The following is a 72,089-nucleotide window of genomic DNA, read 5'->3' on the forward strand; positions in this document are numbered from 1 at the left end:
AGGGATCCACCCTAACCTATGCACTCACCGTATTTTTTTTAAGGATGGCTGCAAACTAGTCAGACAGCCACAACGCCGCATGAACCCTACACTAAAGGAGGTGGTGAAAGAAGAACTACAAAAACTCCTGAGTGCTAATTTTATTTATCCAATATCTGATAGTCAGTGGGTGTCACCACTTGTCATCATTCCTAAAAATAATGGCAAGTGGAAAGTCTGTGTTGATTATAGAGAACTCAATAAGGCCACTCAGAAGGACCATTTTCCCTTACCATTTATAGATCAAGTCCTCTATACCCTCTTCGAAAAGAAATTTTTTTCATTTTTGGACTGATTTAGTGGCTACAATCAGATACAAATTTCCCCATAAGACCAGGATAAAATGACCTTTACTTGTCCTTGGGGAACCTACGCATACAGAGTACTTATTTTTGGGCTCTGTAATGCGACAACAACCTTTCAAAGGGCAATACTGGGAATTTTTTCTGACTTGTTGAATGACTGCTTGGAAATCTTCATGGATGATCTTACACCTTATGGAGATTCTTTTGAAATATCATTAGTAAATCTGGAAAAAGTGTTGAAACACTGTGTACAGACTAATGTTTCATTGAGCACTGATAAATGTCACATGATGATGACCGAAGGCATCATGCTTGGACACTACATTTCTGTTAACAGAATCAAGGTAGACCCTGCAAAAATAGAGGTAATTTTAAAAATTCCAACCCCCAAAACACAAAAAGGAGTACGTTGTTTCTTAGGGCATGCAGGGTATTACAGGAGATTTATAGAAAAAATTTCAAAGATTGCATCGCCATTATTTTCCTTTCTCATGAAGGATGTTGATTTCTTGTGGACAGGGAAGTGTGAACAGGCCTCCTTAAAGCTGAAATGTTGTGTATCAGCAGCTCCAGTCTTGCGAGGACCTAATTGGTAATTGCCATTTCACATAGCTATAGATGCATCAGATATTGTTTTAGGTGTTGTTTTGGGCCAACTGGAGGATAAGAAACCTTATGTTATTTACTACATAAGCAAAAATCTAACCCTCGCTCAGCTCAACTACACAGTGACCGAGAAGGAGTTCTTAGTAGTCATGCATGCCATCAATAAATTCCGACATTACATCACTGGGTATCAAGTATTTGTACACACTGACAATTCAACCATTTGTTTTTAATGAATAATCCAATTACCAATGGTAGGATTACACACTGGTTATTTCTGTTCAAGAATTTGATATCACTATTGTAGATAAGCCTGGAAAAGATAATGTAATAGCTGAATTTCTTTCTAGGCTAACTATTGATGATAGTTTCACTTCCACTGAAATTTTTTTCCCTGATGAATATCTTTTTTCTGTTTCTACTTACTCACCTTGGTATGCAGATATAGCCAATTATCTTGTTGCGGGGAAGTTTCCACAGTATTTTTCCTCCAAGGAGAAAAGAAAAATCATACAGCAAAGTGCTACATATACCTGAATAGATGGGAACCTCTATCACACTCGACCAGATTTCCAGATCAGATTTTGTGTTAGAGAAGAATAGGTCTTTGATATCCTTAAAGCCTATATCGAGGAACCTTGTGGAGGACACTTCGCAGACAAACGGATAAGATAAAAGGTCCTTTAAATAGTGTATTATTGGCCAACAATATTTTAAGATGCCAAGAAGTTTATGAAGGAATGTGATAGTTTTCAAAGGATGGGCCAACCACTGCAATCAGATGAGATGTCATTACAGCCCCAAATCTTCTTAGAACCTTTTGAGAAGTGGGCTCTAGATTTTGTGGGACCAGTTAATCCTTCATCTAGATAGAGATCCTACATCTTGTTCTGCACTAACTATGTCACAAAAGTGGTTGAAGAGAAGGCATTAACTAGAGTCACAGAGCATGTTGTCTTAAACTTTCTATTTGAAGACATCTTTGTTCAGTTTGGCATACCCAAGGAGATAGTCACAGACAGGGGGCCCCAGTTCACATCTCATAAGATCTAGGAGTTGGTCGAAAAATATAAAATCCATCACAGAATCACAACACCTTATCATCCATAAGAAAATGGTGAAGAAGAAAGCACTAATAAAGTCATTGGGGGGATCCTTACTAAGACTATGGCCATTCACCGAAGAAATTGGGCTGAAAAACTTCCAGAAGTGTTATGGGCATACATGACTACATGGAGGAATACCACTGGATTCTCCCCATATGAACTTGTGTATGGAAAGAACTCTTTATTCCCCATTGAATTTGAAATCAAGACACTAAGGACAGCATTACAGGTCAATTTGGATTTGTCTACAACACAAAGGCAAAGACTGAACCAGTTCAATGAATTGGAGGAGAAACGGTTGGTTGTTATCCAGCAAACAGGGATTATCCAGCAGCAGAGAGCTAAGTGGCATGATAGATTCATAAATAAGAAGAAGTTCCCGAAAGGAGATTGGGCTCTTTTATATGACTCAAGATTTAAAGACTTCAAGGGTAAGCTCTGCACCAGATGGCTAGGTCCCTATGAGGTAGATGTAGTCTTTGACATTGGAACTGTAAATTTGGTAACCATTGATAGTGCAAGGACACCATTGCTTGCAAATGGGCACCATCTTCAGTTATATCACAAACCTGCTTCAAGGGATTCATTCACTACAAGAAAAAATGGCATTGGTGAGGGGTGAAAAATGTCACCATAAGCTCATTGGTGACGGTTAAAAGAGCATTCGTCACCAAAAACTGAAGGTCACCAAAGGTGGGGTCACCAAAAGTATAGGTGTTGTAGTGACATACAAATTTCATCACCAATAATGATTTATAATGATGGATATTGATCACCACCATTCCATATGAGCAATAGTGATGGACCATAGCCACTGTAACCAAAAACTGAACATCACCGAAGGTGGCATCACCAAAAGTATAGGTTTTGTAGTGACATTCAAAGTTCGTCACCAATAATGATTTATAATGACAGATATCGACCGTCACCATTGCATATGAGCAATGGTGATGGACCATAGCCTCAGTCACCAAAAATTGAACGTCACCAAAGGTGGCGTCGCCAAAAGTATAGGTGTTATGGTGACATTCAAGGTCCATCACGAATATTGATTATAATGATGGATAGTGACCGCCACCATTTCATATGAACAACAATGATTTATTGTGATGAATCTTTAATGGCTATCACTATTGGTGCATATATATGGTGTCATTCGTTGACCGTCACCAAAAGCCACATTGCCAGAAGTATAGATGTTGTTGTGACATTCAAAGTCCATCACGAATAATGACAATAACGACGAACAACGACCGTCACCATTTGATATCAACAACAAAGATTTATGGTTATGGACCTTTGAGGGTCGTCACTATTGATGTGTATATATGGTGGCATTCGTTAACCGCCACCATTTCATATTTTTGGTGAGGGTCGAAAAATGTCACCAAAGCTCATTGGTGATGGTCAAAAGAGCCTCTGTCACCAAAAATTGATCGTCGCCATTCCATATGGATGTCAGGGCACGATGGAATCGAACCACCAACCTCCTGCTTGTAAAGAAAGTTCTCTTCCATTAAGCTAGCACCCTTTAAAGAATTATACTTTTAAAAATTAGACCTTGAAACTTCATAAATTTTCTACAATTTTAAATAAATTAAAGTCTCGGTAATATTTTACTAAACAAGCAAAGTAGCATCGAAATTGTAGGTCCCTACCTAATGGTTATTGAAGTTATGAAAAGTGTGTGGAGGGAAAAATAGTTATGTATAAGAGAATCAATATGTTCAGTTGAATACTCAATTAGAAGTGAAACTCTGATGACATTTATAACCTTTAAATGACCTATAACTAGCAAATGGACCAAATATTGCAAAGGAATTGTCATCAGTGGATAGCATATGGAAGAAGAGGAGGCAGGGACTTTGAACCCTCGTACATCTTGGCATGCCTTAGCACTTGGCACATATTAGCTTGTTTGACATGTCTTCGTACTATCTGGCACATGTTAGCATGCCCTAGTATTCCCTACCACACCTTGGCAGTCATGACCTCACAACTAGCATTACATTTTTCCATGACTTGGGAACCTTACAATCACTAGAACACCTTGGCACTCTCTAGTTGTCATGCTCTCTGTTATCCTCCACAATGTCCCACGCTGATGAGGAGATCGACGGAGGTAACCATAGACCAAGCTTTTAGTTTGGTAGCTAGCCCTACCAAACTAGAGAGGGCTCCCTCTATGAAATAACAGCCAAGAGATGACGAAATGTAAAGGATTTTAGGCTAGATAGCTAGGCTCAAGTGGGTTTTTTGAAAAATTAGGGACTTGGAACTTTGTCCACTAGTGTCTTGTTTGGCAAGGACTTTGTCAAGGAGGCAGGGACTTGGAACTCTATCTAGGATAAAACACCTAACATGCATGATAGAAGCTTCTTAGAATAGAGTACCTCCTACCTAGAAGAGTGTCCCCTACTCAAACTATAGAACCCTTCTCTACTATGCACTTTTCTTAAAGATAAATCTGTGCATAAAATAGTACTAAGAAAAACACCTAAATTAAGAAAAATGAGCATCTAAGTCAAACTATAAAATTATACTAATTATGGTTCTATATAATTTTGGGAAACACTAGACAATCATGTTTTCATACAACAACCATAAGATGCCTAAAATCGATGCGCTTCTTTCATCGTTTCTATACCCTCACAGCAAAACTAGAATTTGTGGCATGTACCCCAAGGCTATATGCATCTGCTAAAGGTGTAGATTGAAAGGATCTGCTGACATAAAGCACTATTGAAGGAGAAACACCTTCAAAACAACAGATAAAGTCTACTATGAATTCAACCCATTTGCACACAGATCAAGGCTGCTACTAGGTACACTTATCCACTGAATGGAAACTGCAATGTATTGTAGTGTTGCTGAAGAAAAAACACCTTTAGTGAAACACGGATAAAACTCTAACAGATATTGGCCTCGGTTGTAGATGATCTCATCAATATAGGTAACAACTTTGATAATTTAAAAACCAAAAGGTGAGATGCATAAATCATTTGAAATGACAGATTTGGGCATACTTTATTATTGTTTAGGAGTGTTAGTATAGAAAATGCAAGGTAGAATGATGTGTCTTTGAGGCCAAGTATGAGAACAAATACATAAAATATTAAATAGCATGGTATAAATCGATTGCAAGTTCTTTTGAAATGAGAATGGAATTCTCCTTGAGTGGGTTCTAATCTACTAGGTATAACTTTAAATAAGAAATTGATAGTTATTGGGTTGGAATTATCTCATAATTCATGAAAAGTCCCAAATTTTTTCACTAGAAAGAGGAACAAACATCTTTGCAATAGATTCAAGCTCCCTTTAGAGCTGTGGAGGAATTCAGAAATTTTGGAAGGGTCAGTAATGCTATAGGTCAATTTTATCTCCTTGGAGAAAATTTTCAGTTTCAAATATAGGAGAGTGGTTAAAATGCTGGTAGAAACTGATCTTCATGAAAATACTGATATTTCCTACAGATACTGAGATTTCCCAAGGAAAATGGATTTTAAACTAGAAGTTGGACTTCTAGACAGTGTAAAGTCCCATTTCTTTGGATTGGCTCTCATACAATTCTGTGGAAAGATTGGTGTCTATAGATTCTAATTTGGAGTCCAGTTTGAGGTCTGGACAAGGTAGAAGAGAAAGGGTAGCCAAATCTCAAGACTGTTGATTCAGATGTTGTTCTAACTTCCAGATTTGGAGGGTGATAAGTGCTAGTCTGAGGTGTGGGTCCTAAAGTGGTTGAAGGAACACATGATTTTCCTGTGAATTTTCAAGGTAGGTCCCCTTTTATCAATTCCTCATGCTATCAAACAGTACTAAAAGAATCCCCTTCCATTATTGGATTCATGTACAAACAATTTTGTACAATACTAAAAGAATCCCCTTCCATTATTAGGAATAATCTCACTATTCCACATTAGCACCCATCATGCCCACTCAACCATTTGAACAATGAAGGAAGAGTGTGTTTCCTCACCGTCCTTGTACCTCCAATGTGAAACAACTCCAAACTCAACTTGTTGATGCATTTATTTACTCTATATTTGTATTTCAAATGGAAAACCATCATCCCCAAAAACAACAGTATGAAAATATTGATACCTAAAGCGTTTGGACCATAACAAGTGTTAGGAGAGTAACCCAAAGAATCCCATTGGTTTATTCCTAACCTAGTATACAAATGATGAAACTTCAATAGAGCGAAATGATGAATATCCCAAATCAAAGAAAGCATAAAATATATATCCTTTGCATAGGAAAATGTAGTGCTAAATTAAAATTCCTATATTTGGGGAGTGGTAGCAATGCAAAAGATTTTCAAAGGGGATGTTGATGAATGATGTAAGTAGAAGCATCTGTTATCCAACATATCCAATGGAATTTAAAAAAATAACAATAACTTAATAAGAAATATTGAAAATTACGACACCGCCACCATGCAAAACATACCGATATGCCACCATGCAAAAGTTGTTGATATGATTGGTGATATACCATTTAAGTTGTACGTTCTCCTATAATACCTCAAAAATGTCATCCACATATTTGCAACAATTGATTTGAATGCCCTCTTTCACAAGATATTTCAGCATCTAATTTGCTACTTCAGAATGTATGATGATCATCAAGAAGGGTTTTGTTAAAAGAACCTCCCTCACCTATACTACCACTATATGATCTCCCTTGTCATAATTTATCGACCTACTTAAAGCTCAAGCCTTTCATCTCAGGAACAAAAGCAAGGACCAAAAGGAATGAAACCCCAACAATGGCGACGAATACTATAAATGTTTTGGATGTGCCCAACACATCAATGAGAGATGGGAATCTCTCTTAAACAATCAGATTAAATATCAAGCAAACTGTTGCAGCAATGGCTCCACACATACTTCTATATTTTGAAGGATAAATTTTGGAATTGATTGTCCATGGAATTGGTCCCATCCCAAGTGAGAAGAAAGCTATATATAAAACCAAGCCATGAACAACAGGTAAACCATAGGGAAGAATTGAGGGAGAGGGGGCAAGGTGGTTGAACCCTAGTCGCCTCTGCCCTTGGTTCGTGCCTTTCCTTTGTTTCATGACCAGTTCTTGGGACTTCCCAACTTGCTGTCAACATTGTTGCCTATTTTGGGGGTGATTATTGCACATAGGTTGTTCATTTCCATGCCTACATGAGGTAAGAGTCAGGCTTTATGTTTCTGCTGGTGTGTGTCGTTTGTGGTCTAGCTGGAGTGGCATGTCACCATGGGCTCCTTCTTCTTCTGGTGCAACATTTTTATGGTCATTGTGGGTTCCGTTGGGGCTTACACCCTATTTCTACTTCCCTGTTTCTAGGTTTGGCCTTTGGTTGGTGGTAGCTGCATTTTACGCTTGTGTCACTACATATTAGGGAGTTGAGGGAGCGGGGATGAGGTAGCTAACCCTAGATGACTTTACCTCTAGTTCGTGCCTTCCATTTTTTCTTAACCAAGTCTCTGGGGCTTATTTCTGACACTCTTCTTGGGTGCTCGTTCGCCATGGGCGCCTATTTGGTGCACCGTTTTTTTTTGTTTTTAATTGTGGTTGTAGCGGGTTCCGTTGGGGTTTAAGCCCCATTCCTTCTCTTGCCCTGTTTCTGGGTTTTTTGTTATGGGTTACCTAGGCAGCCTATGCCCAGGATGTATTCTAGATTTTGGTAGTTTTTTTCCATAGCTACGTGTATGCACTTGTGTCACAAGTCTTCTGCTTGACTTTTTTACCTTGATGGTGTTTTTGGCTCCCGTTCTTTCAAGTTTTATACTGGGGTTTTTCAACCCATTTTGTAAATGATTTGATGCTTGTTTTGTTTGGTCATAACAACAAAAAAATTGGCTGATAACCACAATTACTACATATTCTATCATCATCTACAACATGTAATTTTCAGATATCAATGAAAATTATGATTTTCCAGGGAAAAAAACAAGCCAACCATAGCTAATTGGACCCACATCACTGTACCAAGAGAAAAATGATGGGAATAGTATTTCTTGGATTTTGGCCTTTTTATTAATGAGGTCTAAGGGCATTAGTTCTGCCAGAGCCCCCAATACGGCACCTAGCCTTATTCTTTTTTCAACATGACATATGGGTTGGGTAAACCCAAGCGAAAATGGGAACTTGGTATGGAAGGCCTCGTACTCTGTTGAACTCAACACTAAACTGAGGCCCTATTGGCTATATAGTGCTGCTAAAATAATGAATTTTAAACCCTATATGATCATTAAAGCCCTAGCACTTGCAACAATACCCCTACTAAGAAGGCTTGAAATTTGAAATAGTTTAGGGAGATGGCAAGGTTTCATGCCATAAGGACAAAATATTTTGATCACAAGACTGATTATTTTCTTGATCATGATACCAAAACGAGATATATTTCAACAGACTCAGTCTCACGGAAGCTTGACACTGAAATTTGTGAAGAAGAAAAACAATGTGTTTACACTCAGGAAGTTAATTCTAATAATCTTGCTACTATCTATAATCTGTTGATGAGACATCGTTGGGATATGTTGGAGGAATTGTCATCTAAATTGATTCCATGTGTTGTCATTCAAGTATTGCTTGAAATCCAGGATAATTTTGGATTGGCATTGCAATTCTTCAGATGGTTAGAAAAACAATATATTTAACAAACTATACAAGTTCACTTAACTCTGATTCATATATTGATAAGGGAAAAGTTGTACAGTGATGCACAGACTGTAATGGATCATTTTGTTATTTCCCGCAAGGATCAAACCTCAATTTTGGGCATTTTTAGGGCATTAATTTCTACATATTCAGGCTATTCAGTACCTATAGTCCTTAACAAGCTGAACAAGACTTGTGCACAACGTCAAATGATGCCAGAAGTCGTTGACATATTACAAGTCTTTGCAAGTGACGTTCATTGTTGCAATATGCTTCTTAAAGCTTTAGATCATATGGAACAACTAAAATTAATGATGGAAATCTTTAAAGAATTGCAAGAAAGGGGATTTTGTTCTACTAATACTTGGAATTATGTTATTGAAACTTTTTGTTATAGGGGTAAGCTACCAAAAGCCCCCAAAATAATACAAGCCATCCATCAAATAGGTTGCGTTCCTGACTTTTGTACCTATGATTTACTTATTTATGGATACTGCAGGGAAAGTAGAGTGTCGAAGGCTCTTGATCTTGTGAATGATCTAATTTCAAGAGTATTTGTGCCTCAAATTAAAACTTACAATGCATTTATCAAAGGTCTTTGTGGGATAAGTAATTTGAAGGATGTCAGCTACCTCCTGCAACAAATTCATCATAGGATATTGAAACCAAGCTTTGAAATTTATACAGTTTTAATTGAAACTCATTTGCAAAAGGGAAGCCTTAGACATGTTACTGAGCTACACAATCAGATGGTAGAACATGATCTTCTCCTTGACATGGCTAGTTATAGTTCATTCATTACCATGCTTTCTAAGCTTGGAATGGTAGAGGAAGTGAATAATATTATATTTCAAATTTTAGACCAAGAATTGGTTCTTACATCAATGATTTTCTCTACAATTGTTGAGATCAACTGCCTCAAGGGAAATGTTGAACAACTAAATGGAATCCATGATGACATTATTAGGAAAGGTATAGTATTGAATGTTGCAACTTATAATACACTGATTGAAGGGTTGTATAAAGGAGGATAGCTGGAAGAAGCAAATGAATGGTTTAATGAAATGTAGGAAAGGGGTTTGACTACCAAAAAAAGTAGCTATGTCAAACTTATATATGGCCATTACACCAAATACTTAAGTCTTCACTGTACTGATCATGCCATGAGATAGTTTTTGAAAAAGAGAACTACTCTTATGTTGCATGTTTAGTTCTTTGATTACCATGCCCTCACTATGGTAATTGTGTATGCCACTGTAGTCTTAGAATATGTGCAGATAGAAACCCCTCCAAACATCATAGTGTTAATCATACTTTCCTGAATAAAATAATTTCTAATTTAAATCATGACATGATCAATTGTCTAACGATAACCAGCCAAGAATGGTTTGCCTCTTAGAAATACCAGATGGTGTAGGTCAATATATTGACCAAACACTGGAAAAATAAATCACAGTGCTACTGATAGTCAACATTGTATCAGAAACATGCTTAAGTGTGGCAGGTCTTCCATCTGGTTACTTCCATAATTAGACTGTCAAATGCACAAGGATCTGACCAAATCTGCTAATATATTTTTACATCAAGCATCATCATCCCAAAAGAAACCTGAAACTAGCTGCTTTCTGATATGATAACATTGGAAAACAAAAATCTACAAGCTTTATTTCAGCTTCCTCCCCTCCTAGTACCATAAGTTTCACTTTTCTTGAACTGAAGTAAATTTCTCCCATACTCTAGTGTTATAATTATATGAAACATGATACTAAAACAAATGAGAGCCCAACCAAACTGATGTCAAACTTTCATTGGATCACAACAGTTATCCGTTGCAACCCATTTAATGCTATATCCCATACCTTACCCACTCTATACTTCACCACTTCCATCTGAAAGAGAATTGCAACCCAATAAATGGAAATGTGAACTAGCATGGTGGTAAAGATACCCTCCATTCGCTTGAGTATAGTTGTAACCTGTTCCATCATGACATGATTCTGACATGCTTGTAACTTTTGATCCTGACAACCCTGAATTACTATGTACCTCTAAAGAATTCATATTTCCATTTTCAGACCACAAAGCTTCAATGCTAGATGAACTAATAGCCTATGCATGTTTTTCCGTCTATTAATTTCCCATCGTCAGCATTAACCTTTTTTGTCTCCAACGATTTTGTATTTACGAAGTGACCACCACATCCCCTTACTCTTCGCATTTCATGAAGATGATGAGATTCATGGAGATAAGGTTGAAGAGCAGACATCATAGTATGAGAAATAAAAAACATGCCAGTATATCAATAACCAAATATGTTGACATGCTTAATTCAGAAGATGAAATCAATACAATTTGGCTTACCCAAAAGAGGATGAGAGAAAGTGCATTTGAACCAGTGTCTTGAAGGAGCAGGGAGACTGACACCAGGGAGTGGCCCTTCCCCAAAAAATCTAGGAAATGATCCCAACCCGAGAGCATTTTGTACATATGATTATTAGAATGTGTGTGTGTGTGTGGTCCTAGGAGTGGTCCTGTGAGCAACTAGGAGTGAGAGGCCCTACAATTCTCTAATGCAACATTGTTTTGAATAAGCATGTTAAGTATTTGAGAAATAATCATAAACACAATTGTTCCTTACCTTCCTTACTTTGATGAGCTTATTTTCTAATTCTTCTTTGGCTCGAGATTGTCGACGTCGCAAAATTCCACAGTATTGTTTAGCATTGACATAGACTGGTTCATCTTCAATCACATGAGATAGTGAAATCAAATGAGTTAGCTCTCCAAATTCCTCATTTTCTTTATGGGCTCATATTACTCTAGGTACAAAATAGTCTTCATGACTCAAATTTGACACAACTAGAATTATCAAGTAAACTAGTCTTTCAACACCAATGTTTGGGCATTACAAAGGTGTCAATTATAATGTAAACTATTATGATGGATAAAGAAATCATGCATCCTATCAGGTATGGGAAGCATGGAAGATCATACAATGGGATGCCTCTACATATGACAGAGCAATGTAATCAGGTTCCACAAAAGTGACTCATTAATTGCCAGATAAGCAGTACAATTTCTTTAAGTTATAATATATTAGATATAGAGAATGCAGAACTCCCTCCAGACAATTGTATCTTTTCTACAGCCAAGCTTCAAGGCTATTAGTAATTTTAATATTCAAACTTCTTCTTATTCACAATCCTCAGAGTCATGGCCACATGAAAACCAAATGCACAATGTACATTAGAAAGCACATCATAAAGAATTGAACTAAACTAGTGGCTCATATGACAACTAGAATTGACTAGTTCACCTTCTTTCAGAAACATGACTGATGATGTTGGATTGGCAAAGATCAGAAGTTGAATGATCTACCAAGTATCTTATTAAAATCAAATGATATTCAATAAAACCTCATTAGTAGGTGTAAAACTTGTCATTTATTTCAAAAGGGTGTTCCCATATTTAGTGAGCTTAATGTATCCAACGCCTCCAACAAGCCTGTCAAAATGCACAAATCAGCATATCCTACTTATAAAACCTTCACACAGGACTACATTGTAATCTCATTAGAAAGAACAAAATTACAATGAATATACCATAAAATCTCATGCAAATGAACAATATTTCTAGTTTATTTGATCGACAAAAGCCTAACCTAGGAGATAATCAATGTTCTAAGAAATTATATTAGACAATTTGGAAGCCTATACGTAAATTTCACTGATCAACAACAACAGTCCTAGTAGATGTAATATGTTTGGTAATATCAAGAAACAACTGCAAGTCCCATGTAATTTCACTTCAGCCAGTGATTGGGAAAATAAATGGTAATGTGGATAAGGTTGAAGTTATGACCATCAAATGCGAGCAGGGAGAAGAAGCCCTAGTGAATCAATGTACAAAACACACACACACACACACACATGTGAACAATGTTTTCCATGACAATCTAGTTTGGAGAGAGTTATGCATAATCTATATGTAATATATTATAACAGAAAGAAACCATACTGCTTATCTAGCAATTAATGAGTCAGTTTTGTGGAACCTGAAAACATTGCTTTGTCATATGCAGAGGCTTCCCATTATATGATCTGCCATGCTGCCCATACTTGATAGGATGCATGATTTCTTTATCCATCATAACAGTTTACATTATAATTGACACCTTTGTAATGCCCATACATTGGTGTTTAAAGACTAGTTTACCTAATGATTCTAGTTGTGTCAAATTTGAGTCATCAAGACTATTTTGTACCTAGAGTACTAGAAGCCCACAAAGAAAATGAGGAATAAGCAGTACAGTTTCTTTCATTTATAGAAAAATCTTAAACAAGAAAGCTGATATGTGGTGACTCATAGTCTTACAACTTTTTCTACTTTTCTTGTTAAAACATAAAGAGGAAACTCAGAAGTATAGAAAGAGATTCCAAAGAAACCAAACTTCAAACCTTCTTAGCCCCAAGGAGGTCTAGTCTACGCACAAGGAGGCACCCAAAAACATACACCTACATTTCGATAGTGTGAGGAGAATACTCTGTTCATTTTGGCTTGGTTTGAATTATTAATGTCAGCCAGAAATGGTACAATTGTTGGGAAGCCTTAGGGACCTCACTTACGGTTGGGTAGGTAATGGAATAAATAGATTGTCAAAAATATTTTTATTCCTAGATGAAGTAAATCTTGGATGCATAGAATGTAGTATGTACATGCCCTTCAATCAAGGGTTGGCCTAAAACTTGTAGAGTCTTTAGGTCCTTGGACCAAGGATTTGGCGTTAGATTTATGGAGTGACAATACAACGAAGCTGACTCACAAACTTATCATATACAACAACATCATTTCATTGAGTGTTCTTGGCATCAACAATCATTACATAAATAAGAATTACAGTAAAAGAAATATTTTCATATCAACACCTTTAGTGTTAGGTTTTTGGAGTGACAATACAACAACAACATTGTTTGGTTGACTAACTTGGCATCAACAATCATTACATGAAACATAATTATAGTAAAATAAATATTGTCATAATAACACCTTATACCTAGCAAGGTGACACCTTGTAAGTATGCAGGAAGTGCAATTGGAGGCCACAGAGACAGTTTACAAATTTTATGTTTGCATACAAAGGAAGACAACCATGAGTACATTAAATAATTTATTGTCATCTTGTTTTCTTTGTGCACAGCAGAAACTAACAGATATGACTAGAATTCAACACTAAGATCATACCAACCCAAACCTCTACTCGGAAACTCCCAAGGAGAAGGTTATGGTAACTCTAATTTATCGGCTACTCAATGAATTGAGGTGGAATAGTTAAGATATCTAAAGATAATATGGCTTGCAGTTCAATATCCCTCATTCTAACCTCTAGCCATGCTTAAATCAGGTTGTTAACCCAATAAGTACCAGGATACATAATGGCCCCTTAACAGAATTATACCATACTTCCTATGGGCTCAGAATCTGAGGCTCTCATAAATCCTCACATGTCCTTTTTTCATGGCTGCATTATGCAATGTTGCTTCTCTACCATACATTTCTCTCTCACAGATATATCATTCTGTATGGATAAATTACAAACTTTGAATAATACAACATATGTCTCTCCTCTCTCTACAAGTGTTCTTCATATGTGCAAGTGCAAGTTTGATATGGCAATGATGCCAAGCTACAAAGTTAGCATCTAGAGACTAGGAGGTCAAAGCCCTAACTAAGAATTGAGATAAAAACAAGGACCCCTAGTCACTAAGAATAGTTTCACACTAATGAAGTTGTCCTTGAAGAAGCACATAATGTAAGTCCAGTACACACCACCAACATGATCTACCAAAACTACACTGGCAGATACTGAGTAATTTTGAGTTACAAGCATTTATGAAGTGATTTAAGCATTCAACTCATATTTATTTTCTTTATGGCTGCATTATCCAGTGGCACTGGTCTACCTTACCTCTCTTTCTCATCGAGGTATCATTGTGTATTGATAATTAAACATTGAATACTATATCCTATGTCCCTCCTCTCATTACAAGTGTTCTACATATGTGCATGTGCAACTTTAAAATGGTATTGATTCTAAGCTACAAAATCAACATCTGTCACATAGCAATAGAGGAAGTATATGAATGTTGAAAAGTAAGTGCGAGGGACTAGAAGCTTTGGTGACAAGTAAAAGAATTATATCAAAGAAAATCAAGAAATAGTAATATTATGGAAAATTTTATAATAGCTTCATGACTAAGATCAAGGATCACCAAAATCTGCACTACATGTTGAAGGGAGATATGCACCTCTCGTAAAAATATTGGGCATTTCAAGACAACCTGACTTCCCATGCCATTAAGAAAGGAAGAGGGTTTATCTTTTAATAGGAAACTTTGTGCACCAGGTTTTTAGATATTCTTCTACTGAGGCTCCTCCCCACATACCATTTTTTTTTGTCATATATATGTAAAATAGGAAAGCCTTGATGGTTAATTTATTGTATCAATTCCACAAAAAAAATTTCAAACAGATATATCTCTATCAAAACTTCAAATATGTAACTCACATAAATGAAAATTCAAATTTGTGACACCTCGGTTGATGTAATTCAATTTAATTAAGCTGAAAGTGGATTAGAATGACCATTGAAGGATTTTCTGGTTGTTTTTTTTGTCATATATATGTAAAGTAGGAACTTGATTTTACTGGAAAGTCATCCTCTTCATATGGAACCATAGAGAGGGTAATGATGCTTGCTTCCACTCAATGAACAGTTACAGTGCTTGCATTCTGGGGATAGTGTTGTAGTGTGGTGCAGATGGTTTCCACTTGATTTTGAAATGACACAGCGTAATGTCATTATGAAGTTCATTTCAATATGGGTTGGGCTTCCCGATCTATATAAATACCCGCTCGTTTGAAGCCACCCGCCATTTTTATAGTGTGTGGGATCTAGAATTATATCCCTGGATGGTTGATTTGAAACTCCTCCGTCCTTGCCTTCATTTGCTAAGGAAAACCACTAGTTTCACAATTTCATCCTTACTTACTTATTCGTGCTTTTAGGTTTAGTTTGAACCGGGCCTATTAGTTTAAATAAGAGAGTATCGGGGGCCTAGTTTCATTCTTCAACCCATACGTGGTTTCCTAAGGTCAACCCATACATAACAAGGTGCGAACAAAGTGAGATGGTTGCACAAGGATATCCCCGGGATATCTTCTTTTTCCCCCGTGATATGGTTGCGATGTGAACCCCGTATGGTATGCTCATTCTCACCATGTTTTAATAAGCCTGCCTGATATTAGAATGTGTGCTCTCAGTTCAAACAAGCCTGTTTGAATCAGAGGTATTGGAGGGTTTACCTATTTACCCTGTAAGGAGTAAGTTAGGTAGCGGGGTACCGGTGTGAAGCCCGCCCCAATCCCCCGAAGGGCAAGGGGTTGAACGAAGCATGAGTGAAATCGGGCGCACGATGATGATTCATTAGTTGCTCCCATTCGGATAATTAGAATCTATGAAGTTCTGGGGGTAATGCCAATCCCTTTCGAGAGTGAAGTGTTGCGGTGACCCCGCCTTATCCACTGAATTATAAATCTTCTTTGGGGAAATGTGGCTTGGAAGTGATGTGATCGGGGTGAACACACGAGGATTAAAACAGGCTATTCATAGCTTTCTTTTAGAAGGATTCTGGAAGCTTTTTCTTGGAGTCGTGGAGAGTGAACATGAGAGATTAGACAAAAAAATACAGAAATTACCGATTAAGGAAGGGTAGAAACTCTACTACAACTGAAGCTGGTATCACTTTCCATCGGTGCAAAAAATGGGGATGATGATCAGATACTATTTACCGAATCAGGGACTTATTCATAGTTTTTTTTGACGATGAAGGAAGAGGAAAATACCATAGCCTTTTTACCTGTTCACAGGGTTGAAGAAACCATTTTCAAACAAGATATTGAGTACACATTATTGCTTATAACCCATTAATATAGGGACCATGCTAGAGAGAATAAACGTAACTAGATGTTTCGCGAATGCATTTAATATGAATTTCGATAGCTTACTCAGTTCGACCACGGAATTTTTCTCTGATGTCTCATTAGGGTTTCCAGTGCCCTTTTCTCCTGTAGATTTTTTCTCCGAGCTCAGCGTTTCTAGTGCTCTTTTATACGACAGATTTTTTATCCATTTTCTTGCTAGGTTTTCCAGTACTCTTTTCTACAGTGAATATTTTCTATCGGGTCTTATTACTATTTTCAGTTCTCTTTTCTGTCGCGGATTTCTCCTTTTCATTTTCCTTCTCTTGTTATTCGAGCTCTTCGGAGTGCTTCTGCATGCCCTTCTCCAAGCCATTGAAGTGGTCTTAGAGATATTTCCACTGGACATTGAAGTTTACCAGGCCTAAAGAATGGAATTGCAGATCCAGGAATGCCTCGTGGAGCTGCTCCTTCTTGGATGGCACCTCATCCATGGTTGCGGAGATTGAACTCGCTACTAAGTTTTTAGTTTCATTTGATAAACTAGCGCCCATTTTCACTTTCATACTAAGTTTTTAGTTTCATTTGATAAACTAGCTCCCATTTTGACTTTCATACAAGTTTTTTGTTTCATTTGATAAACCAGCGCTAAGTTTTTACAATTTTTTTGTTTCATTTGATAAACTAGCACTAAGTTTTTAGTTTCATTTGATAAAGTAGCACCCATTTTCAGTTTCGCGCTAAGTTTTTAGTTTCATCTGATAAACTAGTGCCCATTTTCACTTTCATACTAAGTTTTTTAGTTTCATCATAAGCTAGTGCTCTCATGCGTGTTTTTGGTTGGGTTTGAAAGATCAGCCTACCAATAATCTAATTTTAAGATTATCATTTTTATGTAATGGTTTTGCTGTTAAAGTTTATGGAGGTAGATGTATTGTATTTTTGGAAAATTTGAATGTTATTTTGTTATTAAAATTTACGGAGATAGATATATAGTATTTTTGGAATTTGAATGTTATTAGAAGGAAATAAGTTCTTTGTATTGAAAACATTCAAGTGTAAGAAGGAAACATGTGCTCTTAATTTGTTTGTATTGAAAATATTTAAGTGTTCTTGCATATTAGGTGGGTGCAAACAAAAGAGAGTTTATAGTAAAGATTTAATAATTAAAAACATGTGTTAGTTTATTAAAAGTTATATGACAAATTTGGAAGGAGTAGGGTAAGTACCCTTCTTTAGATTAAATATATTCAAATTGTTGTGATCTTGAGAAAATGGAGTCCTCTCCAAGTCACTCACATAGTTTAGGTTGTCATAAGAAAAGTAGATGTTTTGCCTTAAGATGTAAACATTTCATTTTAAGCAGTGTGATAATGTGGTTTCAATGAGGCATTAAAAGATTGAACGAGCATCCAAGTTTTGGATGCTAGTGTTATGTTCTACTTGAGGCATGATTGCACGTCCAAAAAGACTCTAACAAGGGTTGAAGAGGTGGAGTAGTTAGAGGGGTTGGGGAGTTGTGGTCTCACTTAGAGGTGTAGACAAACACGTTATACACCATGAGAAGTTGTGAAGCTAACTTAAGACATTGGGAAGGCAACTTGGTAGTAGTACTAAGTGACCTTGATTGAAGTTGATACCCTCTCCTTGCACTACCACTTTGCAAGGTGAAGAAGAAATGTGAAATATATGTGCAACCCACTAAATAAGTTGGCAAGGTTGTTGCAACATATATAGGTGTTTTTTTCATGTTGCAAAAGGGGGTGTTGGAACTTGGAAGGTGACCATTCAAGTAGATTTATCATGGAGTGTTAAGGAGGTGCAAGGATTTGATAAGGAGAGAATTACACAAATCTAAAAAAATAGGTCATATTGGGTTAGGCTATTACTGTTTTTGGACATCCAAAGTTGAAGGTGAATTTTATGAAGGTGTAGTCTAAGCACTTGGGTGTGGGTCACATATTACAAGTATCTTGAACTTTTGGTGTGTGGTAGTGGTGTTAGTGCATTATGTTTGATGAGCACTAGCTAGAATGTGTTCCATGAAGGCAAAAATCCCATAAGTTTGAGATGGCTTGACCATTTTGCATTGTAAGGTGTCTTATGCCCTAGTTTTGAGGAGACAATTAGAACCATATTAGAGTGTGATGGGTTGTACCATGGACTTAGGTCCACTTGCATGGGTTGAGGTGTAAAGGTACCCCATGAGTTGAGAAAAATGTTTCCAATTCTTATCTATATAGAGTGTTTATGATATAAGATTAATGATTTTTTTGTTTGGGAATGGAAGAGGAAGTTAAGAAAGAAGAGGCATTGAAGTTTGTTGTAAATTAATCCAAAGAAAGGAAAAATGTCTCCTTTGAGTAGGATTATTCAAGTTGCCTCTTCAATAGGACTAAATTTTAGTTGGAGCTAGGGAGTTGGCCTCTCAAAAGCATTGATTGGGTACTCTAGAATTCCAAGACCTAACATATCTAGAATGGTCAATTAGATAGATTTGTCTTGGGAAAAGGTTGCAAAGGCTAAGGTGCAAATCTCCCCTTTTTAATGTAGGTTTTAAACCTTCCTTTTGAGAATGTTAAAGGCAAGGTCATGGTCTTGAAATGAGGTCCTTGGTTTTACCAAAACCAAATGCCAATTCTTAATCCATGGTGTGATTCTTTCTATTTGAGTTTGGCCTTGAATGTTGAGATCTATCTTTGGGTCCAGTTATCACTATGTTGTTTCACTTATGCGTTGAGAAGGTATTAAGGGCTATATAGGATAAGACAATTATTTTCCAATACCCTTCCCTTGAAACCGTGTAAATAGATGATGTGCACCATTTTTTTATCGTAATATTTCAACCACAAGCTCTTCCTATGAGGATACCCTTGAAGGGGGGATTTGTAAAGGAAGTGGAATCATGTTGAGTCAAGGGAGGGGTATAGATTGTAGGTGTCTCTAGAGATATTGACAAAGGTGAAGGGGAATGGAGTTTACCTCCTATTGCAATGCCTTCTATTCCACCATTTGAGGTACTAAAGGGAACTGACTTTAAGTTGCATATGTGAAAGCTCATGAAGATCTTAAAAATGAGAAGGTAGATGTGATTTAGCATAGGATTGATTCTTCAATGGTTGACTTTTTGGGTGAGATTTCCGACTAAATGGAATAAATTGAAGCCCTACCACTTATAGATTAAGTAGATTATGAGAAAATGTTTCCTAAGATTCAAAGAGTCTCTCCATATTTTGTCCATGAGATCCAAGGAAACTATGTTCAAGTGTCGATAACTTGTAGTAAGATATCATCTTTGATTCAGGGCACCTATACTTCTTCAACTAGTGGTAATTAATATGTGCAAACTAATTAGCTAACATATGTGTTAACTGATCAGATCATGGACACACAGATCAAGAAAAATCACTAGTAGAAGATCTAATTGTATCGGGTTGTCAAAGTTGGCCAACTCCTACACCAAGGCAAGTGGCTCACTAGGGACTAAGTTCAACAGAAGTTTTCCTATCTCATGGAGGCACTCAATGCAATGGGGACCATTTCTTCCTAAGGGGGGAGGAATGATCCAGGTGGATATTGGTGGCCACCCACCTATTCCACTTGGACCCCCACCATTGTTTCTTTTATTTTTTTAGTTTCCTTAATTGTAGAACAAGTTACCATTTTTAGTAGTTTTTTGTGTCCTGAACTTCTAGAGCCATTTTGAGGCCCTAAATGATGTTTTTTTGGAAAATGGGAAAACATGAATCTTCAACTAGCATGAGGGAGTGACATGGCATGCTAGGCAGCACTAAGTCATGCTAGAGTGCCAGGGTGACATGTGGCCAAGATGTGTTAGGTGCCAAGGTGTGCCAACATGTGCTAGGAAGTGTTGGGGAGTGTTAGGGAAACAAAAGGGAGCACTAAGTGAATTAATGCATGGAAATGAATGAATAAGAGTTTGTGACAAGAAGTGTCAATGAGCTCCAGGTGTTCTAAGGAGGGAATGACAAGGTATGCTGGGTAGTGATAAGGCATGCTAAATTCCAAAGCAACATGTCAAGATGTGTCAGGTACTATGGTGTGCCAATGCATATCAATGAGTATTATGGAGTGCCAGGGAAACACAAGGGAGTGCTAGTTTCAAATGCATGGAAATGAATGAATAAGAGTGTGTGACAGGGAATGCCAGTGAGTTATAGGTGTGCTAAGGAGTGTTACAGGGAAAAGTGTCTATGCAGAACTGCTAATCCCACTAAGGCTGGTAGCTACCTTAGAAACAAACAAAGTAAAACTACTTTTGTTTTCCTTTATGAAAGATAGATGAAAGAAGAATAAAGGAGACCAAACTCTGTCTTGCGCTTGGTTCCTTGCCCGATTCCTCTCTCTTCTGATAGTCCTTTGCTACTTGCTTTCTTGTATACCCAGCTTCACAGAGTACCTGCAGAATCAAAGTAGCATAACACTATACGAGAACATGGATCTATTATCATAAACAATCTAGGATCAAATGTAAATTGACCATACAAATGCATAAAACATAAATCACACAAAAGTATGTAGGAAAACTTGAATAACTTTATTGATAATCAAGAAAGAGACAAGAGAGTTACAACCAGTTGTTCTGACCTGGCATCATCCTCTCAACAAGTAAGCCCTTCTTCACCTCATGAAAAGCTTAGATCACCCAACACTATGATGTTACCTCAAGAAACCAACAACAATTCCTTACAAGATGCAAAATTCCAGCCTCTGGATCTCTGGGATGAGGGATCCATATATAGATGTCTGTAAGGGAGATGAGTCAGCTTATGATTTGATTAGTGTCTTCCCTCTGATAGTTCTTGCTTCCACTTTGAGATTGATGATATCTTACTCATCCCTGGTCAAATTCAGAGAGGCAAGTGTCATAGGAGAAGTTTCTGGAATATTCCATGCTTCTCCACCTCGCGGATTAACACTGCCATTTGTCCCTTCTCGCCCATCGCACCCCATAGAAGGGATTTTTGAAATGAAACGCACCCACTGTGTGTATTTAGGTGAGATGCAACGCACTTTGCCTATGGAGCAGGTGAAATGATCCAGTTTTGACCAGTTCTGAGTAGTTTTTCATGGAGAACTTCTGGGAGAAGCTGTAATCAGTTGACCTTGTTCCTTTAGGGGTTGGAACAACACTTTTAGGGACTTAGGAGCCCTTGGTTTATGGACATTTTATGCTTGGGGTTGCAGTGCCCAAAAATGTCTATAACAGTTGCCCACTAAAGCATGAGGTCGTTAATATTTTTTATGTCGGGTGAAATGCTTTATCATGAGGATCCGAAGTTCTTTCAATCTGGAAGGAGACCTGTAATAAGATACAATACAATACATTATCTTCATAATATTTTCATGATCTAGTTGAGGCGGGCATTCCCATGCTCAGCTTTATAAATTCATTTTCATGTAGATAGGACAGACAATCGTCTGAGTGTAGACTGATGATTTAGGTAGAGCCATCATCCCTTAGATTGGATGATTATCTGTGCAGAAATGATGTACATTTGATGTCTTTATTTCCTGAATATATATCGCAGCCTGGATGGATGAAACTAGATCCGGGGTCTTCAATCTCGTTTGATCTTCACTCAAAGTACAAGTCGATCCATGTGAGAGATGTTTTGGAGTCGAACATGGAAAGACATCGCATGATTACCAGCCAATGATGTAAGCTGTTAACAGGCGTGAGAGGAATCACCGATAATGATAATGATCCTCAAGTTATTGTAGTACAATTCACGTGGTGTGAATAAGGGACTTGGCGTCGAACACCACGCAAAATCTTTCGGTCGGAGGCCATTGATGTAAACCTGTCGCCGGAAGTGAGAAACTTGCCATTGAGGCATGCAAGCTTCAAAGTACTGAAATGGGTGTTCCTAGATCGACTTCTTGGATAATGAGCTGATGTCGACAAGAAGCAATCTATCATAGGACGGCATTAATGAATCCCACATCAATGACACAGAACGGAGCAAATGATTTTAATGGAGGTGAAAACGGTTTGGTGATATAAGGTTCAGGGTGGTGGTCATGAAAGAATGGAGCGTAAATGTATTGCAGCGGGTGAGACACAGGTGAATTCTCTGAGTGACTTCTCTTGAACATATCGGCGACACTGACATGATGGATTAGTAGCATTAACCCCAAATGTGGATGGTGTGATCTGACCATGGTGATGTGACCGGTGAATGAAACAACCCAACCCGACTTGGATGCGGAGTGAAAGTGTCATGTTCAAGAGTGACTTGCTACCAACAAAGTTTCTTCAAGTTTTCTTCCCAATTTTTCCCCAGTCATCGCTGACCAGTACCTCTTTATTTTTGTCATGCTTGAGGAGGATAACATATGCTTGTTCTATAATTTGCCCTTCGGGCAAACCCATCGCTATGTTTTAACGAGCCTAGTGATAGTGAAACTCGTTCTTGTCAGTTATGGACAAGTTTGTCGCTATTAGGTTTTAACGAGTTTAACGACAAAGATACCTTGGTCCTTTTCAATTTTAGAGAGTCTGAAGAGGGACGTAAGGAAACTCCAAAGTCCTTTTTCGTCATCTAATCCCTTAAGTCCGAAAAAGTATAAAACAATACAGAAGGGATGAATTTTCGATACTTTTAACAAGCCGAACAAAACAAGCACTCGATCTTTTTGTGTAATAATCCTTCCGGTCCAAAAAGATTAAAATCTAGAGGAGGGATAGCACTTCCGGTCACTTTAACGAGCTGGAGAGGCCAATGGCTCGGCAATATTTTCGTATTTTACGAGTCAGTTGAAAAGAGCTTAAAGGAGACTCGTCTTTGAGGAACGAGTGATAAATTTGGGTAGCAGCTGATTCCAGGTAAGGTTTGGAATTTCCCAGTCGTGGTAGTGTTACAAGGATGGCTAATAGGATCACTCTTCGCAGTTGTTCCTCAAAAGGGGTAAACAATCAAATGGAGGTGAATGATCGGCCAATATAGGGTGGAGGTGATGATGAGAACACGACCAAGGCTTTAAAGGCTGAAGTACTACATTCACGATGGTTATTTACCGGAAATTGGTTCATTTTTTATTGAGCTTAAACGCTGGGGGAAACATTTGCTCATTACTTATGTTTATTTTTTAACGAGCATGAAGTCCACGTTAAAACTACTTGATTAATCCAGTCGCATAATAAGGATGTCTCATATATAAAAACGACAATTTTTCAAAGTTTTGCCCCACATCCTTTCTTTATGCAAGTTAGGAAACGACCAATCCTACGAGTTTAAAGGGTTAGAGGACCTACAAATTTTAAAAAATAAATGGTCGCTCTTTGCTTGCATGCCAAAAGGTTTGCATGCCCCCAGGTATAGAGACATAGAGTTTCAAGGTTACCCCGCAATTTCGCGGACAAAACATTTGTTTTGCCAAAAAAGGCCTACCTCTTTCAGGTTACCAAAGATTGTTCTATTTGTACCACAAACAAAACATTTCTTCGATGATGTCTATCAAAATAGACAAAGGCAAGTGGTGCAGACGCCACCACTCACATAACTTTGACGAGGGAATCTTATTCCAGTCTAACCCCCTTTTCCAATTGCAGACGGGAGTGTCAGACTAGTCATATATCCTTCGCGGAAACCTATGCTATACCTGAAGTCTTCCTGCCAAAGCAGACCAGGGTGCATGCCCTCTGGGTTTCAGTCATGTCCCCCGAATCACTCGCGATCATCAGGTGGATGGACTGGGGATTGATGAGACATTCCTTGCGTGAAAAGACCATTCAGGGATGGTATATGACTATTTGCTATGTGTGAACCGGGTAATGAAAGCTGGTCTACGAGCTTGACCACTCTTCCTTCGTGCGGAAAACACATTACTCTAAAGAGTGAGGAGACAATAGCTCCCATGCAATAAATATAGTCTCGTCCAAGGAGTAGATTATAATCCAGGGGTCCTTGGACTACCATTACGTTCATTTGAACGGTTTTCCCTCTCAATGTTATGGACACATTGGGAAGGATCCCTAACAGTCGACTGGTTCCTTTGTCGAAGCCTGTTAGATTTCTCATCTCAGGCAAAAGCGATGGTGAACCAAGTGCTTTCCAAGCAGTCGAGGAAAGGATACTCACAAAAGCCCCTTCATCTATGATGGTACCAACCATAACCATTCTATATACTTGAGCAATGATTCGGAATGGTACACTAAGCGATAAACAGGGTCTGCCTAGCTGATTCCAGTCGAAGGAAACAAGTAGGTTGCTTGGAGGTGGGACTGAATAGATGGCCGGGTACGAATCTGACGAACTTCCTTCCTGCGGTAAAGGAATGGGTAAATTGCCCCCATGTTCATCGGAGTCTGTGTTTACGAAAATAATTTGGACGGTGTCATCCTTGTTCTCTTCGGTGACTGTATCATCTGAAGATACAACCTCTGAAGGCAAGACCGGGTCATACAACCTCTGAAGGCAAGACCGGGTCAACTGCCACCTCGAACTTTTGACTTTTGTCTGGTATGGGTTCAGATGGTTTATCTTCAATGATAGATGCTTCGGTCGACCACCTGGGCGGGTCAGCCGGATTTTCAACTAGTGACGGACTTGGCGAGAGTTTCTTATATCCAGGAGGAAGTCGTAACGGTGAAACCGGACGATCATCCAAAACTCTTTTAGCCTCGTCTAAGAAGGGACAATAGTGGACGGCATGATCGCCTTCACATAGTTTACAAGGAAATTTGCACTTTCCTTTTTGTCCGGGGGCTTCACTTTCACTAGTCGATGGTGTGTTTTCAACATGATCATCAGAGGTTGACGACACCGGGTTGTGCAAACGAGGAGACTAGTCCCTTAAGATCCGAGGGATGCAAGGACAATCTCTATGATAGTGGTCTCCTTTGCAAATGACACATGGCGATTTAGGCCTGGTCGATGCAGTGTGTGGATTTTCGCTAGACGACGCATGGTTGCCCCTTTTCGCCTTTGGCTCCTTCTTCTTCTTCTCTTTCTTCTTCTTTTCCTTCTTCTTCTCAGGTACTTGATTTTTGGATTTACCAACCTCATCAAGTGAAGAGGAAGGAGGAGAGGAATAATTGGATGAAGTAGAGGGTTGGGGGGTAACTCTGGAATTGTCTAGTTGCTGACTCGATTGTTCAGGAATTGCGGTGTTCTGAACGACGCAGGTTGATAAAAGCCATACGGGCAAGCCGATTGTCAATCCTAGAAGCGATAATGTGGCCATATGGGGTGCACCAACATCTCCCCAAGAGGAGAAGGGACTAGGATTTCCTCCAAGGGGAACTCCTTGGTTGGTGGACTCCATTTTCTCAACCCAAGACCAACGTAGGAAAGGTGATGATTATTCTGTTTAAAATAAATTTCAGATGCTTTGACACAACTTTTTTTTTCAATTTTAAGGAGTCGAGAAAAAACAAAAGATGACTCTAGTTGCCTTCGATTTTTAATGAGCCTGAAGTGACAAGTGCTCAGATGGACCTTTTCCGTTAAGGAGTCTAAAAAGGAACGAAAGGGACTGCTCTGGAAATCTGGGCAGAGGGATTACCAAACCAATCGCAAAACTGCAGAATAATTTTTACGGTACGGCAGTCAATCTTCCCTAATGCTGTGTTCAGTGCATTGTGATCAATAGGGCGGCAGACACGGCTTCCTATGGATAAAGGATAAAGCCTATTGTGGTCTCCCAAAATATACTCAATGGTACGTGGGAGCACAAGTCTGTACTGGCACTTATCATCTCAAAGTGGAGGAATCACCCAACCAACAGTGAGAACAACAGTTACCAGGTTTTACGACGCCGGAATACGTCTCTAGCCTAGACTTCTAGATGTTGTGCGTTAGGTTCCAAAGCATTGTTAGATTCATTAAATTTATTTTATAGTTGATCTTGCTTAAGAAATTTCCTTTCAGGTTCACCGCGTGATGTAGATATACAATTCCTAAAATGCAGTCTAAGATGATAAACAGTCGTTTTGTCTTCTTTGTGCAATGAAAATCGTAGCTACTAAGGAAAGAGAGACAATATTCTTTCAACAAAGAGCAAAGAGCACACACTATATGCACTGTCCTAAATCAAACCAATTAAACAGTCTAAATGCAAATGCACATGCATGTATTTGTTATCAGCCTTCTTAATATGTGAATGGTAAAAGAAAGCTAATGTGCAAATCTGAATTATTTTTCAAAGCGACAATTACTAACAAGTTTCTTTTCAAAATCAAAATGAAGACAATGACAACACTTTGCGATTTGGAAATGAAAACTTGCTTTCGACACTAGAAAAATTACTAATTCAGATCAAATACAATAGTAATAGGGTAATCGACTATCAAGAGCAATCATACTCTCTTCTATGACTGAAAACGACACTTGCGACACTTTCAAATCAAGAAATGACAGTACAATTACGTTACTTCTTTGTAAAGGAGAACTGAAAATGACTCAACAAATACATAAAAACATTTATAGTTCTTTGCACAATGGAGGAAGAATAACAGCAAGGAAAAGGGTTTCAAACAGAGGTGTACTGACTACAGGCAGCAAAACTCTTGAATAGATCTGAAAAGAGTGAACACAGAAACTAAAATTTAGGAACAATGTCTAGTCTGATCAGCGCACCTGTAACACAGTGAATTTGAAATGCAGCGCACCTACTACACTCGGGAAGTGCACTGAATTTGAGATTCAGAGAACAGACAGTGCGCTAGACTAGGGACGAGACTTTGATTGGGTTCTGAATCACAGTTTGCAGTTCAGTTCAGGGATTTTGGCCGAGCAAGTGGTAATCAGTAAATCAATCACAGGGGTAGATCTAAGGAGGTTACTAGAGCCAACACGAGGGCAATTAGAAATCTTATAAATCAGTTGTTTAATTCATAAACAAAATCCGGAGATTGACTGAAGCAACGTTGATCTACTTTGTATTTGCATAGCAAATGCAGTTCGAAGGCTAGCTGGCTTGACTTCAAGCTTCGTTTGTAAGTTTATAAAGTAAACAAATGTAGATAAACAATCAATCTATTCACTCCCTAGTGGAGTCACCATTTTGTTACAGGGAAAAGTGTCTATGCAGAACTGCTAATCCCACTAAGGCTAGTAGCTACCTTAGAAACAAACAAAGTAAAACTACTTTCGTTTTCCTTTATGAAAGATAGATGAAAGAAGAATACAGGAGACCAACCTCTGTCTTGCGCTTGGTTCCTTGCCCGATTCCTCTCTCTTCTGATAGTCCTTTGCTACTTGCTTTCTTGTATACCTAGCTTCACAGAGTACCTGCAGAATCAAAGCAGCATAACACTATACGAGAACATGGATCTATTATCATAAACAATCTAGGATCAGATGTAAATTGACCATACAAATGCATAAAACATAAATCACACAAAAGTATGGAGGAAAACCTGAATAGCTTTATTGATAATCAAGAAAGAGCCAAGAGAGTTACAACCAGTTGTTCTGACCCAGCATCATCCTCTCAGCAAGTAAGCCCTTCTTCACCTCATGAAAAGCTTAGATCACCCAACACTATGATGTTACCTCAAGAAACCAACAGCAATTCCTTACAAGATGCAAAATTCCAGCCTCTGGATCTCTGGGATGAGGGATCCATATATAGATGTCTGTAAGGGAGATGAGTCAGCTTGTGATTTGATTAGTGTCTTCCCTCTGATAGTTCTTGCTTCCACTTGGAGATTGATGATCTCTTACTCATCCCTGGTCGAATTCAGAGAGGCAAGTGTCACAGGAGAAGTTTCTGGAAGATTCCATGCTTCTCCACCTCGCGGATTGACATTGCCATTTGTCCCTTCTCACCCATCGCACCCCATAGAAGGGATTTTTGAAATGAAACGCACCCACTGTGTGTATTTAGGTGAGATGCAACGCACTTTGCCTATGGAGCAGGTGAAATGATCAAGTTTTGACAAGTTCTGAGTAGTTTTTCATGGAGAACTTCTGGGAGAAGCTGTAATCAGTTGACCTTGTTCCTTTAGGGGTTGGAACAACACTTTTAGGGACTTAGGAGCCCTTGGTTTATGGACATTTTATGCTTGGAGTTGCAATGCCCAAAAATGTCTATAACAAGGAGGGAGTGCTAAGGTATGTTAGGTAGTTCTAAGGAATGCTAGAGTGCCAGGGTGGCATGGAAAGATTTTGCCAAGTGCCAGAGTGTGGCAATGTTTGCCAGGGAGTGTTAGGGAGTGTCCCTTTGGCTTTCTTTGAGGTCGAGTGAGCTGGATCTTTTCTGTATGGGTTTTTGGATAGCCAAACGTTTTGTTACCCATAAAGTTAGTGGGGTTCAACAAAATAAATAGGAGAGGCTTTTAGTAACTACATAGTTGATGAGGTGGTTAAATTGAACTATCCACCATGAAAGGGAACCACCATGAGAGCAGTTATGGTTGAGAGCTATGCAAACACAAATTCCTTCCTGCCTAGTGTTATGGTCTGTTATGCGAACCCATACTTCCTTGTAAATATTTAGCATGATAGTGACTCCAACAGATCCCTCTCATTTCACATTTTGCCATAGTGTCAAAACCTAATTTTGAGTGGTTCAATGAGGAAATCCCACATTGGCGATATCAAATGGCAAAACTAGTACTTCTGGGGGTTTCCATAATAGTTGCAGGATGCCTTCGATTGAGAGGTTTGACAAAACTTGCATCGAGATGTTGAACTTTCCCCATCCAATTATGATGGTCCACAACCAAAACGTGAACCCATCCTTCCTTCCTTACTTCCAGCTATAGGGTTTCAACCCGTCAAGTGTTATATGGAGGGAGGTTGGAGGCTTGTTAGAGCCATTAAGAGTGTCCTATTGATTTATGAGGGTTTCACCCTGTATTAAGGTGTGTATCTATGAAAGAGGAGGGTTTCAAACCCATTCAATGTGTCTAATATGCCATATGATATTATTCTTTTTCATAGTCTCCACATCAAAGCCAATTTACATCGATGATAAGTATATCCTTGGCCTATGCATAAGAAACCCACAACATATATGTTACGGCTGAGTGTACTCCTCCTATGTGTGTGTGGATTCTTCTCTAACCTTTTGTGATAGGAAAAGATAGAGCTTGCCCGATATCTATGTTTTACTCATCTTCCATTAACGGACAACAATAAGCTTCTATGGCATAAAAGAAGGAATAAAAGAAGCTAAGCACCAATAAGGGGTGCAAAAAAGTTCATCCAACATATAGCATTAGCCAATTGGGATGATGTTACCACTACTAGTTGATTAGATTCAACCAACAATTCCTTCCTGCTAGCTAAGGTTTGCAATGAAGACCTCTTCTCATCCTTACAACTATGATGAAAAGAATCCATCAATGGGACTATATCATCTTATCTTAAATCAAAACCCTTATCATTTGGCATTTTGCAATAGCCAAAATCTATTTTCGATGTATAAGATGACCATTATTTTTCTTCATCAAGGATCAAAAAAGAAGATTCTTCTTATTTAGTTAGAATGGAATTTCCTAAAATTTATCTTTGGGGATATCCCATAATGAACAAGAGAAATTCCAAATATATGTGATATAGATGACCTATTTGAGGTGTCCTTGATGAGATGATTAAGCGTCATCTCGTAGTAGAGTTGCTAGTAGTGTCCCAGGATGAGCCCTACTATATTATAGCAATTTTTCTCCTCATGAGATAAAAATATGCTGTTGTTTGGCGTTGCACATCCAACATGCATAAGTCCTGTGAAATCAAGAGGTAAGTGATTTCCTTAGAGCACCCACATCATTCCCAAGATATACCTCTATTTGTTTGAATGTGCAGAACCAACGGTCATAAAAGAAGGCTAAACAAAGGGCATGTGCCCAATAAATTTTCATTTTATGGGCTTTTTTAAATGAGTAAATTTTAGGGCTTTGGTCCAATAATAATATAGAAAATTCTCGTTTCAATCTTAAAAAATATAAAAATATAAAAGTTAGAGAAACTTCTCACATATAAATTTTTAATGTTTTCAATTTGATAAGATTAATGGTGCAAGCCGGAAAAAAATAGTCTTTGCCATAGGCAGGAACTAGAAATAGATCTACTAAATGGGTCTAAAACATTTTATAGATAAGAAACAATGGAATCTCTCTTCATAACCAAATATCAATTTTGGAGTTCTCAAAACAAAATAACAAAATTGATATCTTTTATTTCTTAATATTCAACCATATTCCTTCACAATCTGAATGTACATAATCCACGTTCACGTCAAATTTGACATCGACATCATCGATGTGTTCTTCACTTACACATTTTCTTTCTTGAAAGTCTACAACCTATGACAAATATGAATACTCGGGTTCATATAATGTATTATTTCTCAATCCTTTTTGAGGACATGTTAACACTACATACCAATTAGTCTCAGCTGGATCTTGTACATAGAATACTTGTTTAGCTTGCGATGCTAGAATAAATGGATCATCTTGCCAATGATTTTGACTTAAGAATTTCTTCATATTCACCATTTTAAAACCCAAATCATCATTTTTGATCCCTCCCCTATTGTATACATCAATCCAATTACATTTGAATAATGTGTACTCCATACATAAATAGTCCAATGTAATTATTTCTCCTACCACTCCATAAAATGTTGTGTATTGAAGTACAGGGTTTGCATCTTTGGAACTTGACCTCATCATTGTTTGAGCTTCCATACACACACCACTATTTTGGGTGGTTCTCTCATTCTCTATGCTTTTTGTATGGAATATATAGCCATTGATTAGGAATCCCTTGTACTTATTCAAAAATTTCCTGGGGCCACACACTAGCCATTTAAGTGTATCAGGCACCTTTCCATCTCCTTCCACCTATATAACTTTAGATTTTTAAATGTAGCTAGAATTCTTACATTCAACCTTTGAAAAAATATTTAATTTCCTACATGAATATACTCCCATATACTGATTTTTAAGTACACTTATAATATAACTAATGTCGTTACGTGTTGTTTTAACCAACTAGTAAAATTATGGGTGTGGAGTTTATGCAATAGAGCTTCATCTTTTTTCGTTTGGGTAATTGAGTTGACAATCTCCATTATGTGCATCCTAATTCAACAATTATGGACAATAGATATGGTGGTTAATGTGTTTTGATAAAATATGTTAATATATCCATGGAGATGAATTTTGGAAAACAAAAGGAGGTTTTACTTAAGCATGGAATGAAGCACAATAATCTCCTTCATTTTTTGAAAAGGTGTTATTGTTAAAGAGATATGAGTTTGTCTTCCTTGCTTCTCTTTTGGTTGCGCTTCTGGTCTGTCAGTTTTGGAATCAAGTTTGTAGAGGCTAGAATTATGTTTTTACATGGTTTAAAGGCTCTAGGGTGTATTGGACATCTCCAAGTTTCTTCACAGGTCTTCAACAACACTCAAAACCTCATTCAAGTCATCAAAATTTCAAGTCAACTATTTGATGTGATTCTGCCAAGATTTATCGCATTTATGTGTGACCAACTTCAAGCTTGGATTATGAACAAATGGGAAAGTATTTTTGAAAATGGGAGGACATTTTTTTCCATAGCATACCCAAAAACAAAATCCCCTCTCATTGTTTACACAACAGTTACTGTCTTGGAGTTATAGGTGGCACTTTGAGACCCATTTTTCACAATTTTGCCAGGCCAAAATTGCTGACAGGGTTCTAGAACTTTCTGAAATTCGATTTGGTGGACCTCCAACTTGGCATGGTTGACCTCAAGTTGGAGAAAGGGAAACTTTGGTTTGGGCACAATATTGTTTTGCTAATGAATTGGTTGGGTTCCCAAGTTGCAAAGAAAGTAAGGTTACCTATGAGGGTCTTAGTATCTGCCAGTTCAGCATGTCACCAGTGATCAAATATGCTCTTACAAGGTGTTTTAAGGGTGTCAAGCCAAATTTGTTTCATTTAAATGAGTCTTCAAATAAAAATTTGGTCACTGGATAGTGTGTGTAGAGCTATTTCCACTCTCTCAATAATTTCATATGTCGGTCACTTTCATCACTCAATTGAGTCTACCATCATGAAAACATCATTAATATCACTTTAAACACATCATCATGGTCTCCATTCAGATCAGTATAACCATTAGGTCATTACGGTTAAGGTCACAAAATCATTCATTTCATGTATAAATCCGGCAAATGAGTAGCAATAGGTAAATTTTTTCAATAACACTTGATTTCAAATGTAATTTATGTTTTTAGATGTAATAATGTTCCAAAGGTTCTAAATTTACAAGACGAGCTCCTAAGGCTACAAAACTCAAAAAGAAAGTGAATTGGTGAGGTGGGCCATCTAACCTCATTAATCACTTAGACACCAAAAGAAAATTATAAAAGCACATGGAGGAGCTCATTCACACTCATTTTCACTTGTCTACAATCATAACATTGCGCTCCCCCCTCTCCTTTGCAAAAAATTTTAATTCCATAGCCCTCACTGGCAAAAATTAACTCTTGTTGCACACAGAGAGCCTTCGTTGTGCACCTGGACAACACGTTGCACACAGGAAGCCTTCGCTGCACACAGGGCAGAGTTGTCCAAAATTTTTGTTTGACCGCAAAAATTCATTTTTCAAAGCTCCTCTTCATTCATTTCATCCTCCAAGTTCTATAGCAGGTAAGTTTAATCATTATCATGCCCTCATTTGCCTCATATGTCAAGAAAATGATCAAATACTTCTTCTTCTAGGGTTTACATGATTTTCATGGTTTTGATCCTCAAATTATTTGCTTCCCTAAACCCTATATTCCTTGTCCCTACACCTCTTTTTGCAGCTAATACACCATTTCCATCCATCACAAAGCCTTATCCCCTCATTTCTATCATTTTCCTCTAAACCCTAATCTACCCTATCTCTTTTCTAGGATAGGCATGTGTTTTGGCATTTTCCACCCCCTCCCCTCACTCATTTCCCAAAATTCCCCTTTCCCCTATTCACTGACATCATCCCCTACCCTCCTAAATTTCCTTACTAATTTAGGAAACTCCTAAGTCCATCATACCACCTCATTCCCTCATAGCAACAAATTTCATTGTTTTTGCTTGCCTTTCACCTAGGGTTTGAAGTATGGATCCTGACTCATCGCCATCATAGAAGAGGAAGTAAAACAAGGGGGGAAAGATACTAAGGTTTGACCCCTCTAATTGTAATGAAATCACCTCCTCCCCATTTGTCATGAAATGCTTTGAAGATGTCAATTGTTTAGGGTTTTTTCAAAGAGTTTAGGAAGTAGGTTACCGTGAGCATCTCACAGGTATATTTTCCCTCACCTTGAAGGAAGAAAAGATCACCATTGCATTGACTGATTTCGTGTTTTCATTGGATTCCATCTCTCAATCTACAGGCATACCAAACCATGGTGAAAACTGGTTCAAAGGCATGAACCTAGACCTAGAAGAGTAAAAACCCTACTTGAAATCACAATACAAAGGAGTTCACTCACATATTTTCTCATTCAGATACTTGTTGGAGATATATGCACCATTTATCAAGGTTGTCATGAAATTCTTCACATGTGAGAGCAGATTTTCTAGCTACTTGTATAGGAGCCTAACCAAAATGTTTGAAAGGGTGAAATTGAAAGGAAAAGTGCATTATACCATCCTCTTTCACCATAGACTGATAAAGATTATAGTACTCCATCAGTGGACAGAGAAGAACATGACATGGGATACCTTCATTAAGGCAGCCTTGAAAACACACATAACCACTTCACCAAGCCAGCACCAAACCATGTTAGTGCATCACATGGAGGTGGGGTATTCAAGCAAACATGATGAGGTTTCCAAGGCACCTAGGCTTGATGTGACCAAGACATGTGAGACAGGCATAATGCTTTTGTTTTCTCCTCAAATTGAGGAAGGGGCCGAGCCTACTACATCAGTAGAACAAGGATCACCATCCCATCATGAGGCTACTTTGCATGATGAGGAGCCCATTGAGCATGACTTTGACCTAGTTGATTTGGAGGAACATGATGAGCATGAAACCCTGGAACAAGTAATCAGAGAGAAGGATTCTCATATCATGGAGCTCAAGGACAATTTGGAAAGGGCCAAATTCATCATTTCATTCCTTGAGCAAGAAAACAGACAACTTAAGGCAAAATGACTAGTCATGGAGAAAGAGAAATTCAAAGCCAGAAAACAAGAGATGAAAGGCAAGGAACTAGTGGAACATGAGGACACTGAGAAGCATAAGGGACATGTGGCAAGGAAGACACCAAGGATAATGGGTCTTAGGAATGCACTTCAAAGGGAAAGAGAACAAAAGCCACCAATGAAAGAATTGACCTTTGAAGATAAGATTGCCATGGAAATAAATGACGACAGGGATTTTTGGCTTGAAAAATTCAATTGAAACCTTGAGAAGCTCCTTGACAAGGAAACGGGGATAAGAAGTTGCAAAATAAATGGCCATCCATTATTACACAAGGAATCAGGTTGCCAAGTTCAAAATCAAGTAGTTGAAGAAAAAACTCAAGGAAACCCTAATCAACCAAGAGGAGAAGGGTAAGTTAGATTTTCTTGCTGATGCATCCATGATTGAATAACATACCTCATTAGTCATATCTGGAAAAATTTTGGGAGTATTTGGAGAAAATTTTGTGTTTTTGTGCAGACTAGTGCAGACTTGCAACTTCTTGGCAATTTTTTATCTAGGAGCACAACGAGCTCACGCTCTGCTTCTTCCTCAGGGCTCCAAATGATGGAAAATCAGAATTTTTGGAAATTTTTTGACCCCCTATCAAAACCCATTTTCCCACTTTCCTGGTCTAGGGCTCATTTTTTTAGAAATTTGCAAAAAAGAGGCCAAAAATCACCTTTTTGCCCCTCTTTTTCCATTTTGTTGCGCACCCAGTGACACCTTGGGAGAATGGACATAGCTCAGCCAAAAATTGGTCCTTTTGAGTGAAAAAATAATCTAAAGATATCTACACTCTCCCATATTTCTAGAACAGGCTTCATATCTATATTTGGACTTCAAAAAGGCACTCCAAAATGGCCTCCAACAGCTCGCTGCACACGTAGAAATTTCTGAGATTTTTGTAAATTTTTTCGCTGTGTAATTTTTTGTAATTCCTAGTTTAACTTTGGTAAAAGTAAAAAGGGTGAAGTATATGAATGTGAGGGGTAAAATTAAATGTAAATAATGGGTGGTTAGTCTTTTTAAGTTGTTTTGATGTAAATTTGACCTCATTTATGGGAGAGGTTGGAGTCAAAGTTAATTGTAGAAGTTGTTTTTAACTTCCCTAGACATTAGGGTTTGGTTAGAACACCTCATGGAATAGTTCCTAGAGTAACGGATTCGACCCCTGAGAGTGGGGAGATGTTATTTTTGTCTTTATGTATCAATTTCTCAGTGATAGAATGGGTTTTATTTTAGAGGAGAGAACTATTGTAGCTTGTACTTGGACATTTTCTGGAAATCAAAGGACACAGTTTGCAGCTATTATATAGGAATTGATGTGCAGTAAGTTTGTGATGTTGTTTTTTCTCTGTTATAGATTTATATGAAAGATATTCATCTTCTCTTTCCATTCATCATTTCTTCAATGGTTTTCCTTACAGTTTATAAACAGAATTCTTTGCATAAAGCTCTATTTTGATGGAAAAATCATTATGTGTTACTTTCTTTCTTGCTTAATGAATTCATGTTTCATGCTCATTAAGACCTTTCACTTCTTCTAAACACTACACCACACTAAAAAAACCTAAGATCCATCACAAAATTAATGCTACCTTGCTCCTTTATATCTTTGTTGATGTAACTCTTTGATCCTCTGACCTAGCTACCTAGTTTTTCTCCCTTATCCAGCAAAAAGCCCTAAATTTTCCAAAACCCACCTAGGCCTAGCTATCTAGCATAAAATAATTTACATATCAGTCATCTCTTGGCTATGATTTCATAGACAGAGCCGTCTTTGGTTTGGTAGGTCTAGCTACAAAAATAAAATCTTGGTCTGTGGTTACCTACACCGATCTCCTCATCAGCCTGGGACATTGTGGAGGATAATAGAGGGCATGACAACTAGGGAGTGCCAAGGTGTTCTAATGAATGTAAGGTTCCCAAGTCATGGAAAAATGTAATGCTAGTTGTGAGGTCATGATTTCCAAGGTGTGTTAGGGAATGCTAGGGCATGATAACATGTTCTAGATAGTACGAAGACATGTCAAACAAGCTAAGATGTGCCAAGTGCTAAGGCATGCCAAGATGTACAAGGGTGTGGCAATGCATGCCAAGGTCTATCAAGGCAACAAAAGGGAGGAACAAGTTAAACTACAAGGAAATGAGCACATAGTAGGGTTAATAAGTCATCAATTTACCTTTTCCATGAGGGGCATGCTAGGCACACCAACACTAGATGCAAAGTGCCAAGTGTCAATGCATTCTAAGTGTCAATATTCCTCTGTTTCTTCTCATCTAATTTCCAATAATTGATCTCAAATAGCTTTAATATTAAACCATGCCAAATCATACCAATTCATCTCAACGCATGCCAAATATGCTAAGACTTACCAAGTGCCAACATGTGCCAAGTGCCAATGTGTGTCAGGGAGTGTGATGCATGCTATGAAGTGGCAGAGCATATCGAAGAGTGCTAAGGTTTGCTAGAGAATGCCAATGCATGCTGAGTGTTAGAGAGTACTAGGAAAACACAAGGGAGAACTAGGTCAAAATGAATGGAAGTGAATGGATATGAGGGTGTGTCGAGGAGTGCTAATGGGTGCTAGCTGTCATGCCAAGGAGGGAGTGACAAGGTATGCTGAGCATGGGTAAGGCATGCCAGGGAATATCAGGGCATGTCAAGAAGTGCTAGAGTGTGCTAGGTAGTTCTGGGGTGTGCTAACATGTGCCAAATAGTGCCAAGGCATGCCAGGTGCTAAGACATGCTAGGATGTGCATGGTGTCTGTTGGGCAGTAGATCCCCCCATAACATGTTTTTGGGGCTTAAATCCCAAATTTTTGGTTAATGTAATGTAAAGACCCCACAAAATGCGGGCGTGGAGTGTGAGATTCTAGGGTTGTCCACCCTAAAATAATGTAATTTAATATAGAATGTGTCGGCCAACCCATGGCCCGCAGACCATGGGATTGTATAAATAGAGAGAGGCTCTAAGTGTAAAGGAAGTCTTAGTCTAAACTTGGATAAGTGATATGGGTTTTGGATGCTAAATTAGCTCTGAGTCTGTAAGTCTGAGTCTTGGGTTGTAGTAGTAGGAAGAGGCTCTGCAGCTGAGTGCACAGAGGCCTGGTAGAGTCCGCAGCTGTGTGTGTGGACCCCTACAACTGAGTGCGTAGGGCAGAGTTAGGATTGAACTTGGACAAAGAATTAATAAGATATAAGTTGATTCTGAATTACTGTGTGTTTATTCTTCTATGATATTTATGCATGTCTTTACAGTTTATGATTGGGCACACTGGTTATAATTGTTGAATGATTAATAAGAATATTGGGCCCACATAATTAAGTTAAGATCTATAATAAAACCACAGTAGGGATAAAGGATCTAGATAGCTCCTCTTCGCGCTTGTTATAGAGCTACGCAAAAGTAGTCGCATGAGTTGCGAAGGATAGACGGCTGCGCAAAGCAGTGCTAGCACACAAGATCGGGTCGCGAATATCCCAGACTCCATCAAGACATCCCTAGGTTGCAGAAACCTGGTTCTAGCACCCTCCCATACTACCTCGGGTGAGACCTTAGTCCGTGCACCATGGACTATTGCCGAAAGGGCCGGTAGTTTCAGGATTTGTTTGGCTAAATCACTTCTGAACTTGGGTCAGGCCCCAATAAGCCAACAGTGTTAGAGTATGCAAAAAAATGAATAACCAAGCTAAAATGTAAGGAAATGAACACATAAGAGGGTTAATAAGTCAGGACTTTATATTTTTCAAAAGGGGCATGCTAGGCACATTAATAATATGTTCCAATACATGCCAAGTGCCAATGTGTTCCAAGTGCTAATGTTTGTCAATGCAATACTATGCCAAGGTGTTCCAGGCCATGCTAGGGACTGCAAGGTATCCCAACACATGATAGGGGAGTGTTATGCTATGCTAGGGAATGCCAACATATGATAGGGGAGTGATATGATATGCTAGGGCATGCCAACATGTGCTTGGGTGTCCTACTCATGGCGAGATGTTCTAGGTACAAAGATGTTCCAAGTACAAAGATGTTCCAAGACATGCAAGGTGCCAAGGAATGTTAGTGTATTGTTCCAAAGCATGTTAAGGTAGTGTTGAGGAGTGCTAGGTATCTCTCATTAATATAATTGATAGAGCTTGATTATGTATTAAATAATATAGTTCCTACACACTAGTGGAACTTTATTTAAAGGAAATTTGCTAGATAATAATCCTAATAGATATGAATCATGTGTTGACTCATAGGAAAAATATATTCTTATGACTTGAGGGTAATGATACACACTAATTAATTCTTAACAAATTGACTGACTATAAACAATATGACCTTGGACACATAATGAAAAAGTATCCACAACAACGGTCTTAAATCATTATCATTTGACAAAAAATATAGTAACAGGTACATAGTATCATCAAAAACTCATTGGAATGATCAATGATGATGAACATTTTTTGACCGTCACCAAAATAACCAAAAAGATCATTAGTGAGGGTCAATAAAATATCATCACTAGAAGTGTCACCAAAGAGAGAATTAGTGATTGGCCTTTAACGACCCTCACCAAAAGTGTCACCAATGAGAGAATTAGTGACGGGCCTTTATCGACCCTCACCAAAAGTTTCATTGAAAATGGCTTTGGTGACAAACCTTAAAGGACCATCACTATATACACTTACAACAATGTTTTTTTAAAGACCGTCACCATATGTGACATTGGTGACGGACCTTAAAGGTTCGTCACAGGAATGAAGCATCATCAAAAAATCATTGGAATGATCAATGATGACAAACATATTTTGACTGTCACCAAAAGTAACCAAAAAGAGCATTGGTTAGGGTCAACAAAATATCGTCACTAGAAGTGTCACCAAAGAGAGAATTAGTGACAGACCTTTAACGACCCTCACCAAAAGTGTCATTGAAAATGGCTTTGGTGACAAACCTTAAAGGACCATCACTATGTACACTTACGACAACACTTTTTAAAGACTGTCACCATATGCAACATTAGTGATGGACCTTAAAGGTCCGTCACAAGCATGACCCTCACCAATGACCGTTTTTCTTGTAGTGATTTGTCAAAATTGTCACAAATTCGGATCTACAGATTACGGGAACAGGGGAAAGCCCCCCATGTGCTGCAAAAATTTTAATTTGTCCAATAAGTGTAACAGCTGAAAATCAACTTCGGTTGGCGGTTGTTACACCTTCAAATCGTAATAATAATCTAGCTATGAAAACCTTTCCTAGGCATAGATGGACATTTTTGTAGTAGTTGAAAACCACCTAGTGGCGGCTGTTACACACTCTGTAACAACATTTGTTATTTCCAAGCCTATCTTACGATAAGTGTTGTTACATGCTCTTTTCTTCTTTATCTTTTTTGTAGAAATTAAAATAATATATATGATTCGTCTTGGTTGTTACACGTGTAACATCCAACAAATTTTCAAGGATAAATGAGATATTTTATTGTAATAAGTAGTAGAACATCACCATGATCCTCGTCATCAAAATTAAGTTCACGTGTCTCACTGTCATAGCTTGGTTTTTGCCCATTAATTCCCCCCCACGTCACCCAAGTAAGTCATCAAAAGGTAATATTGAATTCGTTTTATTTTGTAATTATGGAAACTTAACATGAGTTTTGATGGCCTAGGATAGTTGTCATAATTAAGCCCAAGCGGGAACGAATCATATTGTGACATGACCATCGCATGATTTGTGATTATTCGAAAAAATCTACAATTAAGGAATGATGACCTGGTAGTTATTGTTACTTAATGTTGATCATACCAAAAAGGGTAAGTGTACCATCGACGAGACATCCCCATGACTCACTATTAAGGAAAAATTCATTGTGCAGTACAAACCATGTGTACCAAATCCCAATTCGAAATCCTCACTTGCATCACCGTGCCACCCTACCATTTACACCTGCTGGAAGCATTGAATCCCTATTCAGAGTGGTCGGAGAAGAGGAAGATAGAAATACAGGCTAAAACAACTAGGTTGTGTGTCGACTACCCCAATGCACTTAAAGGGAAGGAGAAGGAGGTGGAACATCACTAAATTTTCATAAGCAATGGGAGGAGCAGAAATACGGCATGAGCCAGGGTCCACAGAAGCCTTGGAGGATTTCCCAAAAGTGTGCCATTTTTTCAAGGATGAAAGCTAGTTAAAATCGTTCCGGAGGTTGGAAGGATCAATTGATGGTGTTTCCATGGAATTAACAAATAATCTGGAGAGAAACTAGACATAGGTCAAAGGGTTAAAACTGGAGGTCGTGGAAGAGGTGATTGCTAGAGTAACAGGATTGCCAATGGAAGGGAAGAGGTGGTTCAACATGAAGGTCAATGACCCCTCACTGAAAGGGGATTTCCTCCAAGAAGAAGAGTCGTTGGTAAAGAAAGGAAGGGGAATTAATATATTGTCACTCCCTTAGCCATGTGTAGATGTTTCCCTCTACCTCATCAAGTACATTATTTGCGAGGGAAGGGAAAGAATTGTGTTTAATTATCATTTTCCCTTGCTGAACCACCTCCGGCATCAGTAGCTGATCAACCTTCCTTATTTCTTGCTGGGTAACATTAGGCACATGGCCACGGCTGTGAAACAGCTGTGCATCCAAAAATTTGTGTTACCAACCATGGCCTTATCAAACTCATTGTGCTGGATGCTTTGAGCCAATAGGGCAATAATTGGGAAGAATTCATGAGGAAAAGGTCTAGGACTACCCGCAAAAGGCAAACTGAGATGTCTGAGGAAGCTCCAGAGGTGAAAAAGGAGCAACCCCAGCCCTCGTCAAGAAGGGTTAGCAAGATACTAGTTGATAAACCAATTAGTGACAAGAGGCCAAAGCAGAGGATAAGGGTTAGCAGGCACCCAAAGTCCCCATCCATGTCAAGAAAGAACAAAGAAGCAGCAGAGTAGAAGGACGAGGAGCGGGCTCAGCCAGAAGGACCCTCTTCACCTGGTAAGAGCGAAACCCAATCCTTACTGTCAAAAATTGAAATTCTAGAGAAAGAAAATAGAGAATTGAGGGAACAACTAGCAGAAGGAAAGGCAGGGCCAAGAGCCGCAGGGTTAGATACTTTGGCAGAGGTCATGGAGAGGGCCAGAAGGGGAGAAGTCCCAGGAACTCTGTGCGTATCCTGTGCTGAGAAGTTTGTGGCAGCAGGATTTAGAGTCTGTGCAGCAAACACCACCTCGAGGGAAACTCAAACTAAAATATGGGAAGTTGTTACTCAACAACCCGTCGAGGACATTTTTGTTACTTAAGAACCAGCAACCGAGATGGCACAATCCACATGAAGTGATCGGGTAATGGATACACTGGAGCCGTTGGCTGACACTATTGTTTCATCAAAACTAGCAGTGGAGGAGGAATTCAGCCAAGGGAAGGGAGGGCAAGATAAAATCCATGAGTCTACGGTCAACATTGTTGCTACACAAGAACCAACAGTGAAGACAGAAGCCGATCCAGAGAAAAACGATGTACAGAAGTCTATGGATAACATTGTTGTTACACAAGAACCAATAGTGAAAATGGAACCTGACCAAGAAGATAAGGAAAATGTGACAAAATCCACTAACGAAGTTGTTGTTACACAAGAACCAATAGCCGAGGTGGAACAATTTCGCCCTCAGGAGGCTGCTACACCCTCAATTGATAGTGCATGCAGAAGAACATTGGGTGCTAATGAAGGATGGTGTTTTGAGAGATTGTTCTTGTTGCCAGAGCTGCAAAAGTGGAAGTAGTTGGTTCTCTCTCTATAGGAGGGAGTGATCTCACTCAAAGTGCATAAAAGAACGATTCATTCCCTGAGAGAAAAATGGATAAAAGAAGAATGGGAAAGAGAAGAGGGGGCATAGAGGCACAAGGAAGTTATAAAGAAGAAGGATGAATAGTTGTATCAGTTGCATCGACAAGTCTCGCACTTGATGAATGATAAGACCAAACTCCATGACCTTTCTCTAAACCCGCTAACATGCAGGCGGTCGTCCCCATCATACCCAGTGTTCCTTTGGGAACATTATTACTTATTTCAATTAAAGGCAATTTATGAGAATAGGTCCTATTTGGGTTCTTCAACCCGTACTTTTCTTGAAATTTTTCACTCCTGTGACATTGATCACCAGAGCTTGTTGTGCGAGTTGTTCTTGCACAATATCATGTGTGAATGTGTTAGCACGAATAAGGTGGAAAGTGTCCTATCCTACATGGGGGACTTGCATTTGCGGGCCTTCCTTTCATTCATGAGGAATCAGATTGAGTGGCACCTTGCCAAGAAAATAGCAGAAGCCAATGAGGAGAGAACAACATTGTGGGTCAGGGATGAACTAGGAATGGCTTACGAACTCCGGCAAGAGTTTAAAATATTCCTGAGCACTCCAAAAATCAAAGAGAAATTGACCATCTACAAGAAAATGATCGTGAGGATCTTCCTCGACCTGTTTACAAATATCAAAAGTTGATCTCTAGCTGGATGTCTCAAGCGCATTGAGGCTTGTAGCATGGATTTATAGGAAGGGGACCCCTTTGAGTATAGGAACTTCATGGCTGCTGTTACACAGGTGCCAGAATATGCTAGGATTGTGCAGACACTCGGGACATTCTGGATTGCCCTCAAATTCAAATTTCCTTTGATATGGTTGCCATTGGAGGAGTATCAGCCTGATTACCACTTATGTGACTATGAAGAGGAATCCTAGCCACGTCAGTTGATGGCCATTCAAGGATTCAGAGCTCTGGGCGATGATATTGTTGGTGCCTACAACTTCAAAAATTTGCATCAGGGGTACAGTAGAAGGATTTGAGATTCTGCATGGGGACATGAAGTTGCTTCAGTTGGGGGGAGATGTTGGGTGTGGTTTCTTACCTATTTTTTGCACATTCTTTCCCCAGTTTTGACCTTTCTATCCTCCAAGCCTATGACTTTACTTGATCAAAATCTCTATTTTCTAACCTTTTTAACCTATTCTACTGTCATGTTACTTTGTTGTATTTTACTAAATAATACAATGCTTTGTTCCTTTTTGTGGCTACCTGGCGGAGTATTGAAGTATTTTGGGAATCTCTTCTTTTTAGGTGATGGCTCGTGAGAACAAAGCTATGAATTAGACAGGCAATGTGGATGATGTTACAGGTTGTTGTTACACATTGGATGTTATTACAAGTTTTTGTTACACATTGGATGTTATTACAGGATGTTGTTACACCACGCGTTGATACAAGAATCCATTGTCACACCAAAAATGTTGTCGCCAGTGATGCTGCATCATCCCGAACTGCCATCCACTCGATTCTGTTGCGCTGAAGCTGGAAAATGTGGGTACTATTCCACATAATAGTTGTCGGCAGTAGGGATTTTTTATTTTTAAAGCAACAAGACTCAAGCAGTTGTAATCTTAACTGATGTATATTTGTATTTAGCAATAGGTTGTAACTACTTTTATTTTTTATCAGCATGAGAATTATGAGATTCTCATGACATATCTGTTTCTAATTTCAGGTTGTAATAACTATAAAAGAACTCGATTTTTCATGTACAAGGACACGACATATTGAAAAGTGTTGTTACTATGTTTCTGTAATTCTAAGTTCTTTTAATATTAATCAGCAGGGTGATGCTGCTACTATTCTTCAGCTGATTCGTTAATCACTTTTGTGTTATTCCTTCCCCTACTAAGGAGGAAGGGCCCTCCTCTTTGGTAGGGATTGTAGTGATATAGGTAGTGTACATTCTAGTTTAGTTAATTGATTTATGGTTTCTCGTTGTTGTTGTAAAAATCGTGGATTACATTCATTGTTTCTTCCATTTATAATATACGGTTACACTGAGTTAATCAACAGAATGGTGGTAACCAACTAGAGAGGATATTAGTTCCTATGTGGCGCACTTTTACCTTGATAGTTGTGAGTTGTGATTTAATTATGTAGAGTTTTTTTTTATATTTGCATGCATGGTTTGATTCAACAATCTAGATTAGCAACATCCTTTACTGTTTTATGCATGTTCTTATTCATGGCTGGAGTGTATTGGCACAGATGGTGCGAACTCCATTGAAACAAGTCGTGCCCTAGGTTGACAATTAAATGTTGTAGTCTCAGTCAATTAAGATTGATTAAAACAACACTACAATCGTCACCTTCATAAAGGAGTCGAAAATCTGAGCAAGGTTGAGTCCTAAAATTTATCTATGACTCTCCTTCACGTCACCATCTTGGAGCTAGCAATTCGTTGGTATTACAATGATATGTTTGGTGGTAAAAAGATAATCTGTTATGAGTATATAAATGCAAAGTTTGAACCTCAATAATGATATAGAAATCCAACCTTGGAAGCCAATAAAATATCTGGTTAGTACACCAGAAACCAAGATCAACGATTGTTAAAGGCATAACAATTGCTTTTAAAGATCTCTTCTCTTATCATAATTTTCACACACACACACAGATATATATATAGACATACAAAGTTAAATTCAGAATAAAGAGGCAGATCCTAGTGAAGGCGTCCTCTTGAAGCCAAAATAGATTTGATACCAAATGTGGGTTTTAACCCCTACATAAATTTCCTACGTACGAATTCTAAAAATGGAAAATAAACAATGACGATAGCATAAAACATAAAACAAATATACACATAGATTTTCCCCTAGGTCCCAAAATCGGGACTACCAGATTGATTTTTTCATTATATTCATTTCAATGTTACAATACATATATATACATGCCGAAGCATCCATAAACCCCAATCCATTAACCTTGGATTAGAACATAACTATGTTTCCTTTCACTAGATCTACAAAAAATACTATGGACAAAAAACCATAATTCCAAAAACCATGCGCAAAAACCATTCACAAAACCATAGGTAGGTTTGGCCACCTAATACAAGGTCCAAAAAAAAATTCCCCAGGGCATTGCCTCAAACCCCATAAAAGGGGGCTACCACCCCCCTCAAACCCCCGACAGGTGAGGCTTCCAGCCCCCACTACTGTGCCCAATGCAACGAACAAGGGGGGTTGTCGCCCCACTTTGTGACCCCCCCACGCGTGGGGCTAGTCGTGAAAAGAATATAACATGCACCCAACATTCTCCCACTTGTTGTTTTATTTCCACAAGGGGCCATAGGAGAGATTATTCATTGGTCCAGCCCTGCAATCCCCATTGTTTCTCTACACCAAGAGAACTCCTCACTGTTCACAAACTTTTTCAATGCATGTACAGTATTCTTCAAAGTGTCCACCTTGTCTAGCAACACCTTTTTGTCCTCAACCATATCCCTTACAAAGTGATATTGAACATCAATGTTCTGTCTTTGAATGATAAGCATGGTTCTTTGCCAAGAAAATTTCAATTTGGATGTCACAGCTTATCCTTATAGCTCTTTGTACTAACCCCATACTTGAACATAAACTCTGCAACCAAATCGCTTCCTTACTTGCATGAGTGGCTACCATGTATTCTGCCTCTATAGTTGAAAGTGACACTACATATTGTCTCTTGATCATACAACTGACTGCACCTCCAAAATAGGTTAAACACATACCCACTTATATATCTACTTTGATCCAGATCTCCAACCCGGTATTCATCAACAAAGCCATGGATGTCCAAAAATTTGTCCAATCCTGTTCTTCCTTAGTAGCACATACCATAATCACTAGTGCCACACAAATACCTGAAAACCTACTTCACTGTTGTCCAATGCTCCTTCACTGGTTTTAACATAAACTTGCTCAATACTCCCACTGCATGTGCAATGTCTGGCTTAGTACAAACCATTGCATACATGAGGCTACTGGCGGCACTTGCGTATGGCACATGGGATATGTCCTCTTCCTCTTCTTGTGTCTTGGGACATTGTTCAGCAGATAACTTTACACCGACGGGAATAGGAACCTTTACCAATTTACTATCCTACATATTAAACCTCTACAATATCGTCTCGACATACTTCCTTTGGTTTAACCAGAGCTTCCTTTTTGCCCAATCTTGTTTAATTTCCATGCCCAAAATATAGTTTGCAACACCAAGATATTTCGTGTCGAATATGGAGGACAATTGGATCTTCAATTTCTAGATAATTTATTTATTATTTCCAATCACCAACATATCATCCACATACAAGACCAAATAAATAACATTGTCACCAATTAATTTAAAATAAACACAATGGTCTCATTTTCTTCTGGTAAAGCCAAGTCCCCATATATATGTATCAATTTTTTGATACCACATCCTTGGTGATTGTTTTAACCCATACAGAGACTTTAATAACCTACATACCAATTCTTTCTTACCCTTCATTACAAATCCTTTAGGTTTCTTCATATAGATCTCTTCTTCCAGATCCCTATGAATAAATGATGTCTTTACATCCATCTGTTCTACCTCAAAATCAAAAGCAACAACAACAGATAAAAGTAATCTAATAGAAGATACCTTCGCAACAGGAGAAAAAATATCACCAAATTCAGTTCCTGGCACCTAGAAATAACCTTTCGCTACCAACCGAGCTTTGTATTTCTCCACCTTGCCTTATGCATTCATCTGCTTCTTAAACACCCATTTTTTTTCCAATGAGCTTCCTTCCAGATGGAAAATCCACCAAATCCCAAGCCTCATTTATGTGTAAAGATGTCATTTCATCAACCATGGCCTCTTTCCATATTTTTCCATCCTCTAATTCAACTACTTCCCTGAGAGTTTTGGGATCATCATCAGTAATACATAAAGCAAAATTTGAACATAAAGAAGTTGGACTATTCCTTTTTGGCTGCCTTCTTTCTCGAATGGATATTCTCACAACTGGAGTTTGTGGCTCTTCATCTTCTAATTCATCTTCTATTGTAGAGTTTGATTCCTCCTCCTTTAGCTCAAACTCTATCTTCTCAAGTTCCTTTGGTAGGACTTCATGTTTAATAACATCTTTCACCTCCCTAAACACCACATCGTGGATTTACACAACCTTCCTTGTTTCTGGGTTCCAAAGCTTATAACCTTTTAAACCATCCTTATACCCAATAGAGATGCAACTTTCAGATTTACTATCCAACTTGGTTCTTTTCTCCTTTGGAACATGTACATATGCATCACATCCAAATACCCTCAAGTGTGAAAAACAGGTTTTCTTACTAGTCCATACCTCTTGTGGAGTCATATCCTCCAATGTTGATGAAGGTGATCTGTTGACTAGGTAACATGCAGTCTCCACCACCTCTACCTAGAATTCTTGTCCTAACCCGACATCACTGAGCATGCTTCTTTCCTTTTCCATCAACGTCATGTTCATTATTTCTGCAACTCCATTCTTTTTAGGTGTGTATGGAGTAGTATTTTATCATATTATACCACACTTCTTACAGAACTCTTCAAATTCCTTCTTGCAAAACTCTCCACTGTTATCTGTCCTCGGCACCTTTATCTTCTTCTCTGTCTGGTTTTCTACCAGAGCCTTAAATTCTTTAAACCTTTCAAAGACTTTAGATTTCTTCTTAAGGAAATATATCCATGTATTCCTTGAGAAGTCATCTATAAATGATACATAGTACACAGACTTACCCAGTGATGGAACCGACACAGGTCCAAATACATCACTGTGCACAAACTCTAATATACGTTTCACCCCCTTAGCACCAGAGGGGAAACTCATCTTATTCTTCTTTCCATATACAAAATTTTCACACAATTAAAAACCCAGAGAGAAATTAGAGATACCTTCTACCATACCATTACCATGAAGTATTCAAAGGCCCTTCTCTCCAATATGTCCAAGCCTTTGATGCCATAGCATGGTCTTTTCTCCAGAGACCACTAGATTTTCTGCTCCACTTTCAGGAACCACAAAACTATTGCACCCATCAATAACAGTGCTACCCTGAATCTTGTACAGAGTTCCAATCAAAACTCCCTGCATCAATACCAATTATCCCTGAACCATCTTGCAGGTATATCTTTCTCGAACACTATTTTTACACCTATGTCAACCAATTTGATTACAGAAATCATATTTATGGCCAATGAAGGAATATGGAGAACACCCGGAAGTGTTCTAATTCTTCCACCTTGTAACTTCAACTTGAATTTTACGTGAACAATGATTCTAACCTTCCTTTCATCCCCTAAGAAGACATCACCACCATCATATTTATCATAATCACAGAACCACTCCTTGTGGGGAGTGAAGTGAAAGGATGCACCTGAGTCAATCAACCATACCTCATTATCTACATGTGTAGTTGAAGAAGAAGCTAAGTACACATCTCGACCTTCATCTGAGGTGATTTTCACCTCTATAGAAGGAGCATCATCAAATCCCTTTCCTTTCTCAGGATTTTTATATCTACAGTCCTTTTTGAAGTGCCCTTCCTTTCCTCATTTAGAGCGCACCTTTACAGGTTTTCGTGGATATTTAGATCCCCCTCTAGATTTAGATCTCCCACTTGAGGATTTATTTTTGTTTTTGTTCTAGGACCCTCCTTTTATAGAAAGGCATCACCATTCTAGCCCTCCATATTTTTCTGTCTCATCTCCTCTGATAGCAAGAATGAGACTATTTCATCAAACTACAAGGCAATCGCATTGCCACCTATTGCAACAGTCAGAATATCCCATGAATCTGGTATAGAAAACAACAAACTGATGCACTTATCTTCATCTAAAAATTTTGTATAAAAAGATAACAAATGGCTTACCACAGTATTAAAGGCATGCATATTCTCTGTCATCGAGTCTTTATCCTTCATCCTCAGGTTATACAACTTTTTCCATAGGAACATTTTATTCGGAAGAGACTTAGATTGGTAGAAATTCCCCAACTTGTCCCACAAAGCCTTCGTCGAAGCTTCCCTTGATACATTCAACAATACTTAATCTAAGATAAACAACCGTATTGTGCTCTCTTCCTTCTGATCCAACTTCTTCCAATCTTCATTGGACATTGTTGTTGGTTTAGTAAATGGATCTTCCATGATCCACTGATCTTTATCCACTAGTAGAACCTCCATCTTGAGTTTCCACAACTCAAAAATCTGACCATTAAATTTCTTGATCTCTATCTTTCCACTACTTGCCATCTTCTTTCACCACAAGTATCAATCCCGTAGATCTCCCACTGAACAGGGTCTACCATAGGCCCGACCAAAACCCCTTAGCAGCAAAGCCATCCCCTTAAAGCCAAAACAACTCTGATACCAAACGTAGGTTTTAAAACCTGTACAGAAATTACCTGCATACGAATTCTAAAAACATAAAATAAACAATTTCTAGAGCATATAACATAAAACAAATATACATAGAGATTTTCCCCTAGATCCCAAAACCAGGACTACCAGATTGATTTTTTCATTATATTCCTTTCAATGTTATAATACATATATATACATGTTGAAGTATCCGTAAACCCCAATCCATTAACCCTAGATTAGAACATAACCATAGTTCCCTTGACTGGATCTACAAAAAATACCATGGACAAAAAACCATCATGCCCAAAACCATGTGCGAAAACCATGCACAAAACCATAGGGAGGTTCGCCCACATATGTTAGCTAATATTGGAAAGAATATAACATGCACCCAACAATTTCCATATATATATATAGATAGATAGATATATATATATATATATATATATATATATATATATATATATATATATATATATATATATATATATATATATATATATATATATATATATATATATATATATATATATATATCAATATATATATATATATATATATATAGATAGATAGATAAAGTTAAACTCCAAATAAAGAGGTATATCCTAGTAACAAACAAAACAGTAATCCTGAGCACATCCAAAAATATGGACAGTATCCAATATTGAAGCTTCATCAATGTTAGACAGTCTCCTTAACTACAAAATTGAAGCAAAATGCATTCAACGCTTAAGGTACCAGCACAAATAAATCAAGTATTTTTATTGTTCCTTATCTAGAAAATGTGTATGAAACAAGTCTAATAGATCATCAAATCAACGGTATGTAAACATGATGTATGTATACTTATCTTGTTCAATTACTTATGTGGTTCTAGGAGTTGAAAGATTTCAATGTATCTAGTATTGTAAAACCCTTGATGGTTCATACAGAAATCCTTGTTCATTCTAGCTTTTGGGTTTATGGTTAGTCTAGTGTAAATATTGGAAACCCTAGTAAGAATTAAATTTAAAATTATGTTTTGAATCTAAAATCCTGAACCTGTAATCATACTCTTGAAAATTATTGTCAATGGTTGTTAGAGAAGGTTGGCACTACCTCACAAAACTAAGATTGCAAGAAGAATTAAGGAATCCTCAAAGAAAGGTTTACAAGGAGCTTTGCTACTAAAGAAATCTTCAAACTAAATCCTACAAGTTTTAAAATCGCAAGGTATGTATACATATTTGTAGCTAGATCTTTTCATATAAAAAGGTATGGTTATTTTGAAATTTATATCACTAACCTCTTAGGTCTTCTGAATCATAAGGATTCTTGTTGGGGTGATTGATGATTAGACTAAATCTATCCTTATATTGTCTCTTGTCATTTGATCATTCATGTGAAACCCTAACCCTTAGGGTTCACTATAAAGCCCTAGCCTCTTGATGATAAGGGTGTGTCAAATAATGAAACCCTAGTCTTCTTGGGGGTTGTTGATAAAGTATAGAATATATAAGGAAATCTTATTCTTTTAATGTCTAGGTAATATAATGAAACTATGGTTTTTTATGGTTTGGTGAATTAGGGTTTATGAAAAAAACCCTTGTAATAACTAAAGTAAGATCCTCAAAATGAAACCCTAGGTGTATTTTTATCTATATTATTAAAACCCTATCCTAGTCAAAATTGTTATCTAACTTTGATGTATTGATGTTTGTATCTTGGGTTTGCCTAGTAGATATTGATATGAGATGCTAGAGCATGATAATGAAATCCTAGATATGTATATGTGAGTATGCTAACCTCATTGTTGATTAATGAATAGGGTTTGTAACAAAACCCTAGTAGAATTTGTTATGACTTCTAGGAAATAATATTGAAGCCATAGATTATAATGTTATGATTGGAATGATATCATGATTAAGTTGTTGATATCTAAGATTTTATGTCTTAAATATGCAGTCTAGGGTTTATGACAAAACCCTAGCAAGAGGTTGAAGTCTAGAATTTAAAAGATTTTACGCTTGCTAAATATAAACCTAACTAGGTTCAAGTATTTGATGTCTAAAGCTTTAATGTTTTGATGCTTCCATTGGAATGGCATGATTTAGTCAACTTCATGCTTTTATATATTTGTAATTGGTTGTACTTGCTATTAAAATTTTGTAGGTGCATAATCTTCAAGATGTTGAATATGTTCATAATTGAAGATGATAATAATTATGAGCATGATTAAGGAAGTTAAAAGGATGATGATGATTAAATAAATAATGCCTTGAAAGGTTGTAGTCTCTCCAATGTTATAAAATAAGGAAGTCATTGAGTTGAGAGGGAGCTTGGATATAAGAAAGGGTATATCTCCCCAATTAAGAGGGAGGGCATATTATGACAATCATATTAAATACCTTGAAGAAAGAATGAATGAAAGTATTTCAAACATATGTTTATGATTCATGAAGTTGCAAACAAAATACTTGAGAAATACTAAGGTTGTTTTTGGTGTTGTTGAATAAGTGAAAAAAGAAAGCTTCCGACAAGTTGTATTTGGATAACTTGATGAGAATATAAGTAGCATAAAAGTGGTTGAGGACCCCAAAGGTTTATGTTTACTTGTATATATATTTAAAGGTTATTACTGATTGGGGTTGTGATTGTTCAAGATCTCTTCATAAATAAGTTGAACATTTGAAGCATTCTTGTTGGTTTGATGGGGCCTGACCTCGATTCATATTTAACTTTACCAACCAACAAAATCCTAAACTTCTAGCCCTTTCGGCAACAACCTACGTAGCGCGGGCTGCAGTCTCACCCAAAGTAGTATTGTGGGATGATAGAACCAGGTTTCTGCATCCAAAGGCCTGTGTGATGGTTTCCTGAAGTTCTTAGGGCTTAGATCTACCTTCATGTAGATCTAATCTTTTTGACAGACAACTAATGTAACTTTATCTAAATGACTTTTAGATCTTTGCGAAGGTGGTTAATTATACTTATCATGCATAAAGATTATAGATCTACCAGTTCCGCACAATAAATAATCATTAATTCACATAAAACAGATCACAGAGCGAAGATACATAACTTAAACAGAAGTAAATAACAAGGCATAGATGAATCATAATTTCTTCCCAAACAGTCTTTCTTCTGAATAACCATTCAAATACATACTCTTTATCCCTGCGCACCCAATTGCAGGGGCCCATGAACTGTAGGTTTTAACCCCTTACAGAAATTACCTGCATATGAATTCTAAGAACAAAAAATAAACAATGGTGAGAGCATAACACATAAAAGACATATACACAGATATTTTCCCCTGGATCCCAAAACTGGGACTACAAGATTGATTTTTCATTTTGTTCCTTTCAATGTTACAATACATATATACATGTTGAAGCATCCATAAACCCTAATCCATTAACCCTAGATTAGAACATAATTGTAGTTTCCTTGACTGGATCTACATAATACCATGGACCAAAAACCATCGTGCCCAAAACCATGTGTGAAATCCATGCACAAGACCATAGGTAATATAGGGTCCGAAAAAAAAGAAATCCAAGGGTGTTTCCCCTGGACCCCGCGCAGGCGAGACCCCTGCATTCCCCCTAACAGGGGGTTGCCGCCCCACCCATGACCCCCCTACTAATTGTGGAAAGAATATAACACAACCCAACACACACTCAGCTGCAGGAGCCTCCCCCTTTCACCTATGTACAGGAAACAGACCTTTCCTACCTTAACACCTTTCCCTTACACTGATTCTTCACAAAACGGTATCTTCTAAGACTCGCTACGACTCAACTATATATAACATTTTCATTACAATACCATGGCTCGTAGACCATGGGAAAGTCTCAAAACCATCCTATCACCTACCCATACAAGGGACTAATGCCCCTTTGACTCTTACTTAGCTTCATGCTCCACTTCCACATTTCGTGGAGACTTTACATTCTTTAACAAAAACTATTACAAAATTGACTCAATTGACAAAAATTCATGCCATGAACCCCATCCCAACAATGCTTGGATTGGTGGATATATATATTATTAGGAGAGATAAAGCATATTGTAGAAACAACATGCTTGGGAGGACATCAGGTTGATCTATGTGTTGATGTCTAGATCCCAAAGTAGGGAGGGTGGCATTGGTCATGGAGCTTTGACCTTGGATACACACCTAGATCCCTAGGTTGGTGTTAGAGCTTAAAATTCAGATGGTTCCTAGAGTGGCTAAAGTTTGAGTACAACTTAGTCCCACCTAGTTAGATTAGTCTAGTCAGGTATCTAATCTATAGCACTATGTGTGTTGTGGCTCTTCATAGAGCATATCATTTTGAGATCTTCCTTGTACCTCTATATGTAATTGTGAATACCTCCCTAGTTAAGAGGGAGTGTTCAAAAATGTAACTAGTGTTGGTATTCATAATTGTATTTGAGTCATGATGTAATGTATTTGTCAAAAGGAAGAAAAATAAATTTTATTGTAAAAAAAATTGACTTATTAAAGCATGGGTTTCATGCTTGGTTCAATGGTTTTTAGGTCAAAGGCTCGATTGTAGGCTTTTAGGGTTTGTGTCAAGAGTATTTGTGCTTGTCATTATGTAAAAAACCCTTATTGGGTTTTATAAATCAATAAAGAGAATTATTATGATGTAAATTAGGTCTTCTAGGCATCCTACACCAAGTTAGCCCCAACCTGGACAATTCGGCCTCATTAAGGGAATTTGACCTCATAGATTCACTATATATTGGCGGTATCTAGAAGCAGTAAAACGAGTGAAATTAAAGGAATGAGGAGCAAAACCTAGCGAAGGATAAGGGAGTCATTGTAAAGAAAAAAGTAAATTTTCTCTCTCTTTGTATAACACGTGTGAAGGAGCTAAAGTTGTAGGAGGGCTGAAGTGGAAGACTTGAAACTGGGCTAAAATTTTGAAGCACTAGGATCAAAATTTTGCCCTTGATGGAGTATTAATGTAGCATTGATGAATTGTTGTTGCAGTTGATCTTTAAAGTTTGGAAGAATAGTTTGAGGGCTGCCTTGGTGGAGGAGGAAGGTCATTTTATCTAGGCTAAGGTATTGGTCTATCTCAATTTGAACTTTCTAGTGGAATATTTGGAGTGGTTTTACCCCTAGATAGGGGTTTTTCCCTAGTTGAGTGCCTACATCTTGTGTCCCTTTTTGTGATATTCTTTGTTTGGAATTTGTTTGGATGAAAGGAACTTAATAAATTGAAAGCATAACTAATAATAATAAAAGAGAAATCACAAGAAAATGTCAAAGTCTAAGAGAAATCTACCTAATAAACCTAATCTATATAATGCCCTATATTTCTCAACACCTAACTCTTTAAACATCTAGTCAAATGTTACTGAAACAAAATATTGTTTCTAGGAAGAAATTGTCGCAAATATTGTTTCAGTTAGTATCTTCTTAAATGAACTATATATACAAAGTATAGTTGATATCCTTTTTTCTTCCACCAAAGTTTTGGCCTATTTAAATGCAACAACATGAAATTTATTAGATATTTAGAGGATCTAGTTAGTCACACAGTGTATGTTCGTTAAACATAAAATAAAATAGGAAAATTGAGAACAAAGTGCTAAGTGTTTTTGCATAATTCTACATTTACATCTTATGGATACGTTTTATGGCTTTGTTTTGTGAGGCTCCTTTGGGTCAGATTCTTTGGATTTCTTTCACCGTGCAGGGGCATGAATAAAATATTTATTCTTTTATTTCTTATTCGTTGTTGCATACATAATTTAAATAAAAACATCTAACCCCACCAGAAGATTTTCATTTCAAATGAAAGAGCATCATTGTTGCCTCTTTTCTAGATTCCCTAATTCATTTTTTACTTTAATTTAGCTATATCTAAACTAAGCAACATGGATTAGCTACTATGTAGCACTTGTATATACTTGAACTATCAATTATTCTTAGACTTATATTCTATTTTCCAAATACACAGGGAAAATATATGGATTCTATAAATTTTTAGGAATATTAAATATTGTTTAGAATTTTATGACAAGTTCTTCATGAAACGTTGATTCTTTTTTCATTCAAATAAAATCAATCTTTCTCTCATTTTGGACACTCAACGTAACATTTCCTCTCATGATTTATCTAATTGTGCGAGTGTCATTTTTTATATGTAAATGTTGGGGAAAAAAACACTGGGGGAGGGGGGGGCATGTGAATCAGTATTTTCAAACAATTAAACTTTTCAATTTCATATCTCGATTTTTGTACACGACTTTACTAAAGGGAACCCGCATGTGTACGTGACTGTTGTTCATACAACTAGTGTATGCCTAATACAACATATTTTTCAGTTAATTCACCTTTTTCTTATATTTAGACAATGCATCAGTACTTCATTAAGAAATAAATAAAGAGTAAACATGTGCAATAAGAACAAAATAAACCATCACACATGAACACCGGGATTTAAGGTGGAAAGACAATGTGGGAAAAAACCATTGTTGTTGTCATCTTTGTCTTCTTTTTATTATAAAGAAAAACTTCTTACAATATTGTAATGTCGTAGACTCATACCAGTACGCAGGCACCCACCTACAAAAATCTACAACCTTCGCTTGTTCTCCAGCTCTTACTAGAAAGGAGCTTCAAACCCCTGATATCCTTTACTGGCACCCACTGGAAGGGAACTCCAACCCCCTGATCTGATTTACCAGCTACCGCTGGTAGGAAGCTACGACTTCCTCATTGAAAGCTCCAACCCTCAACACCTCCGAGGACCACGCTTCATAAATTTTCATATTGGATCCACCTGCTACAACACATCACAACTTGTAGGCCACATTTCCTCAAATTTTCAGATTGGACCCACTACCAACACTTAAGTCCAAAACCAATTATCAAATTGAAACTAATATCTGCAAAAAAATCACTCAATCATTATCTAAAACAACCAATCTCTAACCTAATTGAATCAACCGAATCAACGAAAACTCAACCAATCAACTGAAACCTAAATCAATCAACTTAAACAACCAGAACATTTAGATCATTGTAACTAGAATACCAATCAACATACTTCACATCACAGAAACCATATTTTGTTACTGCAAACTCTGATCAACCATATATAAAATATATACATTACTTTACAGTACCAAACCCGCGTGTGTACGCTCTTTCCATGAAGCATACCCACGTACAAATCTTAAACCATTGAATCCTGAAAGTGAACCACTATCATCCTGAACTAAACATTGTGTCATACACAGAACCATTGTATCATTGTGAAATAATCACAGAACCTTCACTGAACTTCAATCACAAACATCTAGTATCTTCAACATTCTTCAATAAGTCAATTCATCTTTTAAACATTACTGTTAATCTTGGATCATCAATAAGACTTCATTGACAGACAACACAAAACATGGCAAGACTAATTAAACTGATCAAACATCCTTTTCATCAAAACCCTAGTTTTTGTATGTGCTTTCCTCAAAACAAATCTACATGTATACGTGCTTTTCAGTAAACAAACCCGCATATAGAGCGAAATATATACGCGACTTACCATAATAAAAATTGCATGTATACATGCCCTTCAGGCTATAAAACCTACGTACATCTTTTCATTTACTGGCACAAAACTTCGATGATGTGTCAAGACACTATCAACACAGATCAAGCCACCTCATAATCAAGATTGTCAATGCAGATCTATTTCAAATTCCCAGGTTCATACTTAGTTTTAGATCAAGCAAAACATCAATAGACCATTACATTCATATTTTCATATCTAATTATTCATAAAATATTCATCAATTGCACACCCTACCACTTTTATCTTCATGTCCTTATATAGCTTAGCCCTTATCCAATAACACAGGTCAAAGCCATACTCCGACTGATGGTTTTCTTAAACAAGATCAAAACATTCGTTGTTGGGCTCAATACCATAGGGAAATATTATGGTAAGGGCCCTTGGTATTTAGAATACCATGGCGCAAAAACTATACACACATTTTCTTCTTCATACTTGCGTGTGTGCATGTCTTTGCTTCACAGAACCTGTTAGCTCTGCTATCTAATGCTAATTTTCTAATGACAGAAGGAGATCTCGTCTATTTGGTTGTGTCCAAAGGAAGCTTACATTGGTCACTTTCCCTTTTTCCTCACTCCTCTCACCTTTAATCTTCTTTGTTTCCTAAACAAACCATATAAAACTCGACAAAATTCCCTTGACCTCAACCCCAAGTGCAAAAACCCAAAGCCCCCATAAAACCCTACCATATTCCTTCGCACGTTCATAACTCTTCACGTCGCATCCCCGCCGTTGATCACCCTCGTCGATCCAACGGCTCCCATCGCGCCTGATAAAGGTGACCCGCTCTACCACTCTCCACCGTCAGATCATCTCCACCAAGATCTGACGGTCTTCGCACTCATCACGCTGTCAACTTGATCGAGCGATAGCATGCGATGAGAGCGGTTTTTCTCTCTCATCTGCCGCTATGTGTCGATCATTGAGTGGAATCACTCGGCCCTGGGAATTTACCACTTAGCGCCCGAAAGCGGTGTAATGAAAACCTTTACCACCCGACCAAACTGCCATCGCCCATAAACGCCCGTGCATCTCCATCGCCCGATGACCATCCGATCTGTCCGCTGAAGATTTAATGGCCCTAACACACCCTGCTCCCATCTTGACCGATAGCCTCTGCCGAGCCACTTCCGTCGTCCTTTTTCCCGATCCGACGGCCATCCTTCTCTTTCATCCCAACTGTCTGTGTAACCATGCATTCCATGTCCTATGACCATTCTGTTGCCCGAAGAAGGAGATGACCAGCTCTGCCAGCATCAATTACAGTAATATCCCCAACAACCACATTTATCCCAAAGCATGGCCAAAGGGAAAAGGACGTAGCACAACCCTGTAACTGAATTTATCAGTCATGGACTCCACCAATACGAGCACTCCAACCACCTAGAGGACAACACAACACCTAAATAGATTGGATTTATCCAGTGAAACAAGCCACCTCATCCAGAGACTCCATCAGATGGTTAAATGCAGTTGGTGGTCAAATATGACCCCTCCATACCTAAGTGGCCAAGTGCCATTGTAATGTAAACTTATAAATATCCAGAAGCAAGATGTAATCAAGGTTGGCATTTGATGTAAGGTTCAACTTCTAGAGACTGTAGACATTTTATCACTTGCAGCGTCTCATCTTCATTTTCCGCAAATACAAGCTTCTTTTGTTGTTAACTGCTCACTGTCCATTTTCCTATGTTCTAAGCTTGTGCCTGATATGTTTTGTTCTTGATCTCTTGATGTTTAGCACTAGATAACTATCATCTTATCCCTTTGATAAAATCTCGAATACATCATTGAATAGGTTGCTCAGGTTTCTTTCTATCTAATGCAGGAGCGTTGTCATCTTGTCTTTGCATTAATAGATTAGATTTGTAGGTTTCTGTACTAGTTGCAGCTAGCCATCACATGGTCTTGTGTATCTACTGGTGTGTTTAGTATTCTCCATATTCACCTAATATCTAAACTGTGAGCATTGGTGGTCTAGAGCCTTGTAGTCTAAGGGTGTTCATGAATGTCTAGAGTGAAACAAAGTATAAGTGGTTATCTGACTTGAACCAAACCATCGTCCCTTCCATTAAACCTTGCAACAATAGTTGAATTTATATGTTACCAGGCATCTCCAAGCTACAACCTAGGAGAGTTTCTTGGAATCCTAACATAATTGGCGCTGGAGCCGAGGAGAGGAGAATGAAGCTCAGCTTCCCTGGGAGAATGACACAGATCCAGCTTTGATGATAGACAAAGTCTGGACACATTTCTGGTTGTAGTCATCTATCTGGCGACTCTACTGGAGGACCAACATTTTGGCAACTCCACATCACATTTCTGGCTCATTTTGTGAGACATACTCGGAGAAATCCCCATAAATCATTGGCTGACCCAGTACCTGACCCTAAGAAGATTTTGAAGTAGAGAAAGACATTACAAAAAGGAGCATCAGGATCAGGTAAGCATAAGCAATCTTATGTGTCTCTACAAGAAAGGCTTGTAACTGCTCATGCACATGTTGAAAACATAGAGCCTAGCATTATCAGTGAAGAAATACTCTCAAAGATTCATAAAGCTCCTTGTTCAATAAGTTCCCCTTTGGATCTCAATCCAAAGAAAACCTCCCCGATAGTCCATCAGTTTCCTTCAGCCCCGTCATTCATTTCTCAGCTTCCTATCATCCAAACTGCCAGTACCCTTCCATCTACCCCAGGCATGGCAGGTCCACAAGCACCCACGAAGATGGAGAGAATCATAGCTACTAGGTATGGACCCTTGGTCCTGCATATTCCTTTGAATGCCATGCCTGCAACCGAATATCAAAAATACAGGCCTAAGTTCACTGGTATAGAGGGAGTAACGGCCGAAGAACACCTTGAGTCTTTTTATAGCTATGCTGATAACCTAGATATCAGTGAAGATGATGTGTGGATGAGAGTGTTTGTCCAAAGCCTTGATGGAGAGGCTAGAAAGTGGTTCAGAGAGCTGACCCCTAGGTCTATAGCAGACATTTAAGCATTAGATGATGTGTTTTTAAAGCATTGGGGAGATAAGAAAGACCTGGTATACTACCATACTGAGTTTGGCAACCTGAAAAGGGAAAATGGGGTGTCATTGTCTAACTTTAATAAAATATTCAATCGTATGTATAGCAAGATACCAGTCGAAGTAAAGCTCACCCCCACCTCTGCAAAACTCACCTATGCCAATGCCTTTGATTCTGATTTCTGCTTGCTATTAAGAGAGAGAAGATGTGCTTCCTAGTTGAAATGCAAGATGCGGCCTTGGAGGTGGAATCCAATATCATGGTTGTAGAGAAAATCAAAGGGAATGCTGATAGAAGGAGGCAGAGATGTGAGTCTTCCTCTTCTTCCTCATCTTTAGAACCAAAAATAGATAAAATGACTAAAATGATAGAGTCATTGGCTGCTAAAATATCCAAACTGAAGGTTGAGCAGAGTTCTGGGAAAGCAAGGCTTCCTAATACATTTGCTCCTAGAAATCAAAATCCATTCAGAAGAGCAAATGAAAAATTGCATATCATTCAGAGGGGAAGAGAAGCCAATGAAGAACAAAGGGTTAAGGCTCCTTTCCAGAACATAGTCGTGGAGGAGGAGCAGTGTGATGAAGAGGATGAGATTCACTGCATGGAAGACAAGGGCAGTTCTTCCTTTTTGACATTAGCTGCCTACGAGGAGTTATTACTCAGGGACCATACCAGTCAAGAGTGGGACAGAGAAGCTGTTTTGTAGATGGAAGACTAGCAGAGATATAACCTGAGGTCAAGAACAAGTAATGTCAAAGAGAATCCTACTCAAAGAGCTGCAGTCCCTACAGAGCAGTAGATCAACAAGAAGAAGCGACCAGCAATTGATCCCACCATCCTAAAAGCACCAGCTCAAGAGGTAGGAAGCCCTGATAAGTCTCCTTCCCCTTTCAGTTTTGAATCAGAAGTCCAGAAGTTAAAAATATCTGTACCTCTGATAGAACTTGAAAAGAGTGAGGCATTTAGGAAACCCATCCTTGATGTCCTTGAGTTGAAAGCCACACAAGCATCCAATGATTGTGTGAATTTACAAGATGATAAACCTACAGTTGTGCTTAACCCAATGACTAAACCTGATGATGATTATTCCCCATCATTTTATGTCTCTTTGACCATTCATGACAAAATCCTCCACAACTGTCTATTGGATACAAGGGCCAGCCATAATCTAATGCCTAAAGCTGTCATGGAAGAGTTAGGCCTTGATATTACCAGACCTTATCATTACTTGTTCTCCTTTGATTTGAGGAAGGTGAAATGTCTGGGGTTAGTCAAAGACTTAGCTATCACCCTAACTCAGCTACCGATGAAGAGTATGATGATGGATATTTTGGTAGCAAATGTCCCCCCTAGGTTTGGTATGCTACTTTCCAGAGGTTGGATTAAGAGGTTGGGTGGGACATTGCAAAATGACTTGTCATATGCCACTATCCCAGTTTTTGGAGGAGAAAGCAGAAGACTATACAGGGAAGCTCAGCTAGCCTATATCATCAGTGATGATAAGAATCCCACTAATCATCCCATTTACACTGTGGACACTGATTTTGGAGCATGTATTCTCCAAATTGAAGAATCCCATAGGGCCTCGGTGCAGATCAAGGAACCAGTATGCCAGACCATGGAAGAGGAAGGGAAATAGGCTTGGGATATGTTCTTTGATGGAGCCTGTTCCAAGGAAACTGCCGGAGCAAGAGTGGTGCTGGTGTCTCCAAAACAAGAAAGCACACATCTATCTTTTAAACTGACTTTTCAGGTCACCAACAATATAGTAGAGTATGAGGCTCTGATATTGGGCTTAAATGTTGTCAAAGACATGGGAATTAGAGACATAAATGTGTTTGGAGATGTTGATCTCATCATTCAACAAGTGAACAAAACATTCCAAGAAATGCACCCAAGGCTGAAAGCATACAGAGATGAGGTATGGAGACTCAAAGACTCTTTTGACAACTTTTGTATCTCATATATCCCTAGGGTAAAAAATCAACTTGCTGATTCCCTTGCTGTGTCTGCTAGCATGTTCATCCCTCCCATGCCCCCTAGATTGGCTTATCAGGTCCAGGTAAAATATAGACCATCCTTGCCTCATAATGTTTGGCACTGGAAATTTTTTGAGGATGATGATGAAGTAAATAGGTTTCTGCAAGCCATTGATGAATTCTCTGAAATGCAAATTGATCAAGAGAATGAAACCTTGGAGGAACGTCCCCAGCCCCAGCTAAGGAACAGAATTGGCCAAAACAGCATTGTACAACTGCCTAGAAGTCATATACCTAAAGGGCTAGTGCCTCTGGAGAAGTTGTTTGACAATAATGATGTGCCTTAAGATTGCCCAAAAAGAAAATCAGTCTGCAATCCATAGGCATAACATAGGGAGTTCAGATCATCCAAAATATATAAATCTGTCCACCCATTTGTCTGATGCCCAAAGTTCTGAGTATTGCACCTTAATGAAGCAATTTTCTGATGTCTTTGCCTGGGAATACAGTGACCTTAAAACTTATGACAAAAATATCATCCCGCGTAAGATCCCATTGAAGAAAGACACCATTCCTTTCAAGCAAAAGCTGAGACCCATAAATCCTTTGCTCCTCCCTCTGATTTAAAAAGAAATCAAGAAGATGTTGGTTGCCAAAATCATAGTTCCTCTGAGATATTCAAAGTGGGTAGCCAACTTAGTAGTGGTGAGGAAGAAAAGTGGAGAAATCGGGTTGTGTGTTGATTTCAAGAACCTAAACAAATGCTCTAAGAAAGACAACTATCCCCTACCATAGATGGAACATTTGCTACAGAAAGTCTCAAGTGCCAAAGTTATGTCTTTCCTAGATGGATTTTTAGGGTATAACCAAGTTGTTGTACATCCAGATGACCAAGAAAAGACCACTTTCACCACTCCTTGGGGCACGTTTATGTACTCTAAGATGCCCTTTGGGATTATGAATGTTGGGGCTACCTTTTAGAGAGCCATGGATATAGCGTTTGTAGGAGAGAAGGATAAGTTTGTCCTTGTCTACCTAGATGATATAACAGTATACTCCAGCAACCATCAAGATCATTTTTAACATTTGAAGAAGGTGTTTCTGAAGTGCAGAAGGTTCGGGATATCAATGAATACTAAGAAGTCACAATTTTCTTTAGAAGAAGGCAAGCTTCTAGGGCACATTGTTTCTACTGCAGGTGTCAAGATTGACCCAGAAAGAGTGAAAGCGATACAGACCTTGTCTGTCCCATGATAAAAAAAGGACATCCAATCCTTTCCAGGAAAAATAAATTTTGTAAGGAGGTTTATTCCTAATTTGCATAATTGGTAAAACACATCACCTCTATGCTGAAAAAGGGATCAGAGATCAAATTGACTGATGTAGCAAGAAGATATTTTGAAGCCATCAAAAGAGCTATTATGGAAGCCCCCACTTTGATCAGCCCAGACTATAACAAGGAGTTCCATATCTTCTCCTTTGCTTCCAGTGACACCCTTGCAGCAGTCTTATTGCAGAAAGACGATGGGGATTCAGAGCATCCAGTGGCATTTTTTAGAAAAACCTTAAGGGATGTTGAACTAAGATATGATATTATCAAGAAATAGGCATATGTTCTTATCAAATCTTTAAAGGCTTTCCGAATCTACATTATGCACTCCAAGGTAATTGCATATGTGCCCTCTACTTCAGTAAAGGATGTCCTAACGCAGCTAGATGTTGATGGAAGAAGGGCTAAATGGACTTCAAAGCTTATTGAATTCAACATAGAATTGAAGCCCACCAAGCTTATTAAAGGTTAGGGCCTTGCCAAGATGATGGTGGAAGAAAATTTCAAAATGCTTGACTTAAACTACATAGGTGAGAATTTAGAGGATGGATAGACAAAAGAAGCAACAGTAGGACATGACCGGTTGTTGGCTGAGAATCTAGCTTCTTGTGAATGGTATTCTAGAATAGCCCAATTTTTGTTGAAGCTAGAAGTCCCTCCAGGCCTCAGTCCAAGCCAAGCTAGAACTATTAAGCTCAGAGTAGCTAGGTTCTATATTCATGAAAACTTGCTTTATTGGAGGGATCCATCTGGAATCCTTTTAAGATGTCTGGACAAAGAGCAATCTATGGAGGCCATGCATCAGTTTCATCCCAGCATCTGTGGAGGACATCACTATTAGAAAACCACAGCCCACAAGATCCTCAAAGCTAGGTATTATTGGCCCACTCTGTTTTTTGATGTCTTTTCATTTGTAAGGTCCTATGACAAATTCGAGAGGTTTGAAGGAAAACAACAGTTAAAGTCCTTGCCCTTGAAGCCAATACATGCTAGTGGCCCTTTCCAGCAGTGGGGCTTGGATTTCACAAGGGAAATTAATCCACATTCTAGTGGCCAGCATAGATGGATCTTAGTAGCCACTAACTACTTCACTAAGTGGATTGAGGCCATCCCTATTAGGAAAGCTGATCACCATGTTGTCATGAAGTTCTTGACAGAAAACATTTTCACCAGGTTTGGTTGTCCACAAAAATTAATTATAGACAATGGAGCAACCTTCAGGGCAAAAGAGTTGGTGGACATGTGTGAATCAATGGGCATTAAGTTAGTGCATTCCACCTCATATTATCCTCAAGGTAATGGTCTAGTAGAATCATCCAATAAGAGCCTGATAAGGATAATCAAAAAGTTGTTGGAAGACAACAAAAGGAACTGGGATTCCAAACTGAAGTTCACATTGTGGGATGACAGGGTGACCACCAAGAAATCTATAGGGAATTCTCCATCCAAGCTGGTATATGGCACTGAGGCTATATTCCCAATCCAGTTGACCCTCCTCGTGGCCAAGTTCTTGCAGGGAGAGTAGAATGAGGAAAATGACATGGCAAAGAGGATTAGTGACTTGGCTGAAGTGCATCAAATCAGAGATGAATTGATTGAAAAGTCTGCAGCACATCAAAAGAGAATCAAGGAAGCCTTTGATAGAAAGGAAAAGATGGACAATTTTCAAATTGGAGACTTGGTTCTTAAATGGGATGCTCTGAAGGAAAAGAAAGGCAATCATGGGAAGTTCGATGCTCTGTGGACTGGACCTTTTGTCATTACTCAGTTCCAGGGGAACAACACTTTCATGCTGCAAACTATGGAGGGAGAAACAGTTTTTGATGGCCCAGTCAATGGGCGAGTTTTGAAAGTTTATGTTAATTAAGGCCTTTAGCCTCAGCATTGTAAATATGTTCTTTTTACAAGTTTTAGTATAGGCTTAATTAGACTCCATGCCCAATGGAACACTAGTAAATATTGCTGATCTTGTTTTGTAGGAAAGGCAGTGGTCTATGGTTCTTGAAACCTCACAAGGAGACTTTCATCCCCAGAAAGAGCCAGTGTTAGCTCTGCTATCCAACACTGATTTTCTAATGACAGAAGGAGATCTATTCTGCTTTGTTGTGTCCAAAGGAAGCTTACATTGGTCACTTTCCCTTTTTCCTGATTCCTCTCACCTTTAATCTTCCTCGTTTCGTAAACAAACCTTCTAAAACCTGACAAAATTCCCTTGACCTCAGCCCCAAACGCAAAACCCCAAAGCCCCCATAAAACCCTACCATATGCCTTCGTGCGTTCATAACTCATCACGCCGCATCCCTGTTGTTGATCACCCTCGCCGATCCAATGGCTCCTATCGCGCCCAATAAAGGTGACCCGCTCTACCACTCTCCACCGTCAGATCATCTCCACCAAGATCTGACGGTCTTCGCACTCATCATGTTGTCAACTTGATCGAGTGATAGCGTGCGATGAGAGCAGTTTTTCTCTCTCATATGCCGCTATGTGTCGATCATTGAGTGGAATCACTCGGCCCCGGGCATTTACCACTTAGCGCCCGAAAGTAGTGCGATGAAAACCTTTACCACCCGACCAAACTGCCATCACCCGTAAACGCTCGTGCATCTCGGTCGCCTGATGACCGTCCGATTTTTCCGCTGAAGATCTAATAGCCCTAGCACACCCCACTCCCATCTCGACTGATAGCCTCCGCTGAGCCACTTTCGCCCTCTTTTTTCTCGATTCGATGGTCATCCTTCTCTTTCGTCCCAACTGTCCGTGTACCCATGCATTTCATGTCCTATGACCATTCTGTTGCCCGAAGAAGGAGATGACCAACTCTGCCAGCATTAGTTACAGTAATATCCCCAACAACCACATTAAACCGAAAGCATGGCCAAAGGGGAAAAGGACGCAGCACGACCCTGTAACTGAATTTATCAGTCATGGACTCCACTGATACGAGCACTCCAACTACCTAGAGGACAGCACAACACCTGAACAGATCAGATTTATCCACTGAAACAATCCACCTCGTCCAAAGACTCCATCAGATGGCTAAATGCAGTTGGTGGTCAATTATGACCCCTCCATACCTAAGCGGCCAAGTGCCATTGTAATGTAAACTTATAAATATCCAGAAGCAATATGTAATCAAGGTTGGCATTTGATGTAAGGTTCAACTTCTAGAGACTGTAGACATTTTGTCACTTGCAACGTCTCATCTTCATTTTCAACAAATACAAGCTTCTTTTGTTGTTAATTTCTCACTGTCCATTTTCCTCTGTTCTAAGCTTATGCCTGATATGTTGTGTCCTTGATCTCTTGATGTTTACCACTAGATAATTGTCATCTTATCCCTATGTTAGAATCTCGAATACATCACTGAATAGGTTGCTCGGGTTTCTTTCTATCTAATGTAGGAGAGTTGTCATCCTATCTTTGCATTAATAGATTAGATTTGCAGGCTTCTGTACTAGTTGCAGCCGGCCATCACATGGTCTTGTGTATCTTCTGGTGTGGTTAGTATTCTCCATATTCACCTAATATCTAAACTGTGAGCATTGGTGGTCTAAAGCCTTGTAGTCTGAGGGTGCTCATGCATGTCTGGAGTGACATCATGTTGACATCTTCATCAAGTAGATTTTCATCAAAGGATAACTCATCAAGTAGGTTTCCTTAAGGACAACACATTAGTCTTAATTCAATACATTATTCATAATGCTAAAAATCTCCCCCTTTGGACTTGATGGCAATGTTGGCTTGTATGGGCCTGACCCAGGTTCAAAAGTGATTTAGCCAAGAAAATCTCGGTACTACTGGCCCTTTCGGTAGCAGTCTGTGGAGCATGGACTGAGGTCTCACCCGAAGTAGTATGGGAGAGTGCTAGAACCAAGTTTCCACACCTTGGGGATGTCTGATAAGCTTTGGAGGTCCGCGGTTTGACCCTGCGCACGTCGCTACGCACACCTATTAGTCCCTCACAACCTGTGACGTTGCTTCCGCGCAACCCAACTTGGGGCGCAACCCATATGATACCCAAGTTCCTTGCTATTTAATATGTTATTACCTGATTACTCAACTTATTTGTGTAAGATTAGTGATAATTAACATTATATCAAGCAATCATATAAGTGCGCACGATAAACAAAATATTGTAAATGTAAAGAAGGCAATACACAAGCAGATGCACAGAAATTGGAATCAACTTCTCTTTATTATTCTTCGTTCCAGCTTACAGACTCGACACTGCCCCGTGCACTCAGCTGCAGGTGTCCACGCACTTAGCTATGGACTCTACTTAGGCCTCTGCACACTTAGCTGCAAAGCCTCTTCCTACTACTACGACCCAATACAATTAGACTCTTACTCTATGCTTCAACCATTAATATTCATCTATCTCCCCAATATGCTATTTTTACAACTTAGATCCTCACTCTATTTATACAATCCCATGGTCCACGGACCATGGGTAGGCCAACATGTCATTACATTACTTTACAATACTTAGGGTGGACAAACCTATGACTCAACCTATACTTCACGCTCCGCGCCCATAATTCGCAGAGTCTTTACAATACATTTGACCAAAACTTGGGCTTTGAGCCCCAAAAATACTGTGGGGGGATTCCATGCCCAACAGGACCCCAACACAATCATCGTGACTCGTCCCGAGTCACTCTGTTGGTGTGGCAATCTTGGCATGGAGCCCCTCCAACTGGTCCCATACTACTTGAAAGTCGGTAGTGCACTGAGCCGCTGCCTACTCTACTTGCTAGATTCTTGCTTATGAATCATCCACATCTGAATCATGTCCTTACCTTGGTACCGGAATGTATTTCATGTGTTTATAGTCCCGCACCTTTGTCTGGCTTCTTGGATCGTGAAGACTGTGCTTCGGTCGGTTAGTCAGAGTCAGCCCACCTGTGTAGGGTTTCAAGTGACTGTCGTTTACTTTGCCTGGGAAGGGTTCTCCATTTAGTTTGACTAGCTGGACTGTGCCTCTATCTGTGACCTCCTTAACCACATATGGTCCCAGCCAGTGCATTCTAAATTTTCCCAAAAAATTTTCAAACTTGTTGTCATACAGCAGCACTAAGTCATTTACCTTGAAGGTGCGCAACTTGATATGGCAGTCGTGCCAGGCCTTTTCTCGCTGCTTTTGTACCTGCTGATGAAATCCAACTAGAAATTGTTCTTCCTTGAGTTCTTCTAATTGCACGAGCCTTTCTTCCAGAGCTTCGCGATCCGTCATGCCTGTGAGCACTACTATTCACAGACTAGGTGCGATGTATTCCATTGGTATGATAGCTTTCGTGCCATAGACTAACCGGAAAGGTGTCTATCCTATCAATTTCTTTCACGTTGTCTTGTACACCAATAACACAGTAGGTACGCGTAGGTCCCAGTCATAACATTGCACGTTACATACTTTGTTCAGTGCAGTATCCAGTATTTTGTTGAATGCCTCTACTGTCCCATTAGCTTGTGGGTGGTACAGTGTGCTTTTCTGATGATACACCTGGAACTCTTCTGTGAGCGTGCTGATGGTTTCATTCAGGAAATATGTTCCGTGATCACTCATTAATATTTTTGGACAGCCAAATTGTGTCAACACATTTTTGAACAAAAACTTCGCAGCCATAGTGACCGTGCAGTCCTTGACCGACTGCGCCTCCACCCATCGTGTCAGGTATTCCGTCACGGTAATGATGTAGTGCACACCCATCTTTACCTGAGGTTTGATCGGTCCCACAAATTCGATTGCGCATTTTTCAAATGGATGCAGTGCCATTTGTGGATTTAGTGGCATCTTGCCTCTTTGTGATGGTTTTCCAATCCTTTGAAATATATCGCAGGCCTTACAGTGCGACTGCGAATCCTGGTGCAGGGTCGGCCACCATAACCCTGCGCGAAGAATATTTTGTGTGGTCGCGCATCTTGCATAGTGTCCTCCTATAGCGGCCCCATGTGCTTCCGTGAGGATCTGACCTCATTCAAATTTAGGTACGTATCTTCACAATATCTCATCATTGACCATCTTGTAGAGGTGCCCCGCGATGACAAAAAAGTCCGTCGCGTGCACCACCAATTCCTTCTTCTGTTGGACTGAGTATTCCTTAGGCACAGTCCATATTGTTAGAAAATGGATTATATATTCAAAGTGTCTGTCCGCAATGCGCACTGCAAAGAGTTGTGCATCAGGTAGTCCCTCCTCCAAATTCGATGGTTCCTCGCCCATCTCAATTCGTGACAAGTGATATGGTCCTGCGTTTAGGCGTCCTGGCTTGACTATGACCTCAAAATCATATTCTTGAAATAGTAAGATCCATCTGCATATGCACCCCCTCCCCCAACACAGGCTTGTTCACCAGGTATTTCAACGTGGAATAGTCGGTGTACATCTTAAAATGTCCCTCGAGTAAATAGTGTCAGTATTTTTGGAGCATGTACAACATTGCCAACCCCTCACGCTTAGTGGTGGAATATTTCTTTTTTGCTTTGGAAAATCTCCGACTTGCAAACACAATCGGGTGATCATGCCCTCTGCGCCCTCCTCTGTGAGTATGGCTCCTAGCACAATACATGATGCATCGACATGTACATGAAATTCACATCCCATTTTGGGAGGACCAGGATTGGAGCGGATGCCAGTTTCCCCTTCAAGACATCCAAACTCTTCATGCAATCATCATTCCAACAATATGTAACATCCTTTTTCAATATCTTTTCCATCGGCATTGTTATTTGGGCATAACTTTTGATGAAGTTCCTATAGTACCCAGTGTGTCCCAAAGTAGCGCGCAGTTGTTTAACACTTCGCAGTGCTTCCAAATTTAGAATAACATAAATCTTCGTATGGTCCACCATTAGGCCTTGTTTGCAAACCACATGTCCCAGCAGGTTTCCAAAGGGAACGAGGAATGTGCACTTCTTAAGGTTCAACGCAATCTGGTGTCAGTGGCAAGTATCCAGCATCAAGCGTAAGCTTGCTACATGGTGCTTAACTAATCCAAAGACATTCCAATCATCTAGATAGACCTCCAAGAACTTGTGGATGTATTCTTTGAACGTGGCCACAATGATGCGCGAAAATATAGTTGGCGTGTTCTTCAGTCCAAATGGCATAATGGTGTATTGAAAGCATCCTCATTCTGTTGCAAAGGTCATTTTGCTCATATCTTACAGCGCGATCTTGATCTGATGGTACCCTAAGAACCCATCCGTGAACGAGTATGCTTCCTGACTGCCAACATTCTCTAGTACTTCATCTATGAATGGTGTTGGGAATGGATTGTGTACATAGGAGTCATTCAGCTTTTTGAGGTCCATGCATATTCTTATTTTTCCCTTCTGTTTTTTCTCCTATACTACCATAGGATTCACCCAATCGGATTCTTCCACTGGTTCAATAATCCCAGCTACGAGCATTTTCTCTAACTCATCGTGGACCTTTTCTTTATACTTTGGATTCAAGTGGTAAGGCCACTGCTTAACTGGCTTCGCATCAGGTTTTAGGGTGATCTTCATCATCCCTAAGTCACCAACGATCCCTTTTAAGTCCGTAATTTTGGTCGGGAACAAGTCTTGGTATTCGTGGAGTAACTCAGCGACCTTATCCACCATGGCATCATCCCAATAGTCCCCAAGCGTTGCGTACTTCGGCTCCGCCTCCGTTCCAATGTTGACTTGCTTCTTCTTTAGCGCCGTAGTGATGTCGAGGTCTTCAAGTGATGGTCTGCGAATCTCACGATAGCCTTTTGTTTCTGAAATCTTAATGTTTCGTGGGTCCTCATCATCCTCCTCAACATTTACGTTATAACACTCTAGTGCATAGCTCAACTATGTTGCCCATTATGGTTGAAGTACTTCCATTGGCTCCTGGGGTATTTTGAAGATATTTTCTTTTACTGCCCATAGCGCATCGTCAACAGTATCTGACCAATGATCTTCAAACGTGAATTTTAATAGAAATCCCTCATGCAAGACATCCCATTCGCTTGTACCATGGCGGAGCTCCGTCTCAGTATACCAATTCATGGGTATGACATCTAGGGTATGATAGAATAAATGTACCCATTTAGGCTATGGCTCTTCTCCGTAGACCTTGGTCCATTTTGTTAGAAAATTATATATTACAAAAATATAAACTCG

The 72,089-nt window shown here is 38.7% G+C and overlaps 1 pseudogene; it reads right to left on the bottom strand.

Moving 5' to 3' along the window:
* Nucleotides 1-10,507: 10,507 nt before the first annotated feature.
* LOC149250816 (nuclear transcription factor Y subunit A-2-like) lies at nucleotides 10,508-40,769 on the bottom strand (annotated as a pseudogene).
* Between the last annotated feature and the right edge of the window lie 31,320 nt (nucleotides 40,770-72,089).

The sequence above is a fragment of the Pinus tabuliformis genome, chromosome 7 (genome assembly GCF_031772625.1).
Source record: "Pinus tabuliformis cultivar Carrire ecotype Pingquan chromosome 7, CPIR1, whole genome shotgun sequence".
Classification (NCBI taxonomy): Eukaryota; Viridiplantae; Streptophyta; class Pinopsida; order Pinales; family Pinaceae; genus Pinus; species Pinus tabuliformis.